This window comes from Chiloscyllium punctatum, chromosome 4 (genome assembly GCF_047496795.1).
Source record: "Chiloscyllium punctatum isolate Juve2018m chromosome 4, sChiPun1.3, whole genome shotgun sequence".
Lineage (NCBI taxonomy): Eukaryota > Metazoa > Chordata > Chondrichthyes > Orectolobiformes > Hemiscylliidae > Chiloscyllium > Chiloscyllium punctatum.
Genome location: NC_092742.1, coordinates 117,990,452 through 118,062,540, shown reverse-complemented (window position 1 = coordinate 118,062,540; position 72,089 = coordinate 117,990,452). Strand labels below are relative to the sequence as shown.

The following is a 72,089-nucleotide window of genomic DNA, read 5'->3' as shown; positions in this document are numbered from 1 at the left end:
GCGAGTGAGTAAGTGAGTGAGAGGGACGAAAGACAGGGGGCGAGAGAGGGAGGGGCGAGCGAGAGAGGGAGGGGGAGGGAAAGAGGGAGGGTGACGAGAGAGAGAGGGAGGGGGAGGGAAAGAGGGAGGGTGACGAGAGAGAGAGGGAAGTGGACGAGAGAGTGAGAGAGGGACGAGAGAGAGGGAGGGGGCGAGAGAGGGGGAGGGAGGGGCGTGAGAGAGAGAGTGGTGAGAGACAGAGTGAGAGGTACGAGAGAGAGAGAGAGGGAAGGGTTGAGAGAGAGATAGAGAGCGAGGGGGGCGAGAGAGAGAGAGGAAGAGACGAGAGAGATAGAGAGAGGGACGGGGCGAGTGAGAGAGAGGGACAGGGTGAGAAAGAGAGTGAAAGGGTGAGAGCGAGAGCGAGATGGGGCGAGAGAGAGAGGAAGGGCGATGAGAGAGAAAGGGAGTGGGCAAGAGAGTGGGGGGCGCGAGAGAGAGAGAGGGAGGGAGCGAGAGAGAGAGAGAGAGGGAGGGGACGAGGGAGAGAGAGAGGGAGGAGGCGAGAGAGAGAGAGAGGGAGGGAGGGGGCGAGAGAGAGAGGGAGGGGGCGAGAGAGAGAGAGGGAGGGGGTGAGAGAGAGGGGTGGGCGAGCGTGGGATGGGGCGAGCGAGAGAGGGAGGGGGCAAGAGAGAGTGAGGGTCAAGAGAGAGAGGGAGGGGTGACGAGAGAGAGAGTGGGAGGGGGGCGAGAGAGAGAGAGTGGGGGTGAGAGAGAGAGCGAGGGTGGCGAGAGAGAGAGGGAGGAGGCGAGAGAGAAAGAGAAATGCGGGTGAGATAGACAGGGAGGGGGTGAGAGAGAGAGAGTGAAGGAGGGGGGCGAAAGAGAGAGGGAGGAGGGTGAGAGAGATAAAGGGAGGGGCGAGAGAGAGTGCGAGAGGGCGAGAGAGAGATAGCAAAGGTGACGAGAGAGAGAGGGGGGCGAAAGAGAGGTGGGAGGGGGCGGGTGGGAGTGAAAAGGAGTGCGAGAGAGAGGGAGGGGTTGAGAGAGAGATGGGGTGCGAGAGAGAGAGGGAGGTGGTCGAAAGAGAGCGAGCGGAGCGAGAAAGAGAGGGGGGCAGGCGGGAGAGAGAAAGGGAGGGGTCGAGAGAGAGAGAGGGAGGGCGTCGAGAGATGGGGGGCGAGATAGCCTGGGGTGAGAGAGAGAGAGAGAGAGAGAGAGAGAGAGAGGCGGGTGAGAGAGAGAGGGAGAGGAGAGAGAGAGAGCGGGAGGGGGCGAGACAGAGAGGGGGGCAAGAGAGGGGGATCGTGAGAGAGGGAGGGGGTGCGACAGAGAAAGGGAATGGGGCGAGCGAGAGAGGGAGGGGGCGAGTTAGAGAAAGTGATGGGGAGAGAGAGGGGGAGGGGGAGAGAGAGGGCGGGGATGTGAAAGAGACGGGTGAGAGTGAGAGAAGGAGGGGCGAGAGAGAGAGAGAGAGGGAGTGCAAGAGAGAGGGGGGAGGGGGGCGAGAGAGAGAGGGAGGGGGAGAGAGGGAGAGGGAGAGGGAGAGGGAGAGGGAGAGGGAGAGGGAGAGGGAGAGGCAGGGGCGAGACAGAATTCGAAGGGACGAGAGAGAGAGAGGGAGGGGGCAAGAGAGTGAGGGGGCGAGTTAGACAGGGAGTGGGGCGAGATAGAGAGGGAGTGGTGCGAGAGAGAGAGGGAGCAACCCGAGAGAGAGAGGGGACAGGGGAGATAGAGAGGGAAGCAGACGAGAGAGCGGGCGGGGGCGAGAGAGAGAGGGAGGAGTCGAGAGAGAGAGAGGGATGAGAGAGAGGGAGCGGGCAAGAGAGAGAGAGGGAGGGGGACGGGAGAGAGAGGGGGGACGAGAAAGAGAGGGAGGGGGCAAGAGAGAGCGAGAGGGAGGGGGCGAAGGACAGAGAGAGGGACGAGAGAGAGAGGGAGCTAGGCGAGAGAGAGAGAGAGGGAGTGTGCGAGAGAAAGAGAGGGAGGGCGTGAGAGAGAGAGGGTGGCGGTGAGAGAGTGAGAGGGAGGGGATGACAGAGAGAGGGTCGGGGCAAGAGAGATGGGGGATTTAACGAGATGGAGGGAATGAGAGTGAGGATAGGGAGGGGGCAAGAGGTAGAGGGAGGGTGCGAGAGAGAGAGAGGGAGGGGATGAGAGGAACAGGGAGGGGGGCGAGAGAGAGAGGGAGGGGTGGGCGAGAGAGAGATGAGGGGGCGAGAGAGAGAGGGAGGGGGACGAGAGAGAGATGCAGGTGGACGAGAGAGATTGGGAGGCGGATGAGAGAGAGCGGGCGGTGGCAAGAGAGAGTGAGAGGGAGGGGGCGAGGGGGAGAGAGGGGGTCGAGAGAGAGGGATGAGAGAGAGGGAAGGGGGCGAGAGAGAGAGGGGAGTGAGAGAGAGGGGGAAGAGGACGAGAGAGAGAGAAAGGGGGCGAGAGACAGGGAGGGGATGAGAGAGAGGGGGTCGAGAGAGAGGGGGGTACAAGAGAGAGTGGGAGGGGGGCGAGAGAAAGTGGGGGGGGGTGAGAGTGAGAGGGGGAGGGGCAAGAGAGAGAGGGAGGGTTGCGAGAGAGAGAGGGAGTGGGCGAGTCTGAGAGGGAGAGGGGCGAGAGAGAGAGGGGGTGAGTCTGAGGGGAAGGGGGTGAGAGAGGGGGGGCAAGTCTGAGAGGGAGGGGGTGAGTCTGAGAGGGAGGGGGCAAGTGAGAGAGGGAGGGGGCGAGAGAGCAGGGGTAAAGAGAGAGGGAGGGGTACAAGAGAGAGTGGGAGGGGGCAAGAGAAAGTGGAAGTGGGGCGAGAGAGATAGGGAGTGTGCGAGAGTGAGAGGGAGGGGGCAAGAGAGAGGGTGAGTCTGAGGGGGATGGGGGCGAGAGAGAGAGAGGGGGGGCGAGTCTGAGGGGGGCGAGAGAGAATAGGGCGAGTGAGAAGAGGGCGAGTGAGAAGAGGGCGAGTGCGAGAGAGAGCCAGAACGAGAGCAGGAGACACAGAGAGATGAACAATTTGGGCGAGCAAGTGAGCAAGCGAGCGCGTGAGAGAGACAGCGAGAGAATGAGGCTGCGAGAGAGAGAGTGCTAGAGAGACGGAGAGAGGGGGCAAGAGAGAGAGAGTGAGAGACAGAGAGAGAGTGAACACGAGAGAGAGAGATGGTCAAGAGAGAGAGGATTGGTAGAGAGAGGAGGGGGCACGATAGAGAGAGAGGACTACAGAGAAAGAATGGGGGAAAGTGAGAGTGTGAGAGAGAGGCCGCGAGAGAGAGAGTCGGAGCGAGAGAGAAGGGATAGTGAGATGGAGAGACGGGACGAGCGAGAGGTAAAGCAATGAGAGATGGGTGAACGAGAGAGAGGAGGCGAGAGACAGAGGGAAGGCCCAGAGAGGCAGAGACAGAGGGGTGAGAGAGGAAGAGAGGATGCAAGAACGATGAGGCAAGAACGAATGAGAGAGAGAGGTGGTGAGAGAGAGATGTGCCAAAGAAAGAGTGGGGCAAGAGAGAGAGATACGGGAGAGAGTGGGATAGAGTGGGGGGAGAGAGAGAGAGAGAGAGGAGCGAGATGGAGAGAGGGGGGCGTCATAGAGAGAGGGAGAGAGTGACCAAGAGTGAGTGAGAGAGAACGAGTGAGAGAAAACGAGAGAAAGAGGGAGAGAGTTGCAAGAAAGAGGGAAGGAGGGGGCAAATACGAGAGAGAGAGTGAGAGCGCAAGGGAAAGAGAGAGGGAGAGAGGGTGTGGGAGAGAAGGTGAGGGAGAGAGTGATTGAGAAAGAGCAAGGGAGGGGTTAGAGAAGGGCGAAAGAGAGAGAGCGAGAGAGAGTGAGAGGAGCGAGAGGGAGAGGTGATAGAGAAGGATAGAGAGAGAGCGAGAGAGGTGAGTGATGGTGACAGGGGGAAGAAAGAGAGAGATATATATCGAGAGAGGGGCGAAAGTGTGTGTAAAAGAGAGAGAGAGTCACGTGCAAAAGAGAGAGAGGCAAGAGAGGGCGACAGTGATGGGGGAGAGAGAGGAGATAAAGGTGGTGTGAGAGAGGGGAGAAAGGAGAGCGAGAGAGAGAAGGAGTGAGAGAGAGGAGTGAGAGAGAGAGAGATGGGGAGAGCGAGAGGGCGAGAGAAACAGGGATTGAGTGAGAGACAGAGGGATGAGAGACAGAGTGGTATGAGAGAGGGAGGGAGGGCTGAGACAGAGAGCACGAGCAAGAGAGAGCACAAGAGAGAGCTGCAAGAAAGAGCAAGAGAGAGAGAGAGAGGGCAGATACGAGAGAGAGAGAGAAAGGAGACAGCGAGATTGGCAGAGTGGGAGCATGGGAACGAGGGATTGAGAAAGTGAGGGAGTGAGGGAGCGAGAAAGAGCGAGAGTGGCAGAGTGGCTGTGAGGGAGCGGCAAGAAAGAAAGTGAGAGAGATGGAGAGGGTGGATAGAGGGAGGGGGGTTAGAGGGAGGGGAAAGAAGGAAGGGGTCGAGGGAGAGGGAGTAGAGGAAGAGGGGGTAGAGGGGGGTGGGGGGGCGGAGAGGGAGGGGGAGAGCGTGGGGGGTAGAGGGAGGGCAGGTAGTGGGGGTAGAGGGAGGGGGTAGAGGGAGGGGGGTAGAGGGAGGTGGGAGAATTGGTGCGAGGTGGTGCGGGGGGGTGAGAGGGTGGCAGCAAGAGGGGGGTGACAAGAGGGGGACGACGAAGGCGTGAGAAGGAGGGTGGGGGGGCGAATGGATGGCCCGGTGGTCCGGAGGGTGTGCGAGAGGGGGGGCAAGGGGGGCGAGAGCGGGCGGGAGGGGAGGTGAGGGGAGGTGAGGGGGGATGAGGGGGGGCAGGGGGGCGAGGGGGGCAAGGGGGGCGAGGGGGGCGAGGGGGTCGAGGGGGGCGAGGGGGGCGAGGGGGGCGAGGGGGGTGAGGGGGGCGAGGGGGGGACGAGGGGGTCGAGGGGGGAGTGAGAGGGGAGTGAGTGGGGGGCGAGAGGGGAGGCAAGAGGGGGGTTAGAGAGGGGGTGCTGGGGGGGTGACGGGAGGAGAGGGGGGCGAGGGGGGGCAAGGGGGGCGAGAGGGTTGCAAGAGGAGGGCGAGAGGAGGAGGCGAGAGGGGGGTGAGTGGGGGGCAAGGTGGCGAGACAGGGCGAAGTGGGGGCGAGGGGGGAAGAGAGGGGTGGGGAGAGGGGTGGGGTGATAAGAGGGGGGTGCTGGGAGCGTGCCAGAGGGTGGGGGAGGAGGATGGGAGGGGTGGAGAGAGGGGGCAGAGAGTGGGGGAGAGATGGAAGGAGAGTTGCTGGCTGTGTCATTTCATCATCTGTGAAACACTTTAAGACCGGCGAAGGTCCTCATCCTGATAATTTTCTTTCAGGACTCCAGTCACTAATTTGCTGCCAGGTTCTGATAAATAACCAAAAACACAACAGGAGTTGAACTTGCAGACAATAAGGGAGCCATGGTTACATCAACATCAGAGCACGAGGAAGCTATTTAGCTCCGTGAGCCTATTCCACCATTCACTCAAATTACAGTAATATTCATCATCCTGACAAATCTCTGTCTTTGTCCCATAATCCTTCATCATTTTCATTCCAAATCTACCAATCTCAGATTTAAAATTTGCAAATGATTTCCAATCAATCGCTGTTAGTGGAACTTTATCCATTTCTGTGTATAAAAGTGTTCCCCGTTATCACAACTCAATGTTCTGACACTAACAATTTATCTGTTTAATCTTTCTTCTTAAATTAAACCTTGGAATCCAAATATCACTTCAGTAAATCTACACTGCACTTCCACTCAGAGTGATACTCTCCTTAAGCCGTGGTGCCCAGATCTGACAGCTTGGTCTAACTAAGTTTGGATTTGCTGAAGCATGACTTCTAATCCTTTGGTTTCTCGTCTTCTGCAGAGATCAATTTCAACATTCCACCGGCCCCTTGATCACTTTTCTGAACCTGTCTGTGACATTTTCATAAACTATACAGATGGATCAATCACTCTCTCTCTATTTTCACAATCAAGAAATATCCTATTTTGATCCAACCTCTCTCTTGCCGACACAAACTCATCTGTTGTTGTTTTTCTCATTGACTGAATCTATCAAGATTGCTTTCTAATGCTTTGCTTCTATCTACCTACACTTGGAATCGCTGTAATCTGCAGAGTGGCCCCAAATTTTGAATGTGGTTTTCCTTTCATTATCAGTAGTGAATAAATAGGACTCCAACATTGATCCAAGCAGGATATCACTAACCATATCCTTCCAATGAGAATACGTCTTATTATCTACACAAATGTCTCTTGTTCAAATCAAATTCATCTGCAAGGACATATTTTGCATCTTATTACCTTTCATGGACAGGAGAAAGGTGTAAATTCAGGGAGCGATGAATCCCATTAAATATTAATCTTTGTCTTCACCACATGATAACTCGATCACAAAGATTGACAATGTGAAATATTTATTCTCCTTCATGATTGATAAACTCTGGGCACATTGTTACTGAGTTGTAATCGCTTTTTTTTCAAAAACACAGGCCCCGCCCAACTGTTGGCTCACACTCGTTACACCATATGGTCCTCGTCCTCTCCATCTGAATCTCATGGCAAAGTACCTCGAACATGGAGAGGAGCAACTATTCCAAGTACTGACATCGCAGTAATTGGTACCACCACTCACCTCAATCCATTGGAGAAGCCGATTGGTCCTGCACTATGTCCTCATCCGAATCATCCTGCTGGCTGCGTTTCGTACCCTATTAAAGTGGTGATAGCTCTCTGATGGCAGAAGGGAATGGACGGATTTCTCTTCAATCTCATCTTTCTCATTGACTCATCGAACTTAAGGGAGTACTCAGTGGCAACAGAAGCAGAGTCTGGAGGGACAATAAATGATTGACATTGTTCTTTGTTATTTTCCATTGCTCACTGAAAGGTTTAGAACTTGAACTTGAAGTTAAGGGCTGAGCTAGAATCATTGGAGTAATTATCTGCTCAAAGAGCAGAGTTAGGTTACAATTATTGATTCAACACAACTTTGATATTGAATCAGACATTATTTAAGTTTCCTTATGCACAACCACAGATCCAAGGGAAACACAAGGAAGTTGGATTGAATAGCTTAAGCACGTGACTGAATAAAGGAATCTTGAAATAAATCAGTGCAGGACATGTGCCTATTTGACCCACATATCCTTTGGGTAGGGAAGGAGTGCTAACGTAGCAAACGTTTTGATTGATTCAAATCATCTAACTGAAGAGACACATTTCCCTGCTGAAGTCATGAGATCAGTGGAAGGACAAGTCATTATTTCTGGTTAAAGAATTCACCTTTCTCACCAGGTAATGAAGGCACACTGTCTCTGCGGATCGAGTCGTTGGCCACTGTTTGAACCACTTCCTCAATAGAGCTATTTCCCTTTTGTGTGGCCAGAGGTTCTGCTTTTCTCCAAGAATGGTAAGGGTGAGCTGCCTTGTTTACTGCTGCCGCTGCTGCTCCTATAGAAATAGAAATGTCACAGAACAACACAGATGCATAGTTTCAGGACACAAACACAGGTTCTCAGTATTTGTGATTTACACAGGCCTCCTTCTCAACCTAAACACATCAACATAGTTTTCTTCGATTTCTTGTCTTCCAAGCTCCTCCTTGAATTCATCTGTTATTTGCTTCAATTATTCCTGATGAAGTAAGTTCTACATTGAAACCCCTTTTTGGTAAAGACTTTGTCGCCGTCTGCAAATTCCCCATTAGATTTAATAATGATTACAATTATATCCCCAGATCCAGTGGATTCTGTCATTCGCAAGCAGAAACATCTTTTCCATGTCTACTCGATCAAACGTAACTGGACCATGTCACTCTTTTTCAATGAGACAAGACTGCCCAATCTTACTTGATGAATTCAAACTCAGTTTGGATATAATTCCAGTAACTATTCTTTACCTTCCCAGATCCGAACTGTGTGCAGTGCCCCAAGGGTGACCTGTCCATGGTCCTACACATATCGAACACATTTCCATTCTGTCCCCCCAGAAATAAACCCATGACCTACTTCTCCATCTAACCTCACAAACCGGTGCCATTTGCTGCCAGTGACTCATTCCTATCTCCAGATCCCTCTGCCCTATTTCAGGACATATTTCCAAAGAGGAAGTGGTCTCTTTAGTCTTTTGATCACAGTGTACTACCTCACATATGGGTGGAGGTTAATCTTCCACAGCTTTGACTGCAATATTCCCTTAACCAAATCTTCCCAACAGTAAGTCTCCCTAAAAACAAAACTCCAATATATTAATGTACTTAATCTCATCAACTATTTCTTACTTGAAAAGCACTAACTGTCCAGCTCAGTTTTGAACAAACATCCTCTGCCACAGTTATTAAAATGTCACAAGCTGAACTACAAACACTATTTCCATTCATATTCATTGGAGCCCAAGAATGAGAGGTGGTATCATTGAGGGTCTATAAAATGGTCAAGGGGTTGATCAAGTAGGTGCAGAGAAGCTGATTCAATCTACAATGAGTTGTCGTAAGTTTACAATAAAGGGAAAGTTGGAGGAATTACTTTTCTTAGAGAATGGTTAATCTTGGGAATTCACTACCTCAGAACAATGTGGATTCTGGGACATGAAGTAAATTTAAATAAGAGACACACAGGTTTTTAATTAGTAATGGGTTGAAGGGTTAAGGAGAGCTGGCAGGAAAGTGGTGTTCAGGCCACGATGAGATTAACCATGTCTGTATCAAATGGCAGAGCAGGTACAAGGGGCTGGATTAATACTCCTGCTCCTAATTATGATGCTCTAATGTTTTTATTTCAAAAGGAGGAAGTAAGAGGAATGGACTAATACAAGGTGTTTAATGGGCCTGGTATTGGAAAGACTATGGTGAGAGGCTGTTTGATTTGGTGAGGTGAGGCACAATATCTCTAAAGTAGTGTCAGCAGACCAGCTGGGCCCAGCACAGAGAAAAGACCGTGATGTCTTCTTTGCAGCATCTTTCCCCACCTATCTGTTTCTAGCCTCTACCGTATTCCCCTCTCCCTAGCGTTCAGCCTGAAGCTCCTTCACCAAAAACCTTGCTGCCTCTTTCTTCAAACCCACCATCACCGAATCCCCCACCATCAACATTCTGGGGGTTTACTATTTAGAAATTGAAGTGGACTTTCCATATAACTACGGTAAGTAAGCCACCCTCCAAATCTCTGAAGCCTGTCCACCATCTACAAGAATCAACTCAGGAGTACAATAGGATATTCACTACTTGGCTAGGTTTGGGTGCAGCTCCAAGAACACTCAAGAAGCTTGACAGTGTCAGGGAAAAGCAGACTGCTTGATTGGCACCACATTCACTCCCTGCTCCACTGATGCCCAGAGCAGCACTATGTACTATCTACAAGATACATTACATCAATTCATAACACTTCAATAGCATCTTCCAAACCTATGACCAATAGCAAATAAAAGGAAAAGGGAAGCAGATTCATGGTAACATCACCTCCTGTAGGTTCCCTTACCAGCCACTACCATCTGGAGTTAAAAATCTTTCAGCAGTCCTGAAGTGTCATTGAGCCAAAATTCTGGAATTCCCTCCCAACAGCACTACCAATAGGTCTCTTAACCACACCAAATGCAGTGATTCAAAAAGGAAGCTCATAACCACCTTCTCAAGGGCAATAGAATGAGGGAATAAATGTTCGCACAGCCAGTGACACCCACATTCCATAAATTCATTAATTCCTTCATGCCTCCTCCTTCCTTCCACAACACCCCCACCCATAGACAGCTGCGCTGCGCAAACACAAAGCCTTGAGCAGCATGTGGTAACCAACAAGGAGGCCCAAGCTCCATTCAAGCTGTGCTCAGACAGGGGTGTTCCTGAACGAACAATCATCCCGTAATTCACACACCAGAGTCAACAGTGAAACTATCAGTTGTCAACGTTTTCACAAAGAGATTGGTTGGGACACGGGATGAACGGCCAGAGGAAGTGGTAGATGCAAGTACAGTTACAACATTTAAAAGACATTTGAAGTGGCACATGAATAGGAAAGGTTGAGGAATATGAGCCAAATGCTGGCAAACTGCACTGGCATAGTTTGGGAAATTTGGTTGACATGGATGAGTTGGACCGAAGGGTTCATTTCCATGTTGGTGACTATGATTCTATTCTTTTCAGCCACAGTGGCGTTTTGCAATTGTCCTAAACTATGGTGTAATTGATCAAGTTAATGGAGGCTTTTGACACCAGGGCCACAGTACTCTGTAGGTAAGGTGTTGAGTAATAGCTGCAATTTAGTGGACATTTAATAAACAACATAATGAAGAAGTACAGAAGGAAATTACTACAGATAGTGGAACCTGTACTGAAAACAGCAAATGCTGGAGCTGACAGCAGGTCAGAAAGCATCCATGGAGACCAAGCAAGTTAACGATGTGTCTCAATGACTCGATCAGAGATCTGATGAAGAGTCATCTGGACTCAAAATGTTAGCTTGGTCTCTCCATCGATATTTTTTAAAAAAGAAGTTCATGGGATGAGGGTGTCATTTGCTCAGCAGCATTCATTGTTCATCCCTAATTGCCCAAGGGGCAGTTAAAAGTCAAGCTCATTGCTGTGTGTCTGGAGTCACATGTAGGACAAACTAGGTAAGGATGGTAGCTTCTTACTTCAAGCACGTTAGTGAACCTGATGGGTTTTCCGTAACCCGACAAAGGATTCATGGTCAAGAGATTCTTAATTCCAGATATTAACTGAATTCAAATTCCACCATTTCCTGTGACACAATTCGAACCTGGTTCTCCAGAATGCAACCTGGATCTTTGGATCAACAGTCTAGCAGTAATACCATTCAGCCATCAGCTCCCTCCTGTGATCTTCAGTATTTGTTGTTTTCAGTTCTCAAGAAATATGTTATGCATTAATTTTGAACTCTGTAAAAGCATCCACAGTGAACACAAAAAGCCCATCTGCAGTTATGATGTTTGAGTCTGGATGACTCAGTCAGACTGTCTAATGAAGCAGAGTTACGCATTTTAATATCTGGCAGTTTCTCCGCAGTTTCGGCTGGCGTTGGGCTGGTCTCATTAAATCTGCGATGAAACAAACAAAGAGATAACAGTCGATACTCCCCACTAAATCTCTAAATTCAATTGAACCGCAACCAAAGTAATTTATTTTAAATCAAAAATGTTTCAGTGAAAGACATTTCAGCAAGCTCACCACCACCTGTCTCAGTTTAATGGGAAATGGAATCAATTCTGTAGCGCCTACTGTCCCAGTGTTAAAGGCCACTGGTTTAAGCCCCTGAACAGGCTATCAGCTGATCTGAATTTTCAATCTTGTTCTTTGACAGATTGCAACATGTTTTGCACAAGGGGGCATGCAGACAGGACAAACTTCAATTATATTCAACACAAGAAAAGGCAATTCCATTTAAATGAGGCAGATTAATTTAGATCAGGCCTCAGGTGAGGATACAAACAGTCATGTTTGGAATTTCCAGAGACCATCAACATTGTCCATTCAATTACTGAAGTTTGTCTCAGTATTGATTTCCCAATCAACCTATTTCAATGCATTATGACACCTCTGGAGCAGGTGGGACAGTTCCAGGCCTTTTGGCTCAAAGCTGGAGACACTACCACAGCATCACAAGAGCACTGTGTTTTCGGCTGAGTAACTGGTGGGTTAATTTGCCCAATTATCTTACTAATCCGGAAGATACTGTCACCATCCTAATGCTGGGAAATAAGCAAGGTATTAATGGGAGCAAAGATGTTACAACAGTCTCTCTGACAAGGGACAAAATATCTTCTATCTGTTCATCCTTCGATAGTTTGAATTTTTTAAACTTTCTAGTCGAACATCATCTTTGCAGTTTTGTACATCTTTTCTTTCAATTTGATGTCACTCATAATTCCCTCAGCTATGCACTGCTGTTCATCGTGCATTTCTTTTCCAAGTTAATATATATTGTTGAGAATTATAAAATAACTGAATATATTCTTCTGCTTTAACATTCTAACTAGAGTCCCATTCCAGTTTAGCGAACTACTCCCTTATCCCCTTGTGATTGCCTTTAAGTTTAGATACTAGTTGAAGAACCAAATTCCTCACCTGAAAGCTAAATTCTATCATGCTGCATTGCATCTTACCAAAAGGGTCTTTCACTTTGAGCTCATTATTCAATCATATTATCAGGTCTAAAATAGCTGTTCCATGATTGGTTCCAGAGCATCTGTTCTGTGAAATTGCACAGAGAAGTCGACCTCAAACTGCTTCAGAAGGTAATGTAAGCTGAGTGTACAATACTATTTTAACTAACAGAGAACCCTCTGAATACCAGGATTCTATGAGATCCCCAAAATTACTCAGAGCATGGAATCCTTACGTTGTGGAAACAGACCCTTCAACCCAACAAATAAACACCAACCCTCCATAGAGTATCCCAACCAAACCTATTCCTCAATGTTTACCCCTGATTAATGCACCAAAAACTGTGCATCCCTGGACACTATGGCAATTTAGCATGACCAATTCACCTAACCTGCAGTTTTTCGGATTGTGGGTTTGCAGCCCTGGTTCGCAGTTGCTTCGTGAAGTCTGAATGTTGTTGCCTCTATTAGTCCAACAACACTGTCACTGACACAGGAGCTGTTCCCCCAAATTGGTTTGTGGCAGTCAGAGATCCTGCTACAACCTGTGCACATGCCAACCCAGTCATCTCAATCAGAAAGAATTAGTACAGCACAGATTAGAAGACAACTTGGATCACATTATGCTTTTGAAATCAGAGGCTTTTGAAATGTTATAACAGTCTTTGTTACAAGGGACAACGTATTGACCAACGAATAGGACTAAAGGCAGACAGGACCTAATGGCTTGGATCAAACATTTTTAAGGCAACTGACTGTAGAGATATTCAAGGCATCGATTGGAATATTCCAGAATCAGGGGATACAGGAAGCATCCAGTGGATTGATGCACCTGTTTAAGAAGGGAAGGGAGACAGAAATCAGGAAACTATAGACTAGTTAGTTTAATATCTGTTTTTGTAATATGGCAGAGTCGAATATTAAAGTAATAAATAGCAGGACATTTAGAAAAGCTTATCATTAAACATGGTAGACTGGGTTTTGTGAAAGAGACACTATGACAAATTTGCGACAGTTCATTGAGGAGATAACAAGCAGGGCTGATAAAGGGCAATCCAATGATGTTCTGTATTTGGATTTTAAAAATGCAAATGATAAGGTGCTACAGAAAAGTTAATTCCATAATACAGGAGCTCACTGTGTCAGGGGTAAGGTATTTGCATGGAGTGAGGATTGGTTAACCACACTGGCTGTTGCCGAGACCTCACTTGGAGTACTGTATGCAATGTTAGCTCCCATGTTTAATAAGGGATAAACCAGTATTGGAGACCATTCAAAAAAAGATTCAGCTAGCTGCTTCGAGGACAAAAAGGTTGACCTATCAAGAATAGCTAAACAGGTTAAGTCATTATACAATAGAATCTCAACAAACAGATTACATACAGTGTGGAAACAGGCCCTTTGGCCCAACAAGTCCACACCGATCCGCCGAAGCACAACCCACCCAGACCCATTCCCCTACATTTACCCCTTCACCTAAAACTACAGGCAATTTAGCATTGCCAATTCACCTAACCTGCACTTTTTTTTTGGATTGTGGGAGGATACCGGAGCACCCGGAAGAAAGCCACGCAGACAACGTGCAAACTCCACACAGAGAGTCACGTGAGGCAGGAATAAAACCCAGGTCTCTGGCACTGTGAGACATCAGTGCTAACCACTGTGCCACCCACGTAATATAAGGGGTGATCTTATGGAAACAAGTGAAGTGTCAAACCAGGGGACATTACATCAGGGAACATTCATTTTGTAAAAAATGTAAAGAATTTTTTTCTCTCAGTGAATGGCTAGAATTTTCTAGCCCAAACAATTGTGAAAGTTAAATGTGGTAGGGGAATAGATCTGGTTGGGTTACTCTTCAGAGGGTTGTGTGGCTTGTTGGGCCGAAGGGCCTGTTTCCACACAGTAGGGAATTTATGATTCTATCTCAAATTATTCAAAAAGAGGGCAGATAGATTTTTGAAATATTGAGCAGTTGAGGGCTGTGCGGATCAAGCATAAAAGAGGTGTTGAGGTCTGGGTTGGCCCAGCCATGATCTGATAGAATGGGGGAACAAGCCGAAGGGAATGAATGCCCTACTCCTGCTCTGATTCCTTGAGGCTCCATTTCATGGTTTTGTTTTATCTCCAAAGAAGAGTGCGATACAATGTGCTGAAGATCTCAGATGTTGTGAAAATGGTGTGTTTATGTACTGGTTCAGATGGCATTGGTTCATCAATCACAGTTATACAGTCATGAGTAGGAAGGGAATTCCCTCCATGAATAAAGGAAATCTACTGCAGAGCTCACACAAAGGGATCCAACCCCTCAGTAAACTCTCCATCACATTACCCAACACATTAGCAAAAGCAGGACGCACTGCGCATGCTTTAGCCAACAAAGGGACCTCGGTTGATTGATGTCAGCACCGGACCAATGAAAGGACGGTGGGCGGAACTGGAGGACCTGGCGGGTGGTTGCTCCTCCAACCAATCAAAGCGAACTAGGGGCAGAACTAGACTAAACCACGTGATCACCCTCGCGCACAGCGGCGAGTCGCTGTAATGAATTCTCAGGAAGTTATGGAGCGAAAGGATACGGTAAGGAAAGAAACAAATAAACAGAGGGAAACGGGAGAAAAACTGTTGCTACGAGGGGAGAGGTTTTACAAACATGTTGTGTACGTTGGAAAACACAAATTTGAACGTCCCAGTCCCGTGTTTGTAGTAAACGGGAAATTGCCTCAGCGCGGCTGCAGGCCTGAGTGAGCGCCGCCATCTTTATTCAGGGCAATGATTCATTGGACACGTGCGCGGCCGCCATCTTTGTAGGGGGCAAGGTGCAGCCAGGCGCATGTGCAGCCTTTCTCTGGTACAGAGTCATTGGGCAGGATTTACACAGAGCACATTCAAACTCAGAGAAGTGGATGTTTATTTCTGGATTTGTTTCGTCATTCATTTAAATGGCTTGCTGTCGTAACTGAGTTTGCAGGTCATTCAAAATTGGAGGTATTGTGCATAGTGAAGAAGGTCACCTCAGGTTCCAGTGAGATATTGATCAGATACGGATTAATTTAGATAAATGTGAGGTGCTGCATTTTGGAAAAGCAAGTCACGGCAGGACTTATACACTAGGGGAAAGTGAAGACTGCAGATGCAGGAGATCAGAGCTGAAAAATGTGTTGCTAGAAAATCGCAGCAGGTCAAGCAGCATCCAAAGATCAGGAGAATCGACATTTCGGGCATGAGGATTCCTGAAGAAGGGCTCATGGCTGAAATGTCGATTATCCCGATCTTTGGATGCTGCCTAATCTGCTGTGCTTTTCCAGCAACACGTTTTTCAGCCCAGGACTTATACACTGAATGGCAAGGCCCTGGAGACGCTTGCAGAACAAAGAGACCTTGGACTGCAGGATCATAGTCCTTGCAAGTCAAGTTGCAGGTAGATAGGATGATGAAGAAGGTGTTCAGTGTATTTTCCTTTATTGGTTAGAGCATTGAGTATAGGATGTGGGAGGTCATGTTGCTGTACAGGACATTCGTTAGGCCACTTTTGGAATATTGTGTGCAGTTCTGGCCTGCCTCCTATCAGAAGGGTGCTGTGAAACTTGAAAGGTTTCAAAAAAGACTGACAAGGATGTTGTTGGGGTTGGAGGATTTGAGCTACAGGATGAGGCATAAAAGGCTGGGGCTGTTTTCCCTGGAGTGCCATAGGCTGAGTGGTGATGTTATGGAGGTTTATACAATCATGAGGAGCATGAACAGGGTAAATGAATAAGGTGTTTTCCCTGGAGTAGTGGTGTCCAAAAGTAGAGGACATTGCTTTAGGGTGAACGGGCAAAAATTCAAAGGGGGCTAAAGAGCAACTCTTTCATGCGGTGGGTGGAATGAGCTGCCAGAGGAAGTGGTGGAGGCTAGTACAATTAAAACTTGTTGAAGGCATCTAAATAGACACATGATATGATTAGGAAGCGTTTACAGGGATATGGGCCAAGTGCTGGGAAATGGGAATAGATGAGGTTCGGATACCGGGTTGGCATGGATGAGTTAAACCGAAAGGTCTTTGTCGGTGCTATACATCTCTATGACTGTGGGATCATAACAGCTTATACAGCTCTGCTTCATCTCTGGGCTCCCTTATGACCACTTTGTCAATATCTAGCTTGCTCAGTATCGAACAATGGGTGTATTTTTGGTCTGTTTAGTATTTCACGATTACTTTTACAGACATTTTTGTAAGTTAATTTTTCTCTGCTGCCCAGCCCCTGACCATGTGCTGCTTATTAATTTTTTCTGGAAAATATTTGACAGTCAAGAATTCTTTTTTTCCAATAAGCAAGTGTATTTTCCTTCCATTTCTGACACTCAAATTCTGCATCATTTTCATTCCCTGTAATCTGTTTTGCACTCCCTGAAACATCAACTGTGTTTCTCCTTCCACAGAAACCAGTGATGAATGTCAAAGCCCTGTTGCCTATGGAGAGGGTGATGTTTGACTTTCTTGTACAGCTGCAGTTTATGTGGTGAAGGTGCTCCCACAGTGTGGTTGGGTAAGAGACATGACAGAGTATTCATTACAGCAACAGTGATGATTTGAAGGTAATTTCCAAATCAAGAACAGTTTGTAGTTTTATTATCCTTATAATTTCACAAAAATATTATTGGGAACTTTAGACATAAGGTCAGAGACTGATGATATTAGGTCAGGTGACCAAAAGCATTGCCAAATAAGCAGACTTTGAGGAATGTCTTAAAGGAGGAAAGCAAACCTGTGAGGGTTTGGCTGCGAATTTCAGAAAATGTTGCTTTGACAACTGTAAAAGCAGCCACACAGGTGAAGTAATGAATTAACAGATCATTGGGAGTCTCGAACAGAATGGGTTGTCGAAGTCTTCAAGGATGTGTGATGCAGTGAGTTAGGGATGATCATAATCAGGAATTAAATCAAGGGTAAGAATTTTAAATTGAGGGATGTGGGCCGGATGCTGGCAGGTGAGACTAGATTGGGTTGGAATATCTGGTCGGCATGGATGGGTTGGATTGAAGGGTCTGTTTCCATGCTGTACATCTCTGTGGCTGTATGTTGTAGATTACGAATAGGAGCCTTTTGATGGATTGACAATATTTTGTACGAGGGAGTACTTGGGCAGCAGAGATTTCGTTTTTCTTAAGATTACTGGGGTATTGAATGTGGGAAGCTGGCCAGGAGTATGTTTGGATACTGAAGTCTGGAGATAACACAAGGTGGATGAGAGTATATGAGCTGAGACAAGGGTGGACACAGCTAGAAATAGTGGTCTTGTAGTGGGACTGGGCTGTCACCCTCACCTCACCTCTGGGATTCAGTTAGTTGTTAGATTGTGAATCAGGGCGGTAACACAATCGGGAGCTAAGTGGCCCTGGTGGAGCCTAAAATGAGTGTCGCTCAGCTGACTGTTGCTGAGCAGCTGCTGCTTGGTAGCCCTGTTCATAACACCTTCCATCACTTTACTGCTGATCGAGTGTGGACTGATAGATGGAACTTGCCTGGGTTGGATTGCCCTGTGTTTTTGTGTTGAACATCCCTGGGCAATGTTCCACATTGTCGGTAGATGCCAGTGCTGGAGCGGGACGTGGATTGGTGGGTGGCAAGTTCTGGAGCACAAACCATCAGTATTATTGCCAGAATATTGGTAGGGCCTGTAGCCTTTGCACTACTTAACCATTTCTTGATGTTATTCAAACTGAATCAAACTGGCTTAAAACTCACATCTGTGATGTTGGAAACCACTGGAGAAGGCTGAGATGGATCATCCCACTTTGCACTTCTGGCTGCAGATTGCTGCAAATGCTGTTGTCTTATCTGGTGCGATAGGGTTAGGGTTGTGTGAGGCCCCTCCATCAGTAAGGGTGGGGATATCTGTGATACTTCCTACAGTGAGTTGTTTAATTATCCATCACTGTTCACAACTGGGTGTGGCAGAGCTGCAGAGCTCCGATCTGATCTTTTGGTTGTGGGATCGTTTCGCTCAGTTGCTTGCTGCTGATGGTGTTTGACATGAAATAGCTTCAGGAAATGGTTTAAGTAGAAATCAGAGATTAAGCAAATATATCACAGACAAAAGATGAACTGGACCATAGAATAGGACCCCTTAAAGATTAACAAGGCTGTCTATGGAACCACCGGGGGTGGGAAAGATATGCAAATATTTCACGTCATTTTTACTGGAGAAAGATATGGAAGCTCGAGAGTTTGGGGAAATAAACAGAGAGAACTTGAAAAGTATCCATGTTACAGTGGAGGTGTTACTGGATGTCTTGAATCGCATCAAGGTGGATAAAGCCCTGGGACCTGATCAGATGTATCCTGGAACTTTCTGGAAATCTAGGGAAGTGATTGTTGGGCCTCTCCTGAGGTATTTGTATCATTGATCGTGACAGGTGAGGTGCCATTATTTTAAAAAGGTGATAAGGAGAGGCCATGGAACAAGAGAATAGTGAGCCTGAAGTCAGTGGCAGGCAAGTTGTTGGAAGGGATTCTTAGGGACAGGATATCCATCTATTTGGAAAAGTAAGGAATAATCACTGACTGTTGTCAATGTATCTTTGTACGTGCACAATCGTGTCTCACTAACTTGACTGAATGTTTTGAAGTGACAAAGAAAGTTGATTAAACCAGGCTGTGAACGTTGTTTATATGGACATTCAACAAGGTTCCACAAAGCAGACTGGTTAGCAGGGTTAGATAACATGGAATGAAGGGAGAACAAGCCATTTGGGTACAAAACTGGCTTGATGGTAGGAGACAGAGGGTGATGATGGAGGTTTGCTTTGTGGACTGGAGGACTGTAAGCAGCAGTGTGTTACAAGGATCGATTATTGGGTCCTTAGATAAATGACTTGGATGTGAATATATGAGGCATGGTTAGTAGCTTTACACAAGACACCAAAATTGGAGGTGTAGTGGACAGCGAAGAAGGTTAGTTCAGAATACAACAGGATCTTGATCAGATGGGCCAGTGGAGCAAGGAATGGCAGATAGAGTTCAATTTAGATAAATGTTAGTTGTTGGAATTTGGAAAGGCAAATCAGGGTAGGACTTATACACTTGCTGGTAAGGTCCTGGGAAGTGTTGCTGAACAAAGAGACCATGGAGTGCAGGTTCATAGTTCCTTGAAAGTAGAGTCACAGGTAGGTAAGGGAGTGAATGCAGCGTTTGTTATGCTCTTCCTCATGTTATGGCTGTACAGGACATTGATTAAGGCTCTTCTGGAATTCTGTTTTCAGTTCCAATCTCCCTGTTCCAGGAATGATGTTGTGAAGCTTGAAACTTTTCAGAAAATGTTTGCAAGGACTTTGCCAGAGTTGGACAGTTTGAGGGCAGTGCATGTTTGGAGTGAGCTGCCAAGGGAAGGGGTGGAGGCGAGTACAATTACAACATTTAAAAGACATTGATTAAGCCACTTCTCGAATTCTGTTTTCAGTTTGAATTTCCCTGTTCTGGGAAGGATGTTGTGAAACGTGAAAAGGTTCGGACAGGATTTACAAAAACGTTGCCAGATTTGGAGGATTTGGGCTACAGGGAGAGGCTGAATAGGCTGGGGTTAATTTCCCTGCAGAGTCCAAGACTGAGAGGTGATTCATGGAGATTTATAAAATCACGAGGGGCATGGATAAGGTGAGCAGCCGGGGTTCTTTTTCCTGAGGTTAGGTGGGTCCAAAACTAGAGCACGTGGTTGAGAGGGCAATGATTTAAAAGGAATCTAAGGGCAACGTTTCCAAGCTGAGTGTGGTGTATGTATGGAATGAGCTGCCAGATGACGTAGTGGAGGCTGATAAAATCACAACATTTAAAAGGCATCCGAATGGGTACGTGAACTGTAAGGATTTTGATGGATACAGGCCAACAGTTGGAAAATGGGATTCCAGTAGTTTAGGATTCCTAGTTGGCATGGATGAATTGGACCGAAGTTCTGTTTCTGTGCTGCACATGTTTATGGTGTTAATAAACTAAGATGCGTTCCTCTTTTGTGGAGAGCAAGCTGCAGCACAGATAATTGTCCTTGGAGCTGAGAAGCTGAAGCAGTGATTTCGACCTGGTGCAGATTTGGTTCCAAGGTCTTGAATTTGTGGAGAGAGAGGAATTGATAACACTGTCACAACTTTTAGTAACTACTTTCAAGTAATTGGCAAATAATACAAAGTGAAAATGTGAACATTATTGTACTCAGTAAGCTCTGAGCATCTGGAACATTCTGAACGACACAGATTCAGCAGGTATTCTGAAAGAGACTTGGAATTTTAATTTTTAAGGAAATATTTGGGGGGCTGTGGGCAAATAGGAGGGGAATTGGGACAGATTTGCAGCATCTCCAGAGGGAGAGAGTACAGCCCCAATGGGCTGAATAGCCCCCAGCCCCTGTGCTCTGTGATACTGCCCCATTCACTGTGAATGATGAAGCTCATCCCAGGGCAGAGAGAGGGATTAGCCCTCCACTCTCATCACAATGGGGCCCGGCTGATTGACGGCAGCTCCAGACCAATGGGAGGAAAGTCTGTGTGGTCCTGCAGCCAATAGGAGTGAATGAGGGGTGTGGCCAGCAAGATGACACCTGTCCATGAGCTGTGCAGGTGCAGTGTCACTGTTTGGGGGTGGGAGAGACAGCAGAGACTGGGACAGAGGCTGTGGGACCTGAATTACAAACTCCCGGGAAATTAAAACCAAAAGAACTGCGGAAGATGTAAATCAGAAACAACAACCAGGAGGTTCTGGAAACGCTCAGCAGGTCTGGCAGTTTCTGTGATGAAAAATCAGAGTTAAAGTTTCAGACCCAGTGCCCCTTCCTCAGAACTGATACTGAGAGAAAAAATGTTGGTTTATATGCAGAAGGTAGGGTTTAGGGGAGGGTGTAAGGAGTAAAGGATAGGTGGGGATAGAGCGAGAAGAAGGGTTAGATAAAGGAGTGGACAACGATCTGGCTGGGGAGGGTGACTAGCTGTTAATGGAAACGGTTAGTGGCTAACCATAGGTAGTGTGTAATGACAGGCTGTGAGAACAAGGACTGGGGTGTGGGGTAGGAGGCTAGGGCATGGGGTTGCTAAACTATGGTTAGCCACTAACTGTCTCCATTGTAAGCTGTTCTCCACAGACATCACTCCATGATTGGAGCTGCAGAGAACAGTTGCAGATGGGCGGCATGGTGGCATAGTGGTTAGCACTGCTGCCTCTCAGCGCCAGAGACCCGGGTTTTATTCCCACCTCAGGCAACTGTCTGTGTGGAGTTTGCACATTCTCCCAGTGTCTGCGTGGGTTTCCTCCGGGTGCTCTGGTTTCCTCCCACAGTCCAAAAATGTACAGGTTAGGTGAATTGGCCATGCTAAATTGCCCGTCGTGTTAGATGTAGGGGAATGGGTCTGGGTGGGTTGCTCTTTAGATGGTTTGTCTGATCTAAAAACCTCTTCAATATCCTTCCCAACCTCCTCTGTACTCCTCAAAGATGTATCTTAAAGTTGTTCTCTTTAATCAATGTTTCCAGCATTCGTGAAGCACTTTAGGAGAATTGTCAGTGTGAAAGACTCCATACAATGCAGGTCATTGTTGTTAATGTCTGACATTAGGAGAAACAGGAATGAACACTCTCTCTTATACCTGATGAACAGCAGCAAAAGCAGGAAGCACTGAGCATGCTCCAGCCCACAAAGGGCCTCTGGTGATTGATCTCAGTGCAGGACCGATAAGAGGATGGGGACGGGGCTGGAAGACAAGGTAGTGCCGGTTGGTCTGAGTGAATGAGGGGCGTGGCTACACTCAACCACGTGATAAGCTTCTGGATTAGTGGTGCTGGAAGAGCACAGCAGTTCAGGCAGCATCCAATGAGCAGCGAAATTGACATTTCGGGCAAAAGCCCGTCATCAGGAATAAAATGATACCACGTGATAAGCTTCACTGGCAGCACTGTGATGTTGTGACCAAGCCATTGGAAATGTGTGAAGGTGCAGGGCATGGTTAAGGAAAGACATATTGACCAGGAAGAGAAGGAAATTTTAATGGAGCGGTCTGAGAGGTTTTACAGAACTTAGTGCACATCGGAAAACACAAATTTGAAAATCCCAGGCCCGTGTTTGTGGCAAACGGGAAAATGCTTCAAATGGTGAAAGGCGTGAGTGATCACCGCCATCTTTACTGGGGGCAGTGATCCACGGGACACGTGTGTGGCTGCCAACTTTGAGAGGGGCAAGCTGTAGGGGGACACATGCACAGCCTTCCTTGGCAGGGAGTGATAGGGCAGGATTTACACAGTGTCAGAGTCAGGATGTTTTCAATGTCAAAGAGTGTGATGCTAGAAAAGCACAGCAGGTCAGGCAGCAGCCGATTGGTGGGAAGGAATATGGAAACGTAGGACAGGTCAAAAGGGTAGTGCCGAGTTGGAAGGCTGGATCTGGGACAAGGTGGGGGGAGTGGAAATGAGGAAACTGGTGAAATCCACATTGATCCCATGTGGTTGGAGGATCTGAACATCGATGATGAGGCATTCTTCGTCCAAGCATCAGATGCCTGGGATTTGGCGGTGGAGGTGGCCCAGGACCTGCATATCTTTGGTGGAGCGGGAAGGGGAGTTCAAGTCTTTGGTCACTGGCTGTTTGGCTTGTTTAGTGTTTTACTGTTACCTTCACAGACCTTTTGTAAGTTAATTTTCCTCTGCTGCCCAACCCCTGACAATGTGCTGCTCTCTAAACGGACTAAATTTTCCACAGTATCTTTGCCAGTGAATAATTCTTTTTTTCAACAAAAGAGTGCATTTTCCTTCCATTTCTGACCATCAAATTCTGTAACATTCTCACTTCCTGTAATGCATTTAGCACTCCCTGAAATATCAACTATGTGTTTCTCTCTCCAGAGACACCAGTGATTAATGCCAGAGTCCCATTGCCTGTGGAGAGGGTGATGTTTGACTTCCTTGTCCAGCTGCAGTTCGTGTGGTGAAGGTGCTCCCACAATGTTCTTGGGTAAGAGATGTTACAGATTATTCACTCTGCGACAGTGAAGAGTTGACAATGTGTGTGCAAATCAACAACGGTTTGTATTTTTATCGTTTTTATAATTTCACAGAAATTGAGAATTTCTGACATATCCCCATTCTGATGGAGATATTGGGTCAGGTGATCAAAAGTATTGCCAAATAAGCAGGTTTTCAGGAATACCTTAAAGGAGGAAAGCAGGTCTGAGAGGGTCAGGGAGTGAATTCCAGACTGTGTTCCCTTGACCGTGTCGAAACAGCCAGACAGGTGAAGCAATGAATAAATGCATCTTTGGGAGTCTGAAAGAAAATGAGTTATCGGGGTCTCTCAGGTTGTGTGGTGCAGGGAGACAGGGATGTTCACAGCCAGGAATTACATCACGGGAGAGAATATTAAATTGTTGCTTGTTAATAGGAGCCTTTTGATGGATCAACAAGCTTTGGTACAAGTGAGCTCTTGGGCAGTAGGGTTTTAGATATTCTTGAGCTTATATGTAAGTTGAATGTGGGAGGCTGGCCAGGAGTGTGTTTGGATAACGAAGTCTGGAGATAACACAGGGATGGACGAGTATTTCAGTAAATGGGCTGAGACTAGGGTGGAGTTGGTGATGTCACTGATGTAGAAATAGCAGTTTTGGAGTCTGGTTTCTCCTCATCACTCCCCCTCACCAAATCACAAATATTGTTCGTTGTTCTGTCTGTCTTTTCTGGTTATGTCCTTCTCTCCAATTCTGCTAAGAACGAATATTTGACCTCAAGGTTGTTGGAAAATCCTGCTCCATCTCCACTCTCCCTTTCCTTTCTGAATTCCTCATATGTGGTGTCCATCCAGGATCTATCTTTGTCCCCTCCTGTATCTCACCTACATACTGCCAGGAGGTGACATCGTATTGGTTTCCCATGTACACTGACAATGCCCAGCTCTCTCTCCCTATCATCCCTCTCCATTGCTCCACTGTTACTCATTCATCAAACTGCTTACCACTCAATTGGCTGCAATTTCCTCCAATGAAACACTGCAATGGTTAAACCCAATGCCTTCAGTTGCTATTACAAATTCCTTTCCCTTACTGCTGAGCCCCTCCCTCTCACTGGGAAATGCCTGAGGCAGAACTTCACAATATTGCTCTCATATTCTGACCCCAAGGTGACCTTCTGATCAGACATCTACACAATCGCAAACACCAGGAATTCCAATCTCTTAAAATGGTATTTTTCTCCACCTCACCCCAGCTCCATTGCTACTGAAACCCCTTACCCATGTCTGTGTTGCATTAAAGTTGACAAATCTAAAACAGAACCCTTGATTCTGCAGGTAAAAACGCTTTTGCCCGAAACGTCGATTTCGCTGCTCGTTGGATGCTGCCTGAACTGCTGTGCTCTTCCAGCACCACTAATCCAGTCCTTGATTCTGCAACTGACCCAGAGTCTGGTTCTAGGTTCCCTCATGATGGGACACATCCTCTCAGTATTTACCCTGTAATACCCCTTAATAAGCCTATATGTTTCAATAAGATCCCCTCTCATTCTCCCCCAAATCCAATGAGTCAAGTCCCAATTTCTTCAGCCTTTTCTTAAAAGATAGTCCCTGCAAACCAGGTATCATCCCAGTCAATCTTCTCTAAATGCTTCCGATGAAGTGATGTATTTCCTTAAATAAAGGACCAAACCTTCTCTCATTACTCCAGATGTGGTCTCACTCGCACTATATAAAGTGGCTCTCAGGAATATATTCGAAACTCTTCTACTGCAAATCCCCTGAAATCAGGAACAATATTCCATTCCCCTTCCTGATGACCTGTTGTAACTGTGTGCTAGCTTTCTGTGTTTCCTGTACAGTTACCCCCTGGTCCCTTTTGTGTTGCAGCTTTCTACAGTTTCCATCATTTAAATAGTCCTCTGTTCTTTTATTACCTCCTCCAAAATGAACAACCTCACAGTATCCCAAGTTATGCTCCATTTACCAACTTGTCCACTTCTCCGAATCCCTCTCTTTAAATTGTTTATAATCTTTTTAGAAGTTTACTGTTCTACATTTTCCAGGAGATACCCCCCTCATTCTTCTGAATCTTTCCAGGGAGCACCGGACATTGGGAAGCATGCTGAGTTGCTGTCTTCAGAGAGACTCTTTGGAGTGACTGGGAGGATCTTGCTGCCCATTGGTCAGAATGGAGACAACTTGCCCATCAAGCTGCATGAGCCTTTCACCCCCCCGCCCCCCCCATGTCTTATTGATGAGGCACAGCGGCAGCACGGAAGGATAGAAAAGGAAGAAAATCCTGCTGTCCGCATCTCACTGACTCTTGCAACATTCTGTCCCATGTGTCAAAGATCTGTCCTGTTCAGTCACATGAAGTCCCAAGGTGGAAACTCATAGAAACCCACATAGATTTCCCCCTGAACTGACTGCTGACCTCCACAAGGGGTAATGTGTACAGTCATCCTGGGCCAGGAGGAGGGGATGGTGCGAGTTTCTAACCTGACCTGACAGTGACAGATTTTATAAACTTGTATTACAGGATACTACAGGTGGATATTCAGATGGCAATCTCAGTAATTGTAACACCAAACTCTGATTGAATTACTCCATTCATCAGGACCTGGATATTTGCACTGTGTGTGAGTATTTTTTTCCAGCTCAATTCCATTTTCTGCATAAAAATTCTCCTTTGAATCAAACCGTCCTGTCAATAAATTTCCCCGAAATCTTCAATATGTGTCCAGTAATCCTTTTATGATGAGTTGATGAGTGTAAGGTTTAACATCCTGATGTATATGTTTTGTAAGCACTTGTCTCTCAGCTTCCCTCAATTTCCTTTGCTACAAGGAGAACAATCTGTTTTCCCAAACACCTGATTCCCCAATGTCTGTTTGCTCTCTATAAGGCACACATCAGGATCGTGTTGGAACATTCTCCACTTGCCTGCATCAGTGCAGCCCTCAACAGTATTAAAGAAAGCGAACATCCTCCAGGACAAAGCACTGTGCCTGAGTGGTGTCCCATCCACCACCTTCAGCATTCCCTCTCTCCACCCCCGGTGCACAGTGGCATCACTGTGTAAAAGGTAAAGTCAGTATTGTCCTACCAGACCATAGGGCTGCTCTCTTATTAGGGAGAGATGTCTGGTGGTGGTTTAACCTGAAGGTTACCACAGCCCAGGCAAGGGGAGAGGTTGAGAATGAGAGTCCATCTATTATAGATGGATATTCTTGATATGTATTAACAACACCCATGTCCCTGCAACTAAAATCCCCCATTCCTTGAACCATCCTGGTAACTCTCCTGTGCCCCCTCTCAGGGACCCTGCCAACCTTCCCAATTTGTGGGCGATCTCTGGTTTGCACAGACCCAGCTGCTCTGTGTTCCTGTGGGTGATGTCATCATCGAGCACCAGTTGCACTAAACCTCACTGTCTGTGAGGGTGGGAGACATAAATCCCCAAAACACTTGAGATGTATTTAGTGTGCACTTGCTATGCCATGATAGATGACACTTTTCCACAAGTACTGGAAAATAGATGAGGATAGTTCGGTGGTAGTTTTCTTTCTCACAGACTCGATGGACCACCAGAGCGTTTTCCTGTTCTGTAGACCGCTGAGATGTTTATTATAAGAATATGACAGGCTCCATTGGACATCAGGTCAGAAAAGGTGATTCTAGAATAGATGACATGTGATTGGTCGATTTTCTTGGGAGGAAAGTGAGACGCAAAGGTTTAAGAGGAAATTCAGAAGCTCAGCGCAGGAATTGTAAAGGGCTATTATCAAGTGAGAAATAAACATTGGGCATCCTGAAAGCTGGAAATAACGAAAGGCACATATAGCAGAGCTTTGAGAGACTGGAGGGGATTAGACATGGGGAGGATAATGAAGCTGGAGGAGATGCAAGTTGGAAAGGATTGTGAGGATGGAGGATGTTACAGAGATAGAGATATTTGTGATAGAGATTTTTGGATTTTGAGGCTGGAGAGGAATTATAGAGATGAGGAAGATTTGTAAGGCTGGATGAGGTGGCACTGATAGGGAGAGTTCCAAACATAGAGGAATTTACAGAGATAACGAGTCATAAAGTTACACAGCATCGACACAGACCCTGTGGTCCAACCAGTCCGTGTCGACCATAAATTTGAACTGAACTAATCTCATCTGCCTCCACTTGGTCTAAGTCCATCCGAGCATTCTCTATGGCTCCAAATATACAGGTCCAAATGTTTTTTTCCTATTAGAATCCCATTCCCCTACCCTTTTGCTCTACAATTACCCCTGACTAATTCACTCAACCCAATCATTCCTGAACACTATGGGCAATTGAGCACGGCCAGTTCACCTCCCCTGTACATCTGTGGATTGTGGGAGGAAACGGCAGCACCTGGAGGAACCCACGCTGTCATGGGGAAGAATATGCAAACTCCACATGGACAGTCACCCAATACAGGAATTGAGCCTGTGTCCCTGGCGCTGAGAGGTAGCAGTGCTAACCGTTGAGCCACTGTGCCACCCTGAAATTGTAATTGTATTCACAGCTACCATGTCCTCTGCAAGTTTATTCCACGTGTAAACCACTCTCTGTCCAGAAACAAAAAATAAAATCCAGAACTTCTTTTTAAAACCTTCCTTTTCTCACTTTAAAAAGTATGTCCCCAATCTTGAATCGCGCCCCCTCCTGGAAAGGGCACCTGCTGTTGACATTACCAAAACTCTTCAGGATTTTATAAACCTCTAATAAGGTCACCCCTCAGCCTCCTGTGCTTTTGTGAAAAAGGACCCAGCCTATCCAGACTGCTTATAATTCAATCCCTCCGTTCCCATTACCATCCTGGTAAATCTCTTCTGAACCTGCTCCGATTTAATAATATCCTTCCTATAACAGCACAACCAGAACTGGGCACAGTATTCCAGAAGAGGCCTCCCCAACATCTTGTACAACCTCATCATAACGTCCTAACTCCTATATTCAAAGATCTGAGCAATGAAGGCAAATGTGCTAAAGCCCTTCTGAACCACCCTGTCTGCATGTGACACATAGTTCAAAGATCTGAACCCCTCGGTCTCTTTGTTTCAAATCACTATCCGAGGCCAAACTTTTAATCAGTGTAATTCCTGCCCTCGTTAGTTTCACCAAGATGTAATATTTTGCATTTATTCCAGTCCAAAAATCACAAACATCCTTCGAGTATAAAGGCAACAGGAGCATACTTCAGAATAAAATCAGTAAGGCAAAAAGGGGACAGGACATGGCTTTGGTGAATAGGGCGGTTTGGACAAACCTGGGAACTACAGATGCTGTGCTAGACGAGGTGTTGGAGGGAGCCCAAAGCGACAGGATTTGCGTGAATTTGGAAAAGCACAGACTGATTAGGGATAGTCAACATAACGTTCTGCATGGGAAATCATGTGTCACAGACTCGATCTGGTTTTTAAGAAGTAACAAAGAGGATTGAGGAGGGCAGAGCAGTAGATGTGATCTATATGGACTTCAGTAAGGCGTTCGACAAGGTTCCCCATGGGAGACTGGTTAGCAAGGTTCGATCTCACGGAAGTAGCCATTTGGATATAGAACTGGCTCAAAGGCAGAAGACAGAGGGTGGTGGTGATGGATGATTATTTTTCAGACTGGAGGCCTGTGACGAGTGGAATGCCACAAGGATTGGTGCTGGGTCCACTACTTCTCATCATTTATATAAATGAATTGGATGTGAACACGGGAGGTATAGTTAGTAAGTTTGTAGGTGGCACCAAAATTGGAGGTGTAGTGGACAGTGAAGAAGGTTACCTCAGATTTCAATGGGATTTTGATCAGATGGGCAAATGGGCTGAGGAGTGGCAGATGGAGTTCAATTCAGATAAGTGCGAGGTGCTGCATTTTGGAAAAGCAAAGCTTAGCAGGACTGATACACATCATGGTCAGGTCCTGGGGAGTGTTGCTGAACAAAGAGACCTTGTTGTGCAGGTTCACAGCTCCTTGAAAGTAGAGGCGCAGTTAGATAGGATAGTGAAGGTATATGGTATGATTTCCTTTATTGGTCAGAGTATTGAGGAAGAGAGTTGGGAGGTCATGTTGCAGCTGTTCAGGACATTGGTTTGGCCACTCTTACAATATTGTGCACAATTCTGTTCTCCACCTATCACACGGATGTTGTGTAACTTGAAAGGTTCACGAAAGATTTATCAGGATTTTGCCAGGGTTGGAGGGTTTGAGATATAGGGAGAGGCTGTATAGGCTGGGGCTGTTTTCCCTGGAGCGTCAGAGGCTAAGGAGTGATCTCAGAGGTTTCTAAAATCATGAGCATGGATCAGATAGATAGACAAGGTATTTTCACTGGAGTGGGGGAGTCTAGAACTAGAGGGTATAGATTTAGCGTGAGAGGGGAAAGATATAAAAGGGACCTAAGGGGCAACTTTTTCATGCGACGGTGTTGCGTTTATGGAATGAGCTGCCAGAGGGAGTTATGAAGGCTGGTACAATTGCAACATTTTTATAGGCATCTGGATGGGTATATGAATAGGAAGGGTTTAGAGGGATATCGACCAAGTGCTGGCAAATGGGACGAGATTAGGTTCGGATATCTGGTCGGTATGGACGAGTTTGACTGAAGTGTCTGTTTCCGTGCTGTATGTCTGTGACTCGCAGCCGGGGATCAGCTCAGTGGGTTTCAGTCTCTTAAAAGGTAAATCTTACTCTGCTTTACTTTTTAAAATCCGCAACATTCAGTAGGGTGAGTGTTTACTAGTTTAAGTGCCTCTGTTATGATCTTTTGGTTGAATGTTTTAAATATAAAATACAGGTTCTAATGTATTCGAGAGTAGTCTTCTGTAAAGCTGTAAGACTCTGCCCTTTTTCTGGGTCTACAGATTAAGGTGCAGAGATGGCCATTCGTACAGTGATGTGCACTTCCTGGAGGAGAGTAGGGGGAGTTTGAATGATCCTGATGATAGCCTGCAGGAAGTGATGCAAATCCTCTTGGATTACATGGATCAGATGGAGCGGTGCTTAATGGTAATGATGAATTTACAAGAGTCGGGATGTGTGATAGGTAGCAGTTTCAGGCCGAAAAACTGCCGATACAGTCAGGTAGATGGGTTACCTATCGGAAAGGTAGGAGAGGGAGGAAGGTAGAGCAGGAGTCTCCTGTGGAGAAAGTGAGGACTGCAGATTCTGGAGATCAGAGCTGAAAAATGTTTTGCTAGAAAAGGGCTTATGCCCGAAACGTCCTGCTCCTTTCATGCTGCCTGACCTGCTGCGCTTTTCCAGCAACACAACTTTTCAGCCATGAGTCTCCTGTGGATATCCCCATCTCAAACAAGTTTACTGTTTTGGATAATGTAAGTGGTCATAGACTTTCAGGGAATGTTGCACTGACAGCCAAGTTACTGGTACTGAGATTGACTCCACTATAATGAGAGGTATATCAGATTCCAAACGCTCAAGGATGATAAGGGACTTTCTAGTTGGGCACAGACTGCTGTTTCTGCAGCTGATAGTCAGACATCAGATTGGGGTGGAACCTCCCTGGTGCCAGGGTCAAGGATGTTTCAGACAGGTAGCAGAATATTATCAAAGGAAAGAATGACCAGTGGGAGGTCATTGTACATTGGTACCAATGACATAAGAAGGGGAAAAGATAAAGTCCTGATGAGAGAATATAGCAAATTAGCCTGGAATATAATAAAGCAGGTCCTCGGTCATAATATGTGGATTACTCCAGGTGCTCCATGCTCGTGAGACTAGGAATAGCAGGATGGAGGAGATGAATGATTGGCTAAGGAGCTGGTGTAGGGCAGAAGGATTCACATCTTTTGATCATTGTAATCTCCTCTTGAGTAGAGTTGATGTGCATGAGAAGGATGGATTGTACCTGAATTGGAAGGTGTCTGATATCCAGGCAGGGAGATTTGCTCGTGATACTCAGGAGTCATTAAACCAGTGAGGGAGTGTGGGTAAACTCAAAGAGATAGTGAGAAAAGAGGTAAGTCTGAGGCTGGTACAGTTCAGAAGTCAGACAGTCAAGGGCAAGGCACAGAACCATGTAGAACTGACAAGTTACACTGCATTTACTTCAATGCAAGAGGCCTGACAGGGAAGGCAGATGGGCTCAGGGTATGGTTTTGAATGTGGCACTGGGATATCATGGGTATTACTGAAACGTTGCTCAGAGATGGGTAGGACTGGCAGCGTAATGTTCCAGGGTATCGATGCAAGAGGAAGGATAGAAAGGGGGACATGAGAGGAGGTGGAGTGTCCTTTTTGATTAGGGGTAGCATTACAGTTGTGCTGAGGGAGGATATTCTGAGATTACGTCCAGCAAAGTTATTTAGGTTGACCTGGGAAATAAGAAAGGGATGATCACCTTGTTGTTATTACCTGCGTGGGTTTCGTCTGTTTGCTGTGGTTTCCTCCCACTATCTAAAGATATGCAGGTTGGGTGGATATTCCAGGCTGAATTGCCCATATTGTTCAGGGATGTGCAGGCGAGGTGGATTAGCCATGGGAAATGCAGCGTTACAGGTTTAAGGTAGGAGGCTTTGAGGGTCAGTGTGGATGTGTTGGGCCGAATGGCCTGCTTCCACACTCTCAGGATTATCTGATAATTCTACGAGTTTTAAAATAGTTACAGAAAATACTAAACCAGATCTAAACGGTGTTCTAAATTGGACAAAGGCGAATTTTGACGGTACAAGGCGAGAACTTTCAATATTTCTTTGCTATTCCCAGGTAAAGGGACAGCTGGAAAGTGGGAACATAAGAACATAAGGAAGAGGAGCAGAAGTAGGCTTCCTGGCCCTTCAAGCCTGCTCTGCCTTTCAATAAGATCAGGGCTGATCTTTTCATGGCCTCAGCTCCACTTTCCTGTTCTCTCACCATAACCCTTAATTCCTTTCCTGTTCACAAATCTACCTTTTGACCTAACGATAGTCAAGTTGATAACGTCAACTGCTGCACTCAGCAGCAAATTCCACAGATTCACAGATTTATCTGAAGAAGTCCATCCTGAACTCAGTCCTAAATCTGATATCCCATTATTTTGACTCTCTGCTCCCTAGTTTGCTCCGTCCCCAGTGGAATTCACATCCCTTCATAATTTCAACTTTTTTCCTATCCAACCCCCCACACTTCGAAATTCCAATGAGTATAGAACTAGTTTTCTCAATCTCTCCGCATACGTCAACCCTCTGAAATCCTGACTCAAACTAGTGATCCTCCACTGCACCCTCTCCAGTGCCAGTACATCCTTCCTGAAGTATGGAGACCAAACCTGTACACAGTACTCCAGGTGTGGCCTCTCCAGCACCCTGTACAGCTGCAGCATAACCATTCCTCTAGCAATGAAGGACAATATTCCCTTCACTGTCTTATTTACCTGCTGCACCTGCAAACCAACTTCCTGTGATTCATGCACAAGGAAACCCAGCTCCCTCTGTACAGCAGCGTGCTGCAAGTTTTCACCATTTCATCAGTTAGCTGTTAGTCCGACCAAAATGGATGACCTCACATTTCCCAACATTGTCCTCCATCTGTTCGACCCTTACCCACTCACTTGACCTATCCGTATCCCTCTGCAGACTTACATTGGCCTCTACACACATTGCTCTACCACTCAGCTTAGTGTTGTCTACCTTTCATGAATCGATGCTGTGTCTGCTCTGAGACAATTTCTATCCAGATAGCTCACTATTTCTTCCTTGAGAGATCGAGCATTTCCCCCACTACAGAAGTTATGCTAACAGGTCCATTTTAAAATATTGGCATCACATTTGCAGCTATCTAATCTGACAGAACCGTCCCAGAGTCCAGCACATTTTAGTGAATTATCACGAGTGCGTTTGCTATTTAGCCTCTGCCTTCTGTTGTAGTCCCCTGGGATGCACTCCATCACAGCCAGACGACCCATCTACCTTTAGGCTGTTATCTTTCCCAACACCACCTCTTTACTGAGAATGATTGCTTCTCTGTCCTCATCTGCCATTGCATCCATAGGCCTGCGACAATGAGAGTACACAGACAGTATGTTCCTGTTAAGGCCAAGGCTGGGAGTTGTAGGGAATGCTGCCTGTCGAGAGAAATTGAGGGCCTGGTCAAGAAAATGGAGGAGGGATATGGCAGGTACAGACAGCTGGGTTTGCGTGAATCCCTCCAGGAGTAAAAGGGCAGTAGGAGTACAGTCGGGGGAAACCATGAGGGCTAAAAGGGGACATGAGATAGCTTTGGGAAATAGGTTTAAGGGAGAACCCAAAGAGATTCGACAAATACACCTCGGACAAAAGAGTAACCAGGCAGAGATTAGGGACCCTCCAAGATCAGCAAGGCTGTCTGTGGAACCATCGGAGGTGGGAGGATTTTATGTCAGCTTTTACTTAAAGAGGATGTGGATGTGAGACAGTTTGGAAAAATAAATAGTGATAACTTGACAAGTGTCCATATTACAGAGAATGAGGTACTGGATATCTGATAATACATAAAGCTGAATAAATCCCTGGGACCTGATCAGGTGTGTCCCCGAACTTTGTGGGAAGTTAGCGAAGTGATTGCCAGGCCCCTCGCTGAGATATTTGTATCACCAATAGCCACAGGTGAGGTGCTGTAAGACGGGCGCCATTATTTGAGAAAGGTGGTGAAGAAAGTCCAGGGAACAATACACCGGTGAGCCTGAAGTCAGGCAAGTCGTTGGAAGGGCTTCTCAGGGACAAGATTTGGATGGAATTGGAAAGGCAAGAAATAATTAGGGATAGTCAGCATGGCTTTGTGCATGGAAATCACTAACCTGGTCTTCAGAAAGATGTTCAACAGGTTCAACATAACAGACTGGTTAACAAATTATACAAAATTGGCTGGAAGATTGGAGACAGAGGATAGTGGTGAAGGATTGCTTTTCGGACTGGAGGCCTGTGATGAGCAATATGGTGTAAGGATTGGTGTTGGGTCCACTGCTTTTCATCATTTATATAAATGATTTCTATGTGAATATAGGAGCTATGATTAGTGACTTTACATAGACACCAAAATTGGAGATGCAGTGGACAGGGAAGAAAGTTACCTCCGAGTACAATGAGACTTCAATCAACTGGGCTGAGGAGTGGCAGATGGAGTGGAATTCAGATAAATGTGAGGTGCTGCATTTTGGAAAAACAAATCAGGGCAGGACTTATACATTTAATGGGAAGGGCCTGGGGAGTGTTGCTGAACAAAGAGACGTTGAGGTGCAGGTTCATAGTTCTTTGAAAGTGGAATAGGCAGGGTGATGAAGAAAGCGTTTGGTATACTTGCCTTTATTGGCCTATGCATTGAGTATAGGAGTTGCGACATTATTTTGCAGCTGTACAGGACATTGATTCAGCCATTTCTGGAATTCTGCTTTCGGTCCTGGACTCCCTGCTATCGGAATGATATTATAAAACATGAAAGGATTCAGAAAAGGTGTGCAAAGATGTTTCCAGGGTTGAGGGTTTGACCCATACAGAGAGAGGCTGAATAGGCTCGGGCTGTTTTCACTGGAGCATCAGATGCTGAGAGGTGACCTTCGAGGTTGATAAATCGTGAAGGTCATGGTTAGGGTGAACAGCCAGGGTCTTATTCCCAGGTTAGGGGAGTCCAAAACCAGAGAGCACAGACGTGAGGTGTGAGGGAAAAGATTTAAATGCGATCTAAAGAGCAATGTTTTCAAGCTGAATATGGTACGTGTATGGAATGAGCTGCCAGAGGAAGTGTGGAGGCTGGTACAATTTACATTTAAAAGGCATCTGATTGGGTATGTGTTTAGGAAACTTAGAAGGATATGGGCAAAGTGTTGGCAAATGGGACAAGATTAACTTAGGATATCTGGGCGGCATTGACGAGTTGGACCGAAGTGTCTGTTTCTGTGCTGTGCTTCTCTATGACACTAATAAATTCAAATTAAATTCAAATTAAGATAGATTTCTCTTTTATGGAGAGTTAGCAAAAGGCCTGACAATTCTTCTTGGAGCTGAGAAGGTTAAGCAGTGACTTCAACCAGAAACAGATTTGTTTCCAGGATATTTAATTTACTGAAACACGGAGAGAAATTATTGTCACAAATTTTAGTAACTACTTTCAGGTAATTGGCAAATAATGCAGGTTAAAAATGTGAAGGTTATTTTACTCAGTAGGTTCTGAGCATCTGGAACAGTTTGAATCACAGCTGGATGCAGCTTTTGTTATTGTCAAAACAGGTTTGCAATTTAACTATTTGAGGATAAATGTGGAGGGCTACTGGTAAATAGGAGTGGAGTAAGGGCAGATTGGCAGCATCTCCAGATGGAGAGAGTACAGCCCCAATGGGCTGAATAGCCGCCAGCCTCTGTGCTCTGTGATACTGCCCCACTCAAAGAATGATGAAGCTCATCCCAGGGCAGAGCCACAGTCATGTACAGCAAGGAAACAGACCCCTTAGTCAAACTCGTCCACACCGACCAGATGTCCCAACCTAATCTAGTCCTATATGGCAGCAGTTGGCCCATATCACTCTACGCCCTTCCTATTCATATACCCATCCAGCTGCCTTTCAAATGGTGACAGCTTGTATAGTTACACAACTTCCCTGACAGTAGATTCCATACACGCACATGAAAAAAGTTGCCCCTTGGGTCTCTTTTATATCATTCTCCTCTCACCTTAAACCTATGCCCCCTTGTTCTGGACTTCCTAACCCCAGGGAAAAGGCCTTGTCACTGTATCCCATCCACGCCCCTCATGATTTTATAAACCTCTGAGGTCACCCCTCAGCCTCCTACCACTGAAGTCACAATGGGACCTGGCTGATTGATGGCAGCTTCAGACCAATAGGGGAGTTGGTGTAATCCTCCCGCCAATGGGAGTGAATGAGGGGTGTGGCCAGCAGGCCAACACGTGACCATGAGCTGTGCAGGTGCAATGTCACTGTGAGGGGGGACCCAGTGAGTGTGAAGGGAGTGGGAGAGACAGCAGAGACTGGGAGAGAAATTGAGTTTGTGGACTGGGTGGGTTGATAAACACACGATGTAGGCTGCTGGACCTGAATTACCAACTCCCAGTAAATGAAAACCAAAGGAATTGCGGATGCTGTAAATCAGAACCAACAACCAGAACATCCTGAAAATGCGCAGCAGGTCTGGCAACATCTGTGAAGAGAAGTCAAAGTTAACATTTCTGATCCAATGACCCTCCGTCAGAACTGATGTTCCTGAGAAACAATGTCGGTTTATATGCAGAAGGTAGGGGTTAAGGTGTAAATGATAGGTGGGGATAGATTCCAAAGAATGCGATGGGAGCAGTTGGACAAAGGAGTGGATAACGATCTGGCTGGGGGAGGGTGAAATAGCTGTTTATGGAGATTGTTAGTGACTAACCATAGGTAGTGTGTAATTGCAGGCGATGTGATAACAGGGCCTGGTCTATGGGATGGGGGCTAGGATACTAGTACGTAGGAGACTTAGGACTTAAAATTATGGAATCCAATGTTGAGACCAGAGTGCTGAAGGGACCCCAGGTACAAGATGAGGTGGTGTTCTTCCAGCTTGTGTTAAAGTGTGGCAGTGGATGTGCACAGCAGATCAGGCAGTATGCAAGGAGCAGGCGAATTGACATATTGGGCCTAAGCACTTCTTCAGGAATGTGAGGGTGGGGAAGAGGACAGATAATAGGATGGGTGTGTAGGGCTGGTGGGAAGGTAGTTGGGAAGGCGATAGGAAAATGCAGGTGGGGGTAATGGTGAGAGGGTGGAGTGAATAATTGGGAAGGAAGATGGACAGATGGGACAGTTTGAGGGCGGTGCTGAGTTGGAGGGTTGGATCTGAGATAAGGTCAGGGGAGAGGAGATGAGTAAATGTTGCCGTGTTGTTGAAGGGTCGCTCCATCCCACCTATTATTTACTCTTTTACCCTATCTCCTGCAGTCCAAAGATGTGTAGGTTAGGTGAATTAGCCAAGCTATATTTCCCGTCGTGTTCAGGGATGTGTAGGTGAGGTGCGTTGTTCAGGAGAAATTTAGAATAATAGAGTAGCGGAATGGGTCTGGGTGGGATACTCTTCGGAGGGTCAGTGTGGATTTGTTGGACCGAATGGCCTGTTTCCACACTAGGGAGTCTAATTTTCCCAGCTGCCATCGGTTCTGAGGAAGGGTCACTGGAGCCGGAATGGTCCTTGGTGTGTGCAGGAGCCGGAAACTGGGAAGGGGGAGCGGCAGCGGAAACCGGGAGAAAATGATTTAGTTTAGACTGGGAGGTTTTATTTACACGTCTGTACATGGTGTTAGTCCTGAATTAGAAACTCTTGGTCCCATGTTTACAGCAAATGGGAAAACGGCTGTGGGCCTCAGTCAGTGATAGGTCCTGGGTTATGGCCGCCATTTTTATTGGGTGCACGGTACAGCAAGGTGCATGGACATGTCCTCTTCCTGGGTGGGGGAGGGGTGATTTGAAAGAGGAGCATTTACACATCAGACACATACCAGATAAATATTTGTCTTTCCAATTCATCCTGCACTGGCTGAGATTTGTTTTGTGAATTCTCTTTATGGGATATTAAATGAGAATAATTGAGGACGGGATCTCAAAAAAGCAGATTTCTGCAAACAGCGGAGTTATCAGGATCTGAATATCATTAGCATTTTACTGTGGAAGGAGAAAGGGTTGTCTGTTCTGTCTCTGGGAAAATATCTTCAATACTTTTGTAAAGCAAAATGCAGTAAGATGTTCACATTTGTGGTTGAATCCCCCATGGGCGATTTGGCCTGAGTGGAAACAGATCTATCCAGATTATACCTAGTCTCTTTGCAGGAACTGTCAGATTTAGTCCCAGTCACTCACTTCATAATGTTAACCTGTAAACTCCTAATTTTGAACACCCTGCAAAATTCTCATTAAAATTCTTTGTGAACTCAAATTCCAGCACATTTTCAGGTGGAATGTTCCAGGTTCTGACAACTGTCTGTTCATCCAGAAACTGCTGAGGTCCATGTTGACTCTGGGGTTACAAAGGGCTGAGCTGAAAGATGAGATGCAGTTCCTGAGCTCCCATTGAGATGCATTGGAACAGGACAGGAGGCTGAGGGCAGTGTAGGTGTGAGCAGACAATGAAAATGACAGGGCTGCACTGATTGTTGTTTGACTCAATGAGTGTGTTTTGGAGTTGGGTGAAAACAGAGGGAGATGAGACAGGAAGAAGTTGAAGGTGAAACTCTGGTTTAGTTCAGGCCATTGAGAAATTCACATGGTCCCAATGGGAACAGCCAATTTGTAAGTGATACCTGCAGAGTATTTGTTAAGTTTTTAAAATATAATGTATCAGCTTAAGTAAAGATTGGGGCTTTTGATATATAATGGAAATGTTTGAAGTGAAGGAAGGTTGAAAGCTCTTTTAAATTCTCTTAATGGGAGTAATTAGCTGAATTTAGAGAGACGTTGTGACAGGAGCCCTCAGACCCGTGGTGTGCTCCTCTTGTACAATGTGGGAAATAAGGGATACTTTCAGTGTCCCTGACGGCTCTGTGTGCAGGAAGTGGGCCCACCTGCAGCTGCTGGGAAACTGCTTTTCAGACCTGGAGTTATGAGTGGACTCACTGTGGAGCATCTGAGAATGTATTGGACAGAACATTTAGTGAGTTCGTCACACTGCAAGGTGAGGGTTACACAGGCAGAAAGGGAATGGGTGACCATCAAACCAAATAAAAGGCTCAGGAAGGCAGTGCAGGAATCCCCAGTGATCATCCACTTCTCAAAAAGATACTGAATCCTGCTTGGGATTCTGTTGGGGGTGAATGCGTGGAGTTGCTTCTCGGGAAATCAGCAACAACCAGGTTCATGATACCACAGATAGCTCTGCTGCACAGAACCGGAGGAAAGACAGTGGCAGGGCTATAGTGACAGGGGATTCAATAATCAGGGGTATAGGCAGGCACTTCTGTGGCCACAGACATGAATCCAGGATGGTATGTTACCTCCCTCGTGCCAGGATCCGCGATTATCATGGAGCAGCTACAGGACATTCTGGAGCTGGAGGGGAAAGCCAGTGGTTGTGGAACACACCGATACCAATGACATCACTAAACAAAGGGATGAGGTCCTGAAAGCTGGATATAGGGAGATCTGGGATACAGTAAAATGTAGCTCCTGAAATAAAATAATGTCAGACTTACTCACAGTGCCATGTGCTAGTGAGAGCAGGAATAAGAGGATAGATCAGCTGGACGTGTGACTGGCGAAATGGTGAACCAGAGAAGGGTTTAGATTCTTCAGGCACTGGGACCGTTTCTGGGTGGGTCCTGTACCAGCCTGACTGGTTACCCCTGGGCAGAGCTGGGAGAAATCTCCTGGTGAAGGCTTTTGCCAGTCCCATTGGTGCGGTTTTAACTAGTCTAACAGGGGGATGGGAACTAAAGTGTAGGCTTAGATGGGTCAGATTTAGGACAGGGAATGGGAGGTAGAATATTAGTGATGTAGTTAGCGGCTCAGAAAGCCAAAGGAAAGGAGGATGAAATGAGGATTGAGTCCCTCTTCATCCATCAGTCCTGCCATCCCAGGAATTATAGTCAGCAAAATATGGAGCTGTACAGCTCTCTGACTCTAAGTGCTTGAGCAAAATGGGGGAAATCCACAATAAAAACAAAAAGTGCTGGAGATCCTCAGCAGTTCGGGCAGCATCCGAAATGCTGACAGATGCAGGAAACATTGCAGCCTTGAAGAAGTGTTGAGATGATCACACCAGGTACTACAATATCGGTTACATGCTGAGTGCCAGAACGTGGGACTAGAATTAATAGGTGCTTGATGACCAGCATGAATACGATGGGGCTGGAAAGGTGACATTTCGGGTCAGGACTATTCATCAGGGCTGACAAAGGGTTCTGACCCAAAACATCAACCTTCCTGCTCCTGTGATGCAGCCTGACCTGCTGCACTTCCCCAGATTTACATTGTATAAACTCTGATTTCTAGTAGCTGCAGCCCATAACTGTCTCCACATCCCAGGACTCAGGCTGGTGACCCTCCTTTACTCCCTCAATAACCAGGGTAGCTCTCCTTCGGAAAGGGGAACAAAGATATACACAGTATTTCAGGTGTGGTCTCACCAAGGCCCTTCCAGAAAGGGATTCCTGCTCCTGTACACGAATCCTCGCACTAGGAAGATCACCCATCATTTACATTCTCCACTGCTTCCCACTCCTGCCTGCTTCCGAAAAGAGGGAATCACAGAGAAACATGGAATCAAATGAGGTCAGAGTCTCTGGTATAAAACTGTTGAACACAATGCCCCCATCTTCTACATACTGGCCATCAAGCGCACGTGCCTGGTATGATAATCTAACCACTTCTTCAAGGCTGCAATGTTTCCTGCATCTGTCAGCGTTTCAGACGCTGCCCGACCTGCTAAGGATTTCCAGCACTTTCTGTTTTCTCTGTTGTGCAGTACTGAAAGGGGGGATTTGCAGTTGAGAATTTCAAATTGAACTTCATGTTCAGTTTTGATAGTTACTTGATCCGTGCAGATCTGAATATCATTGACCTTATCTGGATGGAAAGGTGTGCATTCTGCCCGTGGACGAATATTTCAAATGTTAGTGTGACTGGGGACAAAGTACTGAGACAGTGAAGTCCATGTTAGTGTGGGGACTGTGGAGAGAGATTTCATTGGGTTTTGAAAGTCTAAGAAATCATGACACATTTCCCAGGAACAGTTAAGCCACTGGTTTTGTATGAGGACAATTAACCATGAAACCAGAAAGACAAAAGGATTCCTGCATCATGGAAAAAGCTATGAAAATGGGATTGTTGTTACGGGGTAAATTATCGATCATTGATTGTAATCCATTGGCGTTGTCATGCCTGTTCCAACGCCGTGGGGAAACACTGGAAATGTGATGAATGCAGTGTAGGTTTCAGTTATTAAACTGGAAAAGGTGCCGAAGAAATTTACAAGGATGATGCCAGGGCTCAGGGATCTGAGTTACAGGGAGAGGTTGGACAAGTGAGGGCTTTTTTGTTTAGAGCAGAGGAAACTGAGGGGGAATATTTTATAGAAGTGTATAAGATCATGAGAGGCATGGGTAAGGTGAATGCACTCAGTCTTTTTCCCAGGTAATCAAGGACTGGAGGACATCAGTTTATAATTAGAGGAGAAAGAATAAAAGGGAAGCTGAGGGGCAACTGTTTTACACCGAGGGTGGTATGTATATGGAATGAGCTGCCAGTGGAAGTGGTTGAGGCGGGTACGCGATCAACATGTAAAAGGCATTTGGACAAATACATGGATCGGAAAGGGTCAGAGAAAGATGAGCCGAGTGCAGGGAAATAGGGTCAGCGTGGATGGACATTCTGATCGGCATGGGCCATTTTGGGCCAAAGGGCCTGTCTCTGCTGTAGGATGCGGTAACTAAGTGCATTTGCTATTTCTCCCACGAACTCTGTTGGTATCCTGGGATGTATTCCATCAGGGGAAGGAGACTTGTCTACCTTTAGTGCCATTAGCTTGCCCAGCTCTAACTCTTTCATGATAATGGTCGTTTCTAGATCCTCACCTTCCTCAGTCTCCTTATCAATTACTGGCATGTTCTTCGTGTTCTCCACTGTGAAGACTGACTGCTGTGTCCTCATCTTCCTGAACCCTGCTGGATAGGAATTACAAGGCACAGAACTCCGAGAGGTCTTCTTTGAGTATTTATTGATGAGACATGGTAGTTACCTGGGTATTTTATGTGCAAAATGCCTTTAGGCAGCATCAGGTCCGATGTACGGCTCCCATTCTTCTACCTTTGTAATTTGTGACTTTGCATAGAGACTGTCTCTCAGGATTAGCTCCCTGGCAACAACAGTTAAAATGTCTAGTTCAGTTCAACTCTGTGGTTCAACCACACACCCCTCCCCCACACCCCCGTGGCTCCCTCAAGTACCTGACAGGCACTTCAGTTTCCGTGGGGCTCTCTATCAGGATTCTGATGTGGAGGAGCCGGAGTTGGGGTGGGGTGGACAAAGTTTAAAAACCACACAACACCAGGTTATAGTCCAACAAGTTTATTTGGAAGTACAAGCTTTTGGAGTGTGCTGTGATTTTTAACTTGATCAGGATTATCTCTCTGGTAACTGTTAAATGCTTCAACAATTACAGAGGCCACATGTTCCCCACACAATAGGTTTCCCTCTAACAGTGTAAACTGCTATTCTGGCCCTGGGCATTGCTACTCATCACTATTTATACCCAATCCCATCAAGCTTTCAGTTGACCTTTGAAGTTTTTCTAATCTCCTACTTTCTCCTTGGTCATTGCCAATTTGTATGCCTTCTATTTCAATTTGATAGACTCCCTTATTTCCTTAGACACCCACGGCAGATTACTCCTTTTCTGACAGTCCTTCATTTTCACTGATATATATTTTTGCTGAGCACTTTGAAAAATTGCTTTGATATTCCTCCACTGTCTGTCAACTGTCCCACCGTAAAGTCTTTGCTCCCAGTCTACATTACCAACTCCTGTCTCATCCTATTGTAGTCTTCTTTGTTTTAGCACAGGATCTTGGGACTGGATTTAATCTCCCCGCTTTCCATCTGTGTTCTAAATTCAACCAGATTTATCACGCGGCTTTTGTCAGATTACGAGGTGAGACGATGTTTCCTGGGTGTTTTGGTTTTCATTATCGGTAACCTTGGCTTTGTAATAAATTACAGAATAGATATTCACAACAGAGTATTCTGGACAGTGTGAATGTACGACACAATCTATAACCATAAATCACTGTTACCCCTCAGTTTAAAATTGCAAAATCATTATCTTCTACACACTTCCTCACTATCTCAGTTTTGAATGCTATTCCAGTTGACTATCCTGCATTTTCCAAAAATCTCCTTTGGTGAAGGTGGTGAGTTTTGGATTCCGCTTTCCAGGTATTACCGTAAGAAGATAAGCCCTGGGCACAGGAGAGGCAATGCAGCCCTTCGAATCAACTCCACCATTTAATACCATGATGATTGAGCTCACCTCGGTCTCAGCTGGATTTTCCCGCCTTCTCTCTCTCTCTCTCTCTCTCTCTCTCTCTCTCTCTCTCTCTCTCTCTCTCTCTCTCTCTCTCTCTCTCTCTCTCTCTCTCTCTCTCTCTCTCTCTCTCTCTCTCTCTCTCACCCTTCAGCTCATTGCAAATTAAAAATCTGTATCTGTCCATTAAATTTGTTCATTGTCTTGGCATCCACTGTGTTTTGAATAGGGAATTCCACAGATTCATAACACATTGAGATTGGTACATTCTTCTTCATGAGAATAGAATAGAATCCCTACAGTGCAGAAGCAGGGTATTCATCCATTGAGTCCACACCAATCCTATAATTCAGACTCACCCATTCCCAGTATTTCCCATGGTTAACAGCTAAACCTGCACATGCATGGACACTGTGGTTTAGCATGGCGAATCCACCTAACCTACATATCTTTGGACTTTGGGAAGAAACTGGAACACCGAACAAAACCATGCAGCCACTGGGAGAACGTGTAAACTCCACAGTCACCTAAGGCTTGAATCAAACCAGGGTCTCTGAAGATGTGAGGCAGAGGTGCTAACCACTGAGCCACCTCTGCCTAAAACTGCTTCCCCTTATTGACCCCTCCACCCCGCAATTGACTGAATCTATATTCCGTACGTTAGAAATTGGGATGTCTAACTAGATGTCTCAGTAAAACCCAGTGACAAACCATATGTCCTGCCTGTCTGAATGGGGATCCTATACACAACACCCTCCACCCCACACGTTTCATTCACTTTTTAGAGACAGGGCTCCAGTGACTTCATGGGGACTGCAACTCCCATAATTCTTGAGGCAGGGACCATAGGTGTATTGGGAAACCCGGCACTGTATATGTACAGAATGTGGGCGGGTTTTGGAGCACATGTTTTGGGATAATTAGGGGAAAGTATTTCACACTGTGATTGGCTAGAGGAGGAACGTATCTGCTTGTAGTATTGATCAGTTGGGGGGGTCAAAGTGTCACTACACCCTCATGGGACCACTCTCCATCCCCAGTTCATTGTAATGCTGGGAATAAACTAATGGGAAACAAGGAAGAATCTGACCCATTTTCCCAGACTGAAGGTTCCTCTTCTGTCTAGGATCTGCCACCTCCCTTTCTGTTTCCGTCTGTTTCATTCTGCTCTTACATTATTGACTTGCAGCAACTGAAGGGAAAGCAAGTAAACCCAGAAAGGGTGCAGAGTCTAACCAGGATGGGAAGTGATGGCATGGAGCTGTTTATCAGTAACTCCATGAGAATGGGGAGGGTGTACATTAGGGGGCAGTAGAGTCAGAATGGTGGGAGAGAGTAAGTGGGCTGGAGGGTTACAGCTTTGGGGGAAGAAAAGGGTAAACGATATTCCAGAGAAACTAGAATTGTCTGTTCTGAATTTCTAATCTGTACATATTCCTTTACACAGGGTGCTAGATGATGAAGATTTGCAGACTGAAATCTCAAAATCATGTGCAGATTGTGATTATGTTAACCAGCATTTGAAGAACCAAAGATGGAGAATCACTCGGCCAAAATCCTGCAACACTCTCCCTCCCAGCATTGTCGGTCTATCTGCGCCAAATGGGCTGTGAATGGTACAAGACAGCAGCTCACGACCATCTTCTCAATGGTACCTAGTGATGGGGAATAAATGCTGGCTGAGACCGTGATGACCATACCCTGGAAATGGGTTCTATCTCTCGTTGCTGAAACCCAGTTGATGTTACTGCAGGATGATGAGGGACGCTGAGTGTGTCCTCCAGGAAGAGAACCATCATATTACCCCTGCCTACACCCAGCAATAACACAGCAACATCACTGGTATAAAAGGCAGTGAAGCCCAAGGAGGACCGGAATATATTTCTTCAAGGTGAAGTCATGAGAGCGGATTGGAACAGAGCAGGAACAGGAGATTGAGCTGGATGGTCAGCTGTTTCCCATTGAATGGTGGAGCCAGATTCAAAGGTCGAATGGCCTTCTCCTGCTGCTATCTCCCAGGTATGTATATAGCCATGGAGCCTGGGTAGGAAGAAGTAGTCAGGGCAGGGATTCTGCAGGAGATTGCACTTCTACCTCAGTTTTCAGTGAGGGATGGTTTGATGGATTTTATTTAACATTTGTCTTTAACGCAAGATTTGTGAATTTGTTATTTTTTTTGAAAAGTACAAGTTTATTCCACAATAAATAAAACTTAAAGAATCGAAACTATCTGCATATGACAGTTTTTAAAATTTCAAATGCCCTTTAAAAAAAATCCTGTCTACTCCCGGACCCCATCACTTTTCAGTTACTCAAACTCCAGGGAAATATTCCTTCCCTCTTTGAACCTTTTGGTTTGATTTAACTACTTTCAGTTCTTGTTCTGTGAGCTGTGAAGCATTTTTCTCCCATTTCTCCTACCCAGAAGTGTTATCTCACACAGCTGAGCAACCTTCCCACCATCAATATCATTATTCCATTATTTTGCTTTTTGTTAACGTATAATCGCCAGCAGTAGCACACCAGTGTCGTCAGTTGAATATTTACAAACAAAGCCCATTATGGGCAATGCAAACCATTATAAGTGACAGGGTGGGAAGGGGCTAAATCAAAGTAGAGTTGGGGTTGAGGGGGTGGTGGTGGCGGTGGAGATAAAGTACTGTATCCCCTGCGGTGCCCACCTCTATCTAATGGCATAGAGAGCATTGATACACACCACATACTCCTCCTCCAAGACGACCCTGAGAATATTCTTTATCCTCAATCATAGAATATAATCCCTACAGTGTGGAAGGAGAGCATTGGTCCATCAAATCCCACCAACCATCTGAAGAACATCCCGCCCAGAGCACTCCATTCCTGTAACACTGCATTTCCCATGGCTGATTCACTTAGTCTGTAAATTCTGAACACTGTGGACAATTTATGACGACCGATCCACCTAACCTGCATATCTTTGAATTGTGGGAGAAAGCCAGCTCACATGGAGGGGACCCCCACTATTATGGGCAGAATGTGGATACCCCAAATAGGCCGTTGACCAAGGCTGGACTCTAACCTTTTACCTGGTGCTGTGAGACAGCAGTGCTATGATCACAATTTAAATCAATACAGATGAACCCTGTTCCTTGTCACATTGCTGTTTGTGGTGACCTACTGCCCAGAGAGGCATCCTGAGGTTCAGAAAGTGGCAATATAAATTCAGTCAACTCCAGCCCAGTTAATGTGGTTAACAACAGCAACATCAATACTCCAACAGTGTCATCATGTACAAGGTCCACTCCTGACTCTGATGGACAGTAACTGCAGAATCAGAGTCCTGCAGTGATGTGAGAACTCTACACCACACAGAGCAGGGGGATGACCACTTCCCTGTGTGCACTCACTGGGCTCTCAGTCGTGTTGAGTCTCAGCAAATCCCTTGCCACACAGAGAGGGAAACAGCTCCTACCCAGTGTGAACCCGCTGGTGTCTCAGGGGGGGGCAGGATGACTCACTGAATCCCCTCTCCCACACTGACCATCTGATTGGCCTCTCCCCTGTGTGGGCTCACTGGGGTCTCAGGGAGTCAGGATGAATCACTGAATCCCCTCTCCCACACTGACCATCTGAATGTCCTCTCCCCTGTGTGGGCTCACTGGGGTCTCGGGGGGTCAGGATGAATCACTGAATCCCCTCTCCCACACTGACCATCTGAATGGCCTCTCCCCTGTGTGGGCTCACTGGGGTCTCGGGGGGTCAGGATGAATCACTGAATCCCCTCTCACACCCTGACCATCTGAATGGCCTCTCCCCCTGTGTGGGCTCACTGGGGTCTCAGGGGGTCAGGATGAATCACTGAATCCCCTCTCACACCCTGACCATCTGAATGGTCTCTCCCCTGTGTGGGCTCACTGGGGTCTCAGCAGGTGGTGCATTTGAGTGAATCTCTCCCCACATTGGGTGCAAGTGAATGGTCATTCTCCAGAGTGAGCTCGCTGGTGTTTCATCAGATCAGAGGACTGAGTGAATCCTTTCCCACACATGGAGCAGGTGAAGGATCTAAATCCATTGTGACCCCTCTGGTGCCTCAGCAGATTGTAAGATCGAGTAAATCCCTTCCCATACGTGAGGCAGGTGAACAGCCTCTCCCCAGTGTGAATGTGTCAGTGAGTGTCCCACTGAGAGGGGTAAGTAAATTTCTTCACATTTACACAGCTTCGCCCTGGTCCCGTTACATTGGTGTCTTCCCAGATCACATGACCGGTTAAATATTCGACCAGATGCCTAACATGGGAATGATTTCTCTGAGCTAGGAATGCTGCTTTCCCCTTTTATATTACTGATAAGGATCAGGACCTGCAGTTGATGTGATGTCAAAGCTGAGTTTTCCATCTGTGAACTCTCTCTCTCTGTGAAACAAGTTTTGCCTATCATTACGACAACTGCCAACACCAACTCTCCATTCAGCTCTCCTGAATGTCTAAATTTGGACTAAGGCAAAGACCTCAGGAATGTGCTTTTCTCTCACTTGCTTCTGAAAGTAAATTGGAGCCATTCTGAATAAATTTATACACTTTACCAGCAGAACTCATGCCTACTCTGTCATTTACGATTTGTAACCTCTGGGAAGTTTGTTACCATCTTCGATGACCGTTATAATGCTCTGCACACTTCTCTGGAGCCAGGATAAGTCAATTTTAACAATTACCAATAGATTGTATCTAAACAGAATGTCCCCACAACAGTAGGCACTCTGACACTCAGTGCCCATCATTTAAGTACTTTTTCTTAAAGCCCCTCATGTGTCTGGCAATCTGGCAATACAAGTGAAGATATTTTATACAGTAACCTTTCAGTCTCAATTGCCGGTTCCAGTCCTTGAAGCAGCCAGTAACACGCCATAGTGACATGAATTCTAACAGCAGCATTGCCTTGGCAGAAGAGATTGAGGAGAATGAAGCTGTCTTTGGACTATCTAAACATGGAACACTTCAAATGAACAAAAATCTTAGAGATCAATATGGTAGACACAGCAAGGGTGTGTGCCCTGGCTGGTGTGTCTGGAATGAAATAAGCACTAACTGTGGTATCTTTACCCAGCATGCCCTTTAGCTGCATAAATGTTTAAGATCTATTTGCTGCTCTAATTCCACTCTCTTGATCACTCCCATTTGTAACTGCTGTAATGTTGGCAGCCGTGCAAATTGATAACATTTGATTCAATCCATCCCAAAACCTCTCTGTTCACTTTTGTTCACTGAGACCCTCATTCAATCTGACCTCTTTACAAACCCTGCCCTGATATTCCCTTAGAGGGCTCAGAATAAAATGTTCACAGAATTGTTAATGCTGAAAGGAGGCTGGTTAACTCATCAGCTCTCCAAAGGTAAGAGGGCTGAGAGGTAAATAAGAGGGGTGTGTGGGGTTTGTGGGATGGGAACTCGGAAGGCAATAGGTAGATGTAGATGGGAGGTAATGGGGAGAGGTTGGAGTGGATAATTGGGAAGGAAGATGACAGGTGGGACAGTTCAAGCGGCCAGTGTCGAGTTGGAGGGTTGAATCTGAGATAAGGTGGGTGGGGGGGGAGGGGGGGAGGGGAGATGAGCAAACCTTGATGCCGTGTGGTTGAAGGGTCCCAAGGTGGAAGATAAGGTGTTATTCCTCCAGACGTCGGGTGGCTGGGATTTGGCGATGGAGGCAGCCCAGAACCTGCATGTCCTTGGTGGAGTGGGAGAGGGCGTTGAAGTGGTCGGCCACACGGTGGTGGAGTTGGTGCATGTGTTCCAGAAATGTTCTTCTGAATCAAGTTGGCGTCCTGACTCCCCAATGTAGAGGAGACCACATCGTGAGCAAAGGATAAAATAGGTGAGGTATCTGGACGTGCAGGGAAATCTCTGCTGGATGTGGGAGGATCCTTTGGTGCCGTGGATTGACGTGAAGTGAAGGTGTGGGCACAGGTTTTACACCTCTTGAACTGGCAAGCAAAGGTGCTGGGAGTGGAGGGTGGGTTGGTTGGGAGCATGGATCTAATGAGGGAGTCGCAGAGGAAATGGTCTTTGTGGAATGCTGAAAGGGGTGGGAAGGGAAATATATCTCTGATGGTGCGGTCTGATCGAAGGGGTGGAACTGGCAGAGGATGATGTGTTGTATCTGGGTGGAAGGTGAGGACTGGGAGGTTCTATCCTTGTTGCGTTGGAGGTGTGGGGTTCAAGAGTATAGGTGCAGGAAGTGGAGGAGATACACTGGAGGGCATGGTTGACCACATGGGAGGGGAAATTGTGAATCCTTGAAAGAGGAGGCAATTTGGCATGTTCTGGAGTGTTATGCCAGTTTTCATCAAGTTTCACTGGAACACTGCAGTAAGCTTGAGACAGAGATGTTGGCCAGGGAACAGGCTCGTGTGTTAAAGTGGCAGGCAACTGGAAGCTCAGGGTCCTTTTTTCAGCAGAACGTAGATCATCAGCCACCATTTCCACTACCGCCACTGAGATGCTGCCAGACACAGGTTCCTGTCCCCTCCATTAACAGCTATGCACCCTCCCAGCCAGATCGTAATACACTCCTTTGTCTTTCCAAATGTTCCTGTCTCTCTTTGCGCTCCATCTCAACCTATTATTTACTCTTTATCCCCTATCTCCTGCAGTCCAAAGATATGCAGGTTCAGTAAATTGGCCAAGCTACATTTCCCGTAGTGTTCTGGGATGCATAGATTAGGTGCATTAGTCAGGGGAAATGTAGAGTAATAGGGTCGGGGAATGGGTTTGGGTGGGATAATCATCGGAGGGTGGGTGTGAGCTTGTTGGGGCGAGGGCCCTGTTTCCACACGGTCGCTGGGAAAATTTAGAATTCCTACAATCGGATCTAAGGAAGGGTCATAGGTACCAGAATGACCCTTGGTGTGTGAAGGAGGTCGAAACAGGAAAGGGGAAGTTTTCGGAAACCGAATGAAATGTATCAGTTTAGACTGGAAGGGGTTTAATTACACTCTGTACAGGTCGCTAATTCTGCATTAGAAACTCCTGCTCCCACGTTTGCAGCATATGGGAAAATGTCTGTGGCCCTCAGGCAATGATGGGTCCTGCGTTCTAGCCACCATCTTTATTGGGGGCAAGGTACAATGAGGCGCATGGACATGTCCTCTTCCTGGGTAGGGGCGGGGCGATTTGAAGAGGAACATTTACACATCAGACACACACCAGGGAAATAATTGTCTTTAATATTCATCTTGCACTGACTGTGAGCTTTGTCTTGTGAATTTTTTTTATCAGATATTAATTGAGAATAATTGAGACCGGGATCTCAAAAGCATGTTTCTACAGTCAGCGGAGTCATCAGGATCTGAATATCAATGGCAGTTAACTGTGGAACGAGAAAGGTTTGTCTGTTCTGTCTGTCGAAAAGTAGCTCATATTTTTAGGTAAAAACAATGTCCTGTGGCCCAACATTTCAACTCCCCTCCCACTCAGCAAGGACATGGAGGTCCTTGGCCTCCTTCACCGCCGCTCCCTCACCACCCGACGCCTGGAGGAAGAACGCCTCATCTTCTGTCTTTGAACACTTCAACCCCAGGGCATCAATGTAGACTTCACCAGTTTCCTCATTTCCGCTTCCCCCACCTCACCCCAGTTCCAAACTTCCAGCTCATCACTGTCCCCATGACTTGTCCTACCTGCCTATCTTCCTTTCCACCTATCCACTCCACCCTCGTCTCTGACCCATCACCTTCATCATCACTCCACTCACCTGTTGTACTCTTTCCTACGTTCTCCCCACCCCCACCCTCCTCTCATTTATCTCTCCACCCTGCAGGCACCCTGTCTCTATTCCTGATGAAGGGCTTTTGCCCGAAACGTCGATTTTACTGCTCCTCAGATGCTGCCTGAACTGCTGTGCTTTTCCAGAAGCACCCTATTCCAGACTCTCATATTTTTGTCAAGCAAATAGCAGAAAGATGTACAAATTCATGGTTGGATCACCCTTGGGGTATGTGCTCTGTTCTGGGCCGTGCAGCCCGGGAAGGAGATATTGGTCTGAGAGGGAACATAGATTTATCCAAACTATACCTCGACTCTCTGCAGGAACTGTCATGTTTAGACCCTGTAAACCACTTCATGACTTTAACCTGTGAACTCCTTATTTTCATTTCCCTGTAAATTTCCCATTGAAATTTCTTATGGACTCAAATTCCAGTAACTTTTCAGGTGGAATTTTACAGATTCTGACAATTATCTGCTCATCCAGAAATTGCTGAAGGCGATGTTGACGCTGAGTGCTGCTTGGCTCAATGAGAATGTTTTGGAGTTGGGTGAAAACAGAGGGAGATGAGACAGGGAGAAGGTGAAGCTGAACCTCAGTTTTAGTTCAGGCCATTCAGAATTTCGCATGGTCCCAATGGGAACAGTCAATTTGTAAGCGATACTGCGGAGTATTTGTAAACAGTTTTTAAAGTATAATATATCAGCTGAAGTAAAGATTGGGGATATTGATTATAATGGCCATGTTTGAAGTGAAGGAAGGTTGAAAGCACTTGTAAATTCTCTTCATGGGAGTAACTAGCTGAATCTAGAGAGACATTGAGACAAGAACCCTCAGACCCGTGGTGGGCTCCTCTTGTACAATGTGGGAAATAATGGACACTTCTAGTGTCCCTGACGGCTATGTGTGTAGGAAGTGTGTCCATCTGCGCTACTGGGAAACTGCTTTTCAGACCTGGAGATGTGAGTGGACTCACTGTGGACCATCTTTGACACTGAGAATATTATGGATAGCACGTTTAGTGAGTTCGTCACACTGCAGGTGAGGGTTACACAGGCACTAAGGGAATGGGTGACCATCACATCAAGTTAAAGGCTCAGCAAGGGAGTGCAGGAGTCCCCAGTGATCATCCTCTTCTCAAACAGATACTGTATACCAGTTGGAATTCTGTTGAGGGTGAATGGGTGGGGTGGCCTCTCGGGGAAATCAGCAACAGCCAAGGTCATGACACCACAGATCGCTCTGCTGCACAGAACAGGAGGAAAGACAGTTACAGGGCTATAGTGACATGGGATCAATGGTCAGAGTAAGGGCAGGTACTTCTGTGGCCACAGACATGAATCAAGGATGTTATGTTACCTCCCTGGTGCTATGATCTCTAATAGCATGGAGTGGCTACAGTGAGTTCTGTAGCTGGAGGGTAAATAACCAATGGTTGTGGAACACACAGATACCAACGACATCGTGAAACAAAGGGATGAGGGTCTGAAATATGTATAAAGGAAAATCAGAGATGTATTAAAATGAAAAGTAATAATGTCAGGCTTACACCCAGTGACATGTGCTAGTGAGACGAGGAACAAGAGGATAGATCAGCTGGATGTGTGGCTGGAGAAATGGTGTACAAGAGAAGGGTTTACATTTTCCAGGCACTGCGACCGTTTCTGGGCTAGGTGAGACTTGGACCAGCTTGACTGGTTACCCCTGGGCAGGGCTGGGAGAAATCTCTTGGTGGGGTGATTGCTAGTTCCATTGGTGAGATTGTAAATAGTCTGGCAGGGGGTTGGGAGCTAAAGAGTGGCTTAGATGGGCCAGATTCAGGTCAGGGGATAGGAGATAGAGTATTCGTGATGCAGGCAACAGCTCAGAAAGACAAAGGAAAGGAGAATTAAACGAGGATTGAGTCCTCTTCATCCATCAGTCCTGCCATCCCAGGGGTGAGAGTCAACAAAATATGAAGCCTTTTAAATGTCTCTGACTCGAAGTGCCTCAGCAAAATCGTGGAAATCTGAAATAAAAACAAACAAAAAAAATTGCTGGAGATCCTCAGCAGGTCTGGCAGCATCTGAAACGGTGACAGTTGCAGGAAACATTGCAGTTTTGAAGACGTTGTATAATGCCATCCCACAACGTCCACTACTCCAGGCAAAATGTCCTCAGCCCATCCTTATGGGTCACATGTTTCAATAATGGCAGCACCCTTATAAATCTTTTCTGGACTTTTTCAGGTTTCCCAACATCTTTCCTATAGCAGGGAGACTAGAATGTAAAGCAGTCTGGGCATTCCAAAAGTGGCTGAGCCAATAAACTGTACAACCAAACCATGATCTCCCAACTCCTAAACTCAATGCACTGCCCAATAACAGCTAGCATAGCAAACACCACTTTCACCGACCTGTCTACCTTCAGCCCCATTTTCAAGGCACTATCAAACCACTCTGCACAGTGTATTTGTTCGTCAACACTTCCCAGGAACTTGTTATTATGGCGCTGTTTCCTATCTTCCTGAAATCAGAGAGACTAGAATTGAATGTAGTATTCGAAAACCGGCCTCACCAATGCCCTGTACAGCCACAACGTGACCTCCTAACTCTTATACTCAGTGACAGAATCCATACAGTGTGGAAGCAGCCCATTCAGCCCATGAGACCTTACCAACCATCGGAATACCATCCCACCTGAACCATGTGACCCAGCATTACCCACAGTTAATCCACCTAACCTGCACGTCTTTGGATTTTTTGGGGAAACCAGAGCGCCCAGAGGATGCCCGTGCAAACACACAGAGGGAGAATGTGCAAACATGACACAAGAGTGGAATCGAACCCAGGTCCCTTTATTGATGAGTGCACAGACCAATAAAGGTCAGCATGCCAAATGCAGTCTTCAGCACCCAGTCTCCCTGAAACTCGACTTTCCAGGAACTATGCAGTTCTGAGCTCTTCAGAGGAATTGAAAGTGAGGAGGAGAAAACAGGAACAGGGTTGAGTTGTAGATCCATAAAATTACTCTCTGTTCCCCCCTCTCTGTTTTCCTCCCTCTCTGTTCCACTCCCCGTTCTCTGATTCTCCCCTGCCTCTGCCTGTCCTCCCCTGCCCCCATCTCTGTCCTCACCTGTGCGACCACTCTCAATCCCCACATTCCCGCTTTCCCCCCACACTCTCTGCTTACTCTCCCCTCCCTCTCACCTAGTTCTGTATACCCCAACTACAGGGAAAGGATCTTGTCTATTTGCCCTACCCATGACCGGCTGATTTTATAAATCTCTATGAGTTCACCCCTCAGCCTCCGACGCTGCAGGGAAAACACCCTATCCAACGGTGGCAACATCCTTGTAATTCTTTTCTGATCCCTTTCAAGTTTGAGAACATCCTTCCGATAAGAAGGAGACCAGAATTTCTGGAATATTTCAAAAGTTGCCTAATCAATGTCCTGTACAGCCACAATATGACATCCCAATACCTATACTACATTCTCTGACCAATAAAAGAAAGCAAACCAACTGCCTTCTTCACTATCCTATCCACCTGTGACTCGACTTTCAAGGAACTATGAACCTGCACTCCAAGGTCTCTGTTTCGCAACACTCCCCAGGAACTTACTATTAACTGCAAAAGTCCTGCTAAGGTTTGCTTTCCTAAAATGCAGCATCTCACATTTTTGTAAATTGAATGCCTCAGCCCATTCGCCCATTGATCGAGATCCCATTGTACTCTGAGGTAATCTTTTTCACTGTCCACTATACTGCCAATTTTGGTGTCATCTGCAAACATGCTAACAAAACCTCTTATGTTCACATTGATCTAAATGGCAAACAGTAGTGGATTCAGCACCGATCTTTGTGACATTCCATTGGTCACAGGCCTCCAGCCTGAAAAGCATCACTCCACCACCACTCTCTGTCTTCGACCTTTGAACCAGTTCTATATTCAAATGGCTTGTTCTCCCAGTATTCCATGAGATCTAACCTTGCGAACCAATCTCCCATGAGGAACCTTGTCGAACGCCTTACTGAAGTCCATGAAGATCATGTTCACTGCTCTGCCCTCATCAATCCGCTTTGTTACTTCTTCAGTAAACTCAGTCCAGTTCATGAGACATGATTTCCCACGCACAAGGCTGTTATTGATATTCAGGACTTAACTCTGTACATTGGGGTCTGCGTTGCCCAGTTATAGGAGTTAATATTCTGGATAACGTTCACGTACAACAGCTTTGTGTTAGTGACTGCGTATTGAGTCTTGTTAATAAAATCAACACAGGTGAGTTCCTTTTGAAAGGCAGTCCCTATATCCCTACCCCCTCCCACCTGCTCTGTCTCCTCCATCCCCACCGTAGACAGTAAGTACGAGGAGCTCATGGAGTTTCCATGTGAGTGAGGTTGAGCAAATCTTACTTTCTTTCGACCACCCCACTATGAAATGGTGGTAGTGTCCTTTCCTCTGGACCAAGAGGTTCGGGTTCAGAGTTTGGTAACAGCGGCTTTGAAGAGGATGATTAGAAAACATGCCCAAGCCACCAGGCCATACTGTCTCCCAGCTGTCCCTGCCTGAGTCTCCTGAGAACCTTCCTGTAGTTTCTCTCCTGTCAGACTCTCCCATTACTCAGTTTGTCCAGTATCCCCTCCTACTGCTGCACTAATCCTGTCCCTCACTGACCTGTCCATCCCCCAGTGTCCTCCACATTCATTCATTGTTTATAATCCCATTATTTCCCGTCCTCCAGCCCCGGCCCCTCCACTCTATTGGGCAGCAGCTGATATCAATCCTCCAGGATCCTGTGTGATCTAGAGCATGTTCCGTAGGAAGGGAGATCAGTGCACGGGCGCAGTGCTGGCCAGTTGTTGGCGTATGTGCAGGGTGGTTCAGTGCCAGGGAGGGAGGCTGTGGTTGTGTGGGATTAATCTGTCATTAGCAGCTCCCTTCCTCCTTTCCTCTGAGGACACGACCCAGGGGAATAGCTCTTTGCCTGGTGTCCTGACGAGTGGTCAAAGTATCGATGGCGGAGCATTTTGCAGCAAGTTGTCAGAATTCTTATGAATAGTCAGGATTGTTATGGAAAATGACAAGAATGGATCTTTAATTAGAGTTCTAATTTGGTTAATTTTAGTTCAACCAGATATGATTTGGCCAGTGTGTGCAGAATGGTTCTCATCAGAGAATGGGGGTTCTGGGAGATGGGGGGAGGATTCACCAACACCCTGGAGGCTCCAAGTCAAACTCATTGATTTGGTTCTTAGTCTGCAGACAGCAGCTCGGAAACTGAATTCAAGGCGAGGAGAGAGATTGTGAGAACTGGGTGTGGAGGAAAGGAGGAATGAGATTGGTTTGGATTTCAGTTAACAAGAGAGAGAAATTGTGAGACTGAGATTTAAAGCTTTGGGGGAACAAGGAAACTACAATTTAATACTATCATTGTCTTATAAAGTTCCATCCTGTATTAACAATGGTGACTTGTTTTTTTTTTCTGTTGTAGGGTACAGAAAGTGTGGATTTGCAGATGAGAAATTTAAATTGAACTTCATGTTCAGATCTGATAGTTACTTGATCCGTGCCGATCTGAATATCATTGGCCTTTTCATCTGGAGGGAAAGGTGTGCATTCTGTCCGTGGGCGAATATTTCAAATGTCAGTGTGACTGGGAAAAGTACTGAGAAAGTGAAGTCCATGTTAGAGTGCTTTGTGGCTTTGAATGGAGGCTGGTTATCAGGATTATCTCCGTGGAAACGGCAGTTTAAAAAGTCTAGTTCAATTCAGCACTTTGTGTTTAAACAACACACCCCTCCCCAACACCTCCGTGGCTCAGTCAAGTACTTGACAGGTGCTTCAGTTTCGGTGGGTTTGTCTGTCAGGATTCTCATGTGGAGGAACCGGTGTTGGAATGGGGTGGACAAAGTTAAAAATCACACAACATTAGGTTATACTCCAACAGGTTTATTTGGAAGCACTAGCTTTCCAAGCACAATGTAATTTTTAACTTTATCAGGTTCATCTCTATGCTGACAGACTTCTTCAGATAAGTACTTCAACAATTAAATAGGCCATATGTTCCCCACGCAATAGGTTTCCTCGAGCAGTGTAAACTGCTATTCTTGCCCTGGGGATAGCTACTCATTTGTATACCCAGTCAAAATCACATCAAGCTTTTTGTTGATCTTTAAAGTTTTTCTATTCTCCTAGTTTCTCCTTGGTCTTTGCCAATTTGTATGCCTTCTATTTCAATTTGATAGACTCCCTTATTTCCTTAGACACAAATGGCAGATTCCTCCTTTTCCTACAGTCCTTCCTTTTCACTGATATATATAATTTTGCCGTGCACTTTGAAAAATTACTGCCTCATCCTGTTGTAGTCTACTTTGTTTAAGCACAGGATCTTGGGATTGGACTTAATCTTCCAGCTTGCCATCTGTGTTATAAATTCAACCAGACTTCTCACATATTCTTAAAGTGCCTCTTTGGATTCATCCTAATCTTCTCAGCCATGGTTCTTTCATATCCACGTTGTCGCCCTCCTGATTTCCATCAAAGGTAAACTCCTATATCCCTCATTGTGCGCCAGGTACTCCCTTGATCCCAGTTGCCTGTGCCTGAGCCACGCATCCCTCTTTTTCCAGTCAATGCCTAAATATCTCTTGTCATCCTGGGTTCCCCATTCCTGCCAACCTTGCCCTTCACCGTCACAGAAACATATAGACCTTGAACTCTAGCTGTCTCACGTTTAAAGGCTTCCCACTAGCCAGCGGGCCATTTACCTGAAAACAAATTACTCCAGTCGACCCCTGCAAGATCCTGTCCAATCCCATCAACATTCCCCTTGTCCCAATTTAGAACTTGAGCCTGTGGACCAGATTTGTCCCTCTCCATAGCTATTTGAAAATTAATAGGACGATGGTCACTGGTCCAAAAGTGCTCCCCCATTGTCACCTCAGTCACCTGTCCTGCTCTGTTTCCCAAGAGTTGTTCGAGTTTTGCCCCTTCCCAAGTAGGACCCTCTACGTATTGCTGGAGGAATCTTTCCTGAATTCACTTATCGGATTCCACTCCATCAAATCCCTTCACGCTCTGGCAGTCTCAGTCTGTTACAAAAATTAAAATCCACTCTTATGACAACCATATTGCTCCTGCATGTCTCCCTTCTCCCTGTATATTTGTTACTCAAATTCACGTTGACTATTTGAAGGCCTATAGTACAACCATGGTGACATCATCATCCACTTCCTACTTCTTAGCTCCACCCGCGAAGCCTCACTGGATGATTGGTCAGTTATTTAATCTCTGATTACTGCTGTGATAATCCCCTTAATCAGAAATTCAACTCCTCCTCCCCTCCTTCCACCATCCCTGTCCCGCCTAAAGCACCTGTACCCTGATGCGTGAAGCTGCCAGTCCTGACCCTCGCTGAGCCATGTTTCTATAAAGGCTATATTATCCCAATCCCATGTTCCTATCCACGCCATTAGTTTATTGGTCTTACCTGCCAACCCTCTTGCACCGAAATAAATGTAGTTTCATCCAACAGGCATTCCTTACTCCTTATCATGTTCCAGCCTGACCTGTCTCTTCACTTTATTGTTTCTGATTACTGTATCTCCTACCAGCCTCGTTCTTGCCTCCCTGATCATGAGGGTATTGCTCCTCACCAATATAGTTTAAATCCTCCCTTGTAGCATGAACAAAATTCGCCAACAAGATACTGGTCCCCTTCCCAGTGCATGCGCCACCTGTCCCTCCTGATCAGGTCAACTCTGTCACTGAAAAGACAACAATGTAAAAATCTGAATCTCTCTGCCCCCCACCCCCGCACCAATTCTTTAGTTACTTATTTATCTGCCATATCCTCCTGTTCTTACTTTCATTAGCTCATTACAATGGAAGTAATCAGGAGATTACACCATCAAGGTCCTGGTTTTTAACTTTTCTCCCAGCTCTCACTAATCACTCTGTACGACCTCATTCCTACATCTACCCGTGTCATTTGTGCCAACGTGCATAATGATTTCTGGCTGCTCCCCCTCCCCCTTGAGAATGTTCTGCAGCCGCTCGGAGACATCCTGGACCCTGGCACCTGGGCAGTAACTCAACATTCTGGATTCCCATTTGAGGCCAGAGAATCTCCGATTTGTCCCTCTAACAATCGACTCTCCTATCTCTAAGGTCCTGTTAACTGTTACCCTTTCCCACTGTGACCCAGAGTCAATGGTAGTGCCACCAACCTGGCTACTGCTGCTTTCCCCTGGAATGTATTTCCCCTGAACAATGTCCAAAGCGGTGTACTTGTTTTCGCGGGGAATTGCCACAGGGGATTCCTGCATTCTCTGCCTACTCCGTTCGCCATTCCAGGTGGTCGCCAACTTCCTCTCTGTCTTGAACACATCAGGGAGCAAGGACTCCTGTTGGATTAAATTGCCCTAATTTAAATGCAACAGGACAGATAGGTAAGCCTGATGTACTCATAGCATGGATCTTAACGCGGGACTGGGATATTATACTCATTACAGAAACATGATTGGGGTGAGTCTTGGGTGTGACCACAACACGAAAGCTCTTATCTATGAAGTTCTCAATATCTCAGATGATCCTGAGGGCATCCAGCTCCAGCTCCCGAACACGGTCTCCCAGGAGTTGCAGCTGGGTGCATTTTCCACACGTATAGTTACCAGGGACTGTGGGAATTTCCCTGAGCTCTCACCTCCCGTAGGAGGAACGTTCAACAGTCCTAACTGCCATCTCCATTGCTGCAAGACTAAAGTTGAAAGGACTTTATTTGAGCTTGCCTGTAGTTTTCGCTGAGCTGCTGCTGTCCAAAACCTCTTGAGCCAAACATTACTACTGACTCTGCTACCAACCGCATGTCTCTCTACCCCTTCACGTTGAGTTTTGGTTGGGGAAGGAGGGAGACACTGCAGTGATGTAGCACTTGGGCATTAAGCACTCCTTGACACCTATCCACTGACGACCTGCTCTCCATCCAAGATCACTGATTGGCCTTGGAAGATGTCTTACTGAGATTTTCCTTCTGGTAATGCTAACTGCACTGCTGCTAATCTTCACCCCGACAGCCAATCTGCGTTGTCACAGTCCCTTGGTCCTTTCTGTCTAAGAGTACTGCATTTATTAATTCCTTGAATCCATCGACTGCATCCCAAACTGTGTCTCACTCCACAGCGAGAGAGGTTAATGTTCCAGTGAATACAAGGCTATTGTAAAAATGGTACAATTCGACATAGGGACAGCAGTATGTCGATTCGCTCACTGAGTCTGCTTTTCCACTCAATTAGGTGAGATCGATTTTGATAATCCCCCATTCCACTTGTCTATATTTTCCCCATAAACCTTGTATGAAAATCAGTCTGCCTCCATCTTAAAGATATTTAATGAGCCAGCCTCAAAAGCCCGAAGAATTTTCGAAAATGATTTCCCTCTCACTGATGTGAGACTTGGTGGTCTTTAACCCCATGCGGTATTTCTAGCACTATGTTTGAAAGTTGTATCAATATTAGATATTATCCTGTCCTATCACACGTTCTCTGTGGCCAGAGGCAAAACAAAAATGAAAAGTTAAGAGACTGTAATCTCCTCATGTCAGCCTAAGATACAGCTCATCCTGGTCTGTGCAGTTGCCTACTCTCTATCCCGCAAAAACTTACAATTCTTTGTCAACTTCTGTATCAATTCACTCAAGGATCACATGGTCACTCTCATTGAATCCAGGAACTCCTTCTTCAAACTGAAGACCGAAAAAAAGTCAGGGTTTAACATATTCTCTGGCTCCGTGCAGAGGCTTCCCCCTTGGTCCCTAAAACTCCCCATTCTCTCCCGCGTTATCCTCTTCCCCTTAATAACCCCAAAGAATGTCTTTGAATTCTTGCTAATCTCTACCCTCGAATGTTTTAACTCCACGCCACCACTTCTGCTTTTCTACTGACTTTTTAAGTTTAGCCCGACACTTTCTATATTCTTTTCGGACCTCCGTTGACCTGCTCACTTTGTGACTGCTTTCAGCTTCTTTTTCCTTTTTAATTCTGTTCGGAAATGTGTCAATACCCGAGGTTCTCTGGGCTTGTATTCCTAAAATTCATCTTCGGTGTAACATGCTGGGCCGACACTGTCATCAATTATATTTTGCTCAAGTGACCCCCTAACTCGCGCCCCACGCTGTTCTGCTACAGTTGCACCCAGAAGCATCTGCACTTTGGCCAGATCCTGTCATATTTTTTCATAAAATCGGTCTCCCAAATCCAAGAAGCTTTTATTTTTCAAACATTTCTGGGTCTTTTCCTTAGCAAACTCAAGACATAGGAGTCACGGTCACTGGTCCTTTCATGCTCACCCCAATCCTGCCTGCAACATCTGACTGGCTTCGTTCCCCACAGTGAGGCCCAGCACAGCCCCGCCCATTGTTGTATCTGCTACACATTGATATAACAAGCTCCCAGGAATAAATTTCAAGGCATCTGTCCCCTCTTAAAAATGTTATCACTGCCCGAATGAATGTTTGGAATTGAAATGCCTGAATATAATGATCCTATTGTTGCATTAGCACACCTCAGTAATTGGTTCTGTATCAGCTCCTGTACTTTCTTTTGTTTGGGAGTCTATAATATATCCCCAGCGGTGTGTCTTCATGGTTTTGATCCTGAGCTCTAACCACCAAGCCTCATTAGATCCTTCTTACTGCAGTAACTGACTCCATAATTAATAATGCAACCCCACTTCCTCTTTTACCACCTCTCCTGTCGTGCCTATAGATCTTGTACCACAGGATATTGAGTTGTCAGCCCTGACCTCCCTCAAACACATCTCTGTGATGGCAAAAATGTCACACTTCCCCATTTCACCTCATTCCGTTATCACATCTGTTTATCCGATAATATTCCCAGCATTAAGGTAAATGACATCCAGCCTGGAATATAACACCTGGAATACTCTATAACGGGGAGTTATTTCGTCATTCATTGTTTGTTCTGAAGCTGCCCAATTCATGAACCAAAACTGTAACTCAGGGAATGAATGAATATTTGTTGAATTGTAATTTCTCTTTTAATAACTGTATTCATCAAATGCAGCTTTCCAGAACTAAACAGTCAGCTTCACATGCAATGGGTTTCTGCTGATTAATTCCCTGTGCAGTGTGCAGAGGGGAGAGAGAGCTCTAAGTAATGGAGAAAGTGAGAACTGCAGGTACTGGGGATCAGAGTCAAAATGTGTGGTGCTGGCAAAGCACAGCCATTAGGGCAGCATCTGAGGAACAGGAGAGTCAAAGCTTTGGGCATCAGCAGTTCATCAGGATCTGCAGTTCTCACTTTCTCCATTACTTAGTTCTGGAAAGTTGCATTTGATGAATTCAAAGGAGGATGAGAGATGACTTGATAGAGGTGTATAAGATGACGAGAGGCAAATATAGAGTGAATAGCCAGATACTTTTTCCCATGGTGCAAATATCTATCATGAGGGAGAAAAACCTAAAGGTAAGTGGAGGAAGGTTGAATGGAGATGTCAGAGGTAGGTTCCTTTCACAGAGAATGGTGGATGGTTGGAATGTACTGGTCGGCAGGACGTCAAGGCCAAAGGGTCTGCACTGCACTGTACTGTTCTATGTTTCACTCAGCATGTGGATTCTTTTCAATTGTTGAATGTGTGAGGGAGTGATGTGTGTGAGATCAGGAAGCTCTGTAGGGGCCTTGGGCCAAGACGTCCACTTCTGGGGTGCATTCTTACAGTCACCTGAGTACCAGTACAATATGTGTGTGATGACCTACACCAGACAGAATCCGTCAAGTTCTGTTATTAAGGTGATTCTGGACTTGTCATTTGCTGCTGTGTTCTTCAGATAGATTTTGTTGGTTGACCCATGTATTAATTTTTGTCCATCAACAGAGATGTACAATTTTATTTGTATACTGGTGAATGTGAAGGTGACATTTATTGGACACGGTTTTGGAGCTTTCTTTGAGATACACAATGTGCTGCAGAATACAGCCACCTTGTTAACATCTTTACCCAGTGTCTGGTCCAGATAGCAGATGCTTGGAGTCTGGGAGGCAGGCCAGATATCATCACCATAATTAACTTGTGCGATGTGATTCTGACACTCCATGTCCATTCATCTGCCCCCAGTCAAGGCTCAGACCGAAGATGGAGTCAAAATAATTTGTTGTGAAATAATGTTCAAATGACTGCCGTGACCCAGGTGGAAGCTCTCTGGATTCATTTAAGAGCAGACAAAGGTCTTACCCAGTATCACAGGCAGCTGTGACTGAATTCAAATCTTTTAAAGTCTTTTTTCAATGTAGGTTATGATTGCAATCTGATCTGAAAAAATCATATTTGCTATGTTCGTGAATTGTGATTCACAGAAGTGTGAAATATCATTATTCAACCAAACAATAATTGCATCACCTCTGAAAACAATTAGGTTGATGTTATATTTATGGAACTAAAATATACTTTCCTGCCAACATTTTATGATACAAAAATAAAGATTGTATGTTTTATTTAATACCGAACAAAGAATATGTTATCTGACTATAGTGCTGACCACAATTACATGCTTTTGCATACGTGAACATCAAGTAACCACAAAAAAATACATCATCCTCTCTCGAGAATTCTCACATACGGATGAGGAAGGACACCACTTCAACTGAGACAACACATCCATCCTAGGACAACCCAAATAGAGGCACGCACGAGAATTCCTAGAAACATTGCATTTCAACCTGAACTCTGTCAACAAAAACACCGAGTTAGACCTCAACTATCACCCCTGAGAAAAGGAGCAGGACGTGACTTCACCACAGGAAATAACATCACCACAGGAAATGACATCACCAACCCAAAGAAACTCAAACATTTCAATAGAAAGCAGGGAGTTTCAGCGTTGGTTCCCCTGAGGCCCACTGAAGATGAAGATGGTAAAACATCTCGAAATGAACCTCCCAGCTCAGCGAAGAAGCCTACATCCAAAACTGCAACCTGAGCTACAAATCTTCTCAAAACTCGCTGCAATTACATACTCATTGTCAGTATGTTGCTCCAACATTTGGAAAGTCGTTGGCTTCTGAATGATTGTATTTTTCGAGTGAGAAAACGATTGAACAGTCATGTAGAAATTGCGTTCTTACATATTTATACATAATCGATCAGTTTAATTTCTCACTAAATGTGCGAGCTTCAGTTCTTTTCCAGTCTCATGCTGCGAGAAGGAATCAAATCAGTCCAAAATGTGAGTTGGAGATTGGAATAAATGATAGAGATGTATGTCAGCGATTAACAAATGAAGATGGAATGTATGGGGTTCGTGAAGGAGTGAGGTGTGTGAGATCAGGAAGCTCGTACTCAAGAAACTATTAAAGGGGAAAAATAAATCGAAAAAAGCTTATTTAAAATTCTGAGGCCTAAAAGCACACAGTATTTGGAATAAAATTGATGAGCTGGCAGTAGGTACTGAGATAAATGGGTATGGCCTGGTAAGGATGATTGTAACATGGTTACAGGATGATCGGGACTGGACAGGGAACTGTCCATGGGTACTTGGTATTCCGAAAGGATAGACATGAAGGGAAAGGAGGTGAAATTGGTGTATTGGTTAAGGATGATATCAAGGCTATGTTAAGAAATGATATTGGCATGAGGGAACAAAATTAAAATCAGTCCAGGAGCAAATAAAAAGCAACTGAAGAAACCTCTTTGGAAGAGTAATTTTCAGCCACCGTCTCCCCAAAGTACTTCTGAGGTCGGAAATGATGAGGGTTCGTGACAAGGTAACAACGGTGGGATGAACGTGCATACTGAATCAATTAATCAACTTGGCAAAGAGTAGGCTCCAAGTACAAATCGTAGAGTACATGAAGGATTGTTTCTAAGAACACATGTCATTGAGCCAACCAGAGAGCAGGCGACTTTAGATTTGATATAAGCATGGAATGAAAAACGATCTTGCAGGATAGGATCCTCTTGAAAAGAATGACCACAACATACTGTAGTTTCAAATTTAGAATGAAAGAGTGAGAACAGAGTCATATGCGAGAGCCTTAGTGTTGGGGAAAGATACTTACAGTGTCCTAAGGAAGGTGTTGGTGGGGGGTGGGGGAACAGTCAAAGGCAGGACAGATGAAGAAATTTGGCAAATACTTAAGGGGATACTAAATACCTCTCAATTAAAGTATATTTGTGAGAGAAGAGGAATTGCATGACAGAGAAAATTTATCCATGTCTAGGTAAGGAACTCAATGACAGCATGAGGGCAAAAACTAGGGCAAATCATACTGCACAAGTTAGTCGTGCTCCGGGGATTGGGTAAGGCGGGGGCCTAGTGCAATACAGCTAAACTGCTCATCGAGAGACCCAGATAATGTTCTGGGGAGCTGGGTTCGAATCCTGCCATGGCAGATGGTGGAATTTGAATTCAAATTTGGGATTAAGAAACTGATGTTGAACATGAATAGATTGTCAGGAGAAGCTCAGCAGTTTCACTAATGTCCTATGTGGAAGGAAACTGCCATCTTTACCTGGTCTGACCGATATGTGACTCCAGACCCACATGAATGTGGATAACTCCTAACTGCCCTCTGGGAAATCAAGGATGGGCAATAAATGCTGGCCGATGCAGCAATGCCCACTTCCTGTGAATTGATGAAAACAAACAAAAAAAAAACAGCACAGGGTTAACACATAACATTAAAAGAAGCTATGACAAGAAATGAACGGAAACATAAATACTGATACCAGTAGCTTTCACTAGTACATAAAAAAGAATCGCAGAGTGAAACTAAGTGATGGCTCTTTGCAGGATGAAACTGACAAGATAACGATGAAAAACTCAAAATGGCAAAGGCACAAAAGCAATGTTTTCTGTCTTCACAGACTACACTAAAAACTGTAGTTCCTACAGAGGACCTTGTTGGGATTACTGCTGTTTGTCATTTTAATAAATTACCTAGATGAGGGCATAAAATGATGTGTTAGTAAATTTAATGATGATACTAAGGTTGGTGAAGTGTGGATAGCGGTGAAGGATGTTGCAGGTTACAGAGGGACATAGATAAGCTACAGAGCTGGGCTGAGAGGTGGCAACTTCAGTTTAATGTGCAAGAGTGTGAGGTGATTCATTTTGGAAGTAGCAAAATGAATAAAGAGTACTGGTCCAATGGTAATATTCTTGGCAGTGTCCACGAGTAGAGAGATCTTGGTGTCAAGGTACGTAGATCAATCAATGTTGCCAATCTGTTTAATAGGCTTGTTAAGAAGGCGTAGAGTATGTTAGCTTTTATTGGAAGAGGGATAGAATTTTGGAGCCACATGATCATACTGCAGGTGCACAAAACTCCGATGTGGCCACACTTGGAGTACTGTATATTTCTGCTTGCTACATTACAGGAAGTACGTGGAACGTTTGGAAAGGGTTCAAAAGAGATTTACAAGGATGTTGCCTGATGTTGACCGAACGTCTTATAAGGAAGGTCTGAGGTAGTTGTCGCTGTTTTCATTCGAGAGAAGAAGGATGAGAGCTGTCTGAGTTGATCTACATTAGATAATCAGAGGGTTAGATAGGGTGGACAGTGTTATGAATTTTTAAGTGTACTATACCTTCAAGAGAGTTGAAAGGCTGGCCAGAGTACTGGAAAAATTAAAAATGTAATATTTGGTCAAACAGGATCTGGGTTGCTATGAGATAAATTCAAATTCAATTTCAGCCAAGCAGTTTAAATAATGTGCGAAGATGCCAAATGCTAATCAAGTTTGTATTTAGTGTTTTTACGATATTAAAACCAATGAAACAATCCAATCTTTTGGGGTATAAATATCAATCATTTTGAACAGTCGGTCAGAGCGGCAAAGAGCAGCAAGCCGCTAACAAGTCCAACCTGACAGCAGAAAGATCTGCTCTCTGACAGGGACCTTTATCAACCAAAGACCTGGGAAGCAGAATCCCCAAGAATAAGAAACGAAGACAGGAATATGGAGAGAATCGACAGCTGCCTGGTTTTGAAATAAGAGTTTTTAAAAAATCTTCATCAGGATTTTTTGATCGGACTATTATTATAGAGGTGGAGGTATCAGTGTGCATATCAATCTATTGGTGAGTAAAAACGGCGAACTTGCCAAATTTTGGGCAATACCATGATGACCTTTGAAAAGGTAAGGTGCTTTTCGGTGATTAAACAGAAGAACAAATGTCTGTGGGTAAGCAGTTTGCAGGTTCCCAATTGACAGAATGGATGAAACCCGTTCAGTTAACAGGTCCAAGCTGCATTTTTATACAGGCAACAGTTCAAATGCTGCCAATTAACTTACAACGACGCTTGGAGATTAAGGATCCATTTTAGCGTTAACAATATGAAACCAATCATATACTTAGAATTTCTTGTGTCAAGGAGAGATATATGGCAGAGAGGCAATTGGACAGAGGGGGAGAGTCCACTGCTAGCTGAAAAAACGATGACAGGGAAGTGTCATCTGTGAAAGAAATATTGGGGTCTCACAAAAAATCTCTATGCTCTGCCTAAAAAGCCCTATCCATCAATAAAGGTACACAACACGCTGAGCAAATATTCTTGAAACCAGAAAACAACTAAGAAGGCATTTCAGACAGAGAAAGACGAGGGAATAAGATACAGAAATTTCAAGAGATTCTATTCTGGATGAACTTTGAGAAACTAAGTTTTAATTTTACTCTTAGTAATAATGGATTTATGAGTGGAATCCGCGTTAGTGAAACCGCATATCAGGAAAATCTTGTGTTTTTTTTCCGGAAAACGTAATTAGTTACAGAGAGAATGTTCAGTTTGTTAGTGATTTGTTCACTGTTAAAATTAGAATCATAGAATATGTAGAGTTGGGAAACTATTTTATTTGAACAGATATTTCGAAGTAGCTGTATACCAGAGAACAGAAAGAGATGATGGATGATTGTGACCTGTGTCACAAGCTGAATCAGTTTGTCTCTACAAGCACCTAACATTTTTATTGTGGATCAGAGAACCACAGAATTAATAGAGCACAGACGGAAGCCATTCAATGCTTCGTACATCCACGAGCTCTCCAACTACGCAATCAGAAAGCAGAGAGAGTTATTGGAGACAGACAGAGAGAGAGAGAGAGAGAATGAAATAGAAAGAAAGAATGTGAAGGGAGATAAACAGAGAGGAGAGAAAACGGAGTAACAGAGTGAGTGAGAAATGAAGGGGTGTGAAATGGGGATGAAATTAGATAGATCAGGAGACAGCATGAGGAGAAATAGACAGAAGATGGAAGTTCTATTTAAACATTTCTCCTGTACCAAAAGCTCTTTGTTTGGGAGCCATCCCCTGTGAGCACCATGGGGATACTGGTTGTGATCCCAGATCATTTATCTCCTATAATATCACAGAGTTGAGTGACTGACAGCTAAACAGAATCCAATAGATCAATTGACTGGCTCCAGAGAGAAGGTGGATTAATTTAAATAGACTGTGCCAATAATAGCAGGACCTATAATCCCCTGAGACACTGTGTGAGTGACTGAGCCAGAGAACCTCAGTGAGGGGAATCACTGTCAGAGGGGAAATCAGCATCTCAGCTGTGGGTCAAGTAATGACTGAAAAGGTTTGCACCCCACTTCCATGGTTTAGTAATCCACATTTCACTTCATATAGCTCGGTATCATGAGGGTATTTTAACAATCTTATCTCTTTGTACATTTCATATTTTGGTTTGTCGAGAAAATCATTTTGTCGCTGTATTTTATGTTGAATAAACGCATATCATTTCTGGGGAAGAAAGGACCTGTTCTGATGGGACAGCCTGTATCAGATCCATGTTGGGACCAGAGTCCGAATGAATCGCTGAACTAGGGCGATAGACAGAGATGTAAATGGAATAGGAGTGGGGGAACGGGAATCAGTTATAGGGGTAATTAGAAACCTGAATTAAAAGAGGAGGTGAAAGTGCAGAATTCAGGATAGATTATTAAAATCTCCATCATAGACATAAATAGGATAGAATATCTAGAAATGATTAACAAACAAAGTTCTGGCACACTGGAATACGAATGACAATGAGAGGAGGGATGGTTAATACAGGATTGACAGTGTTATATCTGAATGCAGGCAGTATGAGGAATAGGGTAAATGAATTCGTGATCCAGATCGAAATTGGCAGGCTTGACGTGATGGGCATCACGGAGACATGGCTGCAAGGGGATCAGGATTGGGAGCTAAATATTCAAGGATATGCACCCTATCCAAAAGATACGCTGGTGGGCTGACGAGGTGGGGTTGCCTTATCAGTAAGAAATGAAAATAAATCAATAGCAAGAAATGACATAGGGTCAGATGGTGTAGCATCTGCATATGTAAAATTGAGGAAGCAACGACAGTTGGTGTCTTATACAGGCCTCCAAACAGTAGTGAGGCGGTGGGCCATCAGATATATCAGGAGATAGAAAAGATGTGTAGGAAAAGCAAGGTTACAGTGATCATGGGCGATGTCAATATTCAGGGGGAATGGGAAAATCAGATTGGTAGTGGATTGTAAGAAAAGAAATTCATGAAATGTCTACAAGATTTCTTTTTAGTAGCTTGTGGTGCAATCCACGAGGGAACAGGCAATAATGGATTTAGTGTTGTGCGAAGAGGCAGACTAGATAAGGGATCTTAAATTGAAGCAAGCCGTCGGAAGCAGCGATCATAACATGGTTGAATTTATACTGCAATTTGAGAGGCAGAATATAGAATCAGAGGCAACAGTACTTCAGCTGAATAAAGGCAACTGCAGAGGCAGAAGGGAGAACTTGGGTAGAATTGACTGGGAGAGTAGCCTTGCAGAAAAGACAGTAGAACAGCAATGGCAGGAGGCTCTAAGAGTAATTTAGGAGACACAGCAGAGATACATTGCAAGGACAAAGTGGTATGGTACAGGGAGGATGAGGCAACCATGGCTGACGAGGGAAGTCAGGGATAGTGTGAAACCAAAGTATTTGGAAGCTTATGAAGACCAACAGAGGGCAACAAAAATGTTCCAGGAGGGAGAAAATTTACTAAGGAGGGAAGCTAGCCACTTAGATATATAAAGTGCAAAAGAGAGGCAAAAGTAGATATTGGAAATGATGCCAGAGAGGTCGTGGTGGGGAACAAAGGACTGGCTGAAGAACTTTGCGTCAGTCTTCACAGTGAAAGACACGATTACTTTCCCAAACAAATCAACAGAGTGAGGGGAAGAACAGAGTATGGTGGTCATCACCAAAGAGAACGGGATAGAAAACTGAATAACCAGAATGCAGATAAATCATCTGAACCAGATGGACTACACCCAAGCCTTGTAAGGGAGATAGCTGAAGGTGTAGTGCAAGCATTAGTTGTGATCTTTCAGGAATGACTAGAATCAGGAAAGGGCAAAGTGGACTGGAAAATCCCTAACGTGACACCCCGTTTAACAAGGGAGTAAGGCAGAAGACAGAAAATTACAGACTGATTAACCTAACCTCAGCTGTGGGTAAGATTCTGTAATCCATCATGAAGGATGTTATTTCTGAATACTTGGGTGTAGATGGTAAAATAGGGCAGAGTTAGCCTGGTTTCATCAAGGGGCGGTCATGCCCGATAAACATACTAGAATGTTTTCAGGAAGTACTGAGCAGATTAGGAGAGCCAATGGATATTATCTACGTGCACCTCAAGACGTCCTTTGACAAATTGCTACACTTGAGGTTATTGAGAAAGGGGACCCATGGTGTCAGAGGCAATGTGCTAGCATCGATAAAAGCCAGCAGAGAGTAAGGGTAAAATGTGCCATCTCATGATGGCAGTCAGTGACAAGCATTGTTCTACAAGGCTCAGTGTTGCGAGCACCAAATTTCACATTATACAGCTAACGATCTAGATGAAGGAACAGAGGGCACTTTGGCTAATTTTTAGTATTAGAATCACTAGAGTGTGGAAACAGGCCTTTTGGCAAAATAAGTCCTACATCAACCCTCCAAAGAGTAATCCAAGCAGACCCATTTTCTGCTGACTAATAACGTAATATCTGGGCAATTAAACATACCCATTTCACCTAATCTGCACATGTTTGGGCTGCAGCAGGAAACCAGAACACCCACAGGGAACCCATGCTGATATGGAGAGAAGGTGCAAATTCCGAACTGGCAGTCACCCGAAGTGGGAATAGAACCTGGGTCGCAGGCACTGTACTAACCACTAAGCCACCGTGCCACCCTCAGCCTGATGTACAGACAAAACAAAGATATGAAGAGGGTCAGGAAGCATCGAAAAGATGGAGAGCTTGCAGAAAGGAGCTCCACCGATCCTCCTCAACCTCCCAAGCCTCTGTACTTGAAGCACACCCTTCCTACCACAACAAGGATAGGCCGCCATGGTCTTCAAATTCCATCCCACCAACCTCCAGATACAAGTCATCATCCTCCACTATTTCTGTCACCTCCAGTCAGACCCCACCACCAGAGATATATTTCCCTCCCCACCCCTATCAGCATTCTGCAGAGACCATTCCCTCCACCACACCCTCATTTGGGCCACGCCCCCAACTCCACCAAGCCATCATCCACTCCTGGCACCTCCACTTCCCATCCCAAGTTGTGCAAAACGCGCATACACCTCCCCCCTCACCTCCATCCAAGGCCCAAAGGATCCTTCTACACCCCGTAGACATTGTACTGTGTCCATTGTTCCCTGTCTCCAGTACATTGAGGAGACAGGATGTCAACTTTTGGAACGTTTCAGGGAACATCTCTGGGACACACACATACACACTCACACACACACACAACGACCCCACCACCCTATGGCCGAATACTTCAACTCTCCCTCCCAATCCGTCAAGGACATGCCAGTTCTGGGGCTGCTCCACTGCCAAACCCAAGTCACCCAACACCTGGAGGAACGACATCTCATCTTTCACCCTGGGACCGTGCAACCACATGTTGTCAATGTCAATTTCACCAGTTTCCTCATCTCACCTTCCCCCACCTTATCTCAGGTCTAACACTCCAACTTCGCACTGCCCCTTTGAACTGTCCAATCTGCCCATCTTCTCTGACATTCACGATCACAATCCACCTTGGTCGAACTATCACCTTCCACGCTTCCATCCCCCCAGACTCACCGTCTCGTAATTATCTTTCAGCCCCCTGCCGCCCACCCTCCTCAATCCTGACAAAGAGCTTATGTCTGAAATATTTCACCTCCTGCTCCTCGGATGTTGCCTGACCGGCTGTTCTTTTCTAGAACCACTCTTTTGGACTGTGATCTCTTGCATCTGCAGTCCTCACCCTCACCTGCAGAAAGATATGGGCAGTTTGGGAGATTGGGTCAAGAACTGGTCGATAGAGTACAGTGTGCA

General features: G+C 45.6%; 1 long non-coding RNA gene across 10 annotated transcripts; it reads left to right on the top strand.

Moving 5' to 3' along the window:
* The first annotated feature begins 14,583 nt into the window (after positions 1 to 14,583).
* LOC140476634 (uncharacterized) lies at positions 14,584 to 64,956 on the top strand. Of its 10 annotated transcripts, XR_011960545.1 has the most exons (9): positions 14,594 to 14,665; positions 16,508 to 16,663; positions 22,942 to 23,050; positions 25,581 to 25,680; positions 25,947 to 26,126; positions 42,550 to 42,642; positions 44,462 to 45,033; positions 50,265 to 50,371; positions 56,227 to 64,956. It is a non-coding gene; the product is annotated as an uncharacterized lncRNA (long non-coding RNA). The 10 variants fall into 10 exon arrangements; XR_011960546.1 differs by lacking the exon at positions 25,947 to 26,126; XR_011960548.1 differs by lacking the exon at positions 42,550 to 42,642.
* Positions 64,957 to 72,089: the final 7,133 nt, after the last annotated feature.